This window comes from Ascidiella aspersa, chromosome 2, assembly GCF_963924565.1.
Source record: "Ascidiella aspersa chromosome 2, kaAscAspe10.2, whole genome shotgun sequence".
NCBI lineage: Eukaryota > Metazoa > Chordata > Ascidiacea > Phlebobranchia > Ascidiidae > Ascidiella > Ascidiella aspersa.
In genome coordinates, this window is record NC_139448.1 from 7,073,764 (window position 1) to 7,138,840 (window position 65,077).

At 37.2% G+C, this 65,077-nt stretch overlaps 2 protein-coding genes across 8 annotated transcripts; both read left to right on the plus strand.

The window, feature by feature from the left end:
* The first annotated feature begins 4,424 nt into the window (after window positions 1-4,424).
* LOC146163345 (uncharacterized) lies at window positions 4,425-11,416 on the plus strand. 7 transcript variants are annotated; one of them, XM_083382857.1, is made up of 16 exons: window positions 4,425-4,574; window positions 4,761-4,829; window positions 4,894-5,019; window positions 5,086-5,277; window positions 5,344-5,427; window positions 5,552-5,702; window positions 5,797-5,976; window positions 6,076-6,189; window positions 6,290-6,418; window positions 6,484-6,609; window positions 6,691-6,759; window positions 6,835-6,900; window positions 6,968-7,087; window positions 7,175-8,976; window positions 9,154-10,256; window positions 10,414-11,416. In XM_083382857.1, exons 2-16 carry the CDS (start codon window positions 4,799-4,801, stop codon window positions 11,230-11,232), a joined length of 5,112 nt encoding a protein of 1,703 aa, XP_083238983.1. In that variant the 5' UTR covers window positions 4,425-4,574; window positions 4,761-4,798; the 3' UTR covers window positions 11,233-11,416. The 7 variants fall into 7 exon arrangements, with proteins under 7 accessions (XP_083238983.1, XP_083238984.1, XP_083238985.1 ...); XM_083382858.1 differs by having other exon boundaries at window positions 7,175-7,335; window positions 8,863-10,256; XM_083382859.1 differs by having other exon boundaries at window positions 7,175-7,335; window positions 8,875-10,256.
* An 18,216-nt stretch (window positions 11,417-29,632) lies between these two features.
* LOC146163346 (metalloprotease TIKI1-like) lies at window positions 29,633-60,389 on the plus strand. Its single transcript, XM_083382861.1, has 11 exons — window positions 29,633-30,286; window positions 32,099-32,212; window positions 33,991-34,201; window positions 34,633-34,865; window positions 36,066-36,212; window positions 37,942-38,125; window positions 57,329-57,422; window positions 57,636-57,746; window positions 58,789-59,769; window positions 59,931-60,011; window positions 60,202-60,389. The coding sequence occupies exons 1-9, from the start codon at window positions 30,179-30,181 to the stop codon at window positions 59,144-59,146; spliced, it is 1,560 nt and encodes a 519-aa protein (XP_083238987.1). The 5' UTR covers window positions 29,633-30,178; the 3' UTR covers window positions 59,147-59,769; window positions 59,931-60,011; window positions 60,202-60,389.
* Window positions 60,390-65,077: the final 4,688 nt, after the last annotated feature.

Genomic DNA, 65,077 nt, shown 5'->3' on the forward strand with positions numbered 1-65,077 from the left:
AATCTGTTGACGTGATTAAACTAAAAGTAAAATCGAACCTCAGACGAAACATGCAATAACCACAATTGACAACTTAATCAAACGAAATCGACGCTGTAGTGAACATCCCTAAACAACTTAAATACAACATGAAAGCCGCATAAAAGCAGTTGAAGGTATGTGGGTTGGTCACCCCTGGTCACTGATCTGATTAGCGCTGATTGTCAATTAAAACTTGTACAGAAATTTCCTAAAAGGAAATGTTCTTCAAATTGTCTCTCTATTGCCGGCGTCGTAAATTGTCTGATCGATCAATTTTATCCAACGACTGAGATTAATGCTCGGTTCAATTAGCGTCAATCAGATGCCATTCGCGCAGCCGCTTTGACACTTCCTCGTCATTATACGCCGCAAAGCAAACTCTCCCAGATATTTCCACAACTTGAGCTATGTTATAAAAGACTGTGAGCGTTTCTATATTTATATGTTAAAAAAAAAACTGTGAGCGTTTCTATTTACGGAGTTCAAGATTAATCTGTCATTCTAAGAGCAACCAATTAGGAACAACAAGGTGTTTGTAAATATAGTAAGAATATAAAAGCCCATACAGCAGTAAAGGTATCAATTTTACAAAATTAATAGCTTCCTTTCTGTCGTAAAATACAGCGCATCCTGGCCTCATCGGAATGGCAAAAATAAAAAGGTGGATTGCCCCATGTTGACGAGTGTTGGATTTACCCTTTCAGTTGCTTTCATTTGGTTGCAAAAAAATATTCAATATCATTCAGACACATAGTAAGAATATCAAAGCCGATTTAGAAGTATAGGTATCATTTTGAATGTTTCGAATAACTCTTCATTTATTTTCAACATGATGTTGTGCGACCGACTTCTGTATGGGCTTTGATATTCGGTCTGCTCTAACTATAATCTCTATCAGCCACTATCTGAAGAGTTAATTTAAGAGCAAAAATGGTGAATACTTTGGGCTTTAATATTCTTACTATGTCTCACTACAACCTCCAACCAATATGCTCCAGAAATTTATTCTACCCAGTTTAGGGTCCTCTGGTGTACATTTTAGGTGCTTATTAGAACTTTTAATTTTTGTTTTGGAATGTTTTCAAAGAAACCTACGGGAGAATAGTAAACAGATAAACGCAATCGAAGTTTATCCATGAGAAATAATACATTCATCGTGACAAACAAATTAAGCAGCTATATAAACCTACTTTCTGGTCGCGAAACATTTCCCCAAATCTCTCGCTGTACCTTGCAGTTTAACTCGACTACAAAACGGTTATTTAGCTGTTACCGCTACAGTTCAATATTGTAGTTCATTTTACATTGACCTCAAAACAAAAATATCTTCCTAATTAAATATTGAACCTGGCCAAAAAGCATTGCAAAATAAACACAACAATACCCGGTTAGGCGGTCAACCGACATGAGGACGCTGCACTGTGACAAGAACACCGATATATTTGGTGGAACGAGCGCTTTTACGATTATTTGCTCAAATACCGTCCTATCTGGTCTGTGGCCGTAATTTTTGTCTTGCGTGTAGAATAGGCTGTGGACCATTGATGGATATAACAAAGACGGTGTATCGATTTTTGCAGGAGGCATTTTTTAATTTGCATTACACTTAACGAGCAACGGCGACCTCGATTTAAAGCCGATCTGGACTTAATAGAAAGGTATTGAACAGAGGCGTGAATGATACAGATCCTTTATCATATAAGTAGTGTTTTCCTTGCGCGAAGTGTGCCGTGTGCCCAGGTGTGCCCAGGTGTACGGAAGTGTATTCCGGCGTATTCAGGTTACATCCGGTAAGCAAAAGTAAAATTGAAAAGTGTTCAAAAGTGTGCAAAAGTACCCTGAGGAGCAAAAAAGCGTCTTTGGGTGAAAAAAAACGTTTTTATAAGTTTCCGGAAGTGAAGGTGGAAGTGACAAAAAAGTGACAAAATGTGTGATACGGTAAGGTAAGGTAGTTCTCTACGTTGCAATGTTTCTGTTAGGCCCAAAAGATTTTTTGTAAAATTTTCAGAAGAGTCAGAAATCTACTTTTGCGCGAGGTGTGCCAATTTCAAAAAGTGACCTTTGCACGAAGTGTGCCAAAAATATCGTCGATTGGTAAAGTCGAACTGTGCATTGGTTGTCTTGTTTGTTGTGGCTGATTTGGGCTCGTTCACAGAGCAGAGAGGAAACAGTGTTTCCCTATCAAGACTGGTTTCCTAATTATAGCCAGTATTGGTTTACTATTGACGTAAAGAGCAATGAGATGGTATTTTATATTTAGTTCATTAAAACTTTAGTTGTTTGGTAATTTAACTTGAAGATGATGGATTTTATTATTGGCACACAAAAAAACTTACATTATCCAATTCATTTTGTTTATTTCTAAATATTTGTGTTTTAAATATACCATTGACTGTATAGTTTTGCTTGACGTTTACAGAACGTTAAGTTGAGAGGAAACACTGTTTCCCTATCAAGACTGGTATCCTAATTATAGCAAGTATTGGTTTGCTATTGAGTTATAGAGCATGGAATTGTTATTTTATTTTTTTTTCAGTTAATTAAAACTTACGTCGTTTGGAAATATAATGTATTTTGTTGATGACACTGAAAAAAAAAGCAATCATTTTCAATCTATATTGTTTATTACCAACTATTTTTATTTCAAATACAGCGACACTATTTACACGAAAAACACAACAAAAAATCATGACTTTAAACTTTCAATTTATTTACATTCCTGTTACATTAATGTTGTTATTATATAAAACAGTTATTTCTTGATACTCCTTTTTTGGTTTTTGATGGAGTCTTTCATGTCCGTCCACATAGACTGCAATAACTTTACCAGTTCATTAAATTGTCTTCTTACATTGGAATCAACTAATCCGTCTGCTAGTGGTGCAACTTCGTAGAACTTTATATTGGGTATTAAATACTTTAAGTAATTTTTTGGTGCATAAATATTTTGTACCCGTGATTTTAAAATTAAACCATCTTCTTTAATTTCAGCAGCAGTCGTTTTGATCTTGGATTGAATAGTACATTCACTATCATCTATACAAGTGGGCCAAAATAGAACTTGAACAGTTGTATATCCATTTTGGCTCTCTTTTTGTTTAGGATACATAATTACAAAAGGTGACGAAACGTCCATTAATATCTCAACTATCTGTTTGAGTTGTCCGTGATTGAAAAATGCCTTGCCTCGTACTTGAACACTGATCGTAACCATTCGAATATTCGATTCGTCGTCAAAAAGCGAACGTTTTGAACGTATCTTTCTAAACATTTCACGAATCGGTTTTCGCTTTATCGGCCCAATACAACTTGGCTCTTGACGTTTTGGCGGAGTTTCAAACAACTGAGAATCCTGTAAAAGTTGAGAGTCCTCATTACATAAATCTAATAAAAGCTGAGCCATTTTGTTTGACTTGTGAAATTTTGCTCACAGACACAGATATATATACTGTTTGATGAATGAAAAAAAAACATCTGTTCTTGGTGTGTAAAATGGTGTGGGAAAATTTGTTTAGTATACATTATTTTCTCATAATTTAAACAAACAATTAAATTTTTGTTTTTATAGATATCTGCATCTGTTTTAGGCATGCCTGGGCAAGCCAAAAAATGCTGTGGGAAAATTTCTTTAGTATACATTATTTTCTCATAATTTAAACAAACAATTTAAAATTGTTTTTATAGAAATCTGCATCTGTTTTAGGCGTGCCTAGGCAAGCAAAAAAGCTGTGGGAAGATTTGTTTAGTATATATTATTTTCTCATAATAGAAACAATCAATTTAAAATTGTTTTTATAGAAATCTGAACAATTCATTTTAATAGAAAATTGTCTTTCAAATAGTTCCCAGGGATATTTTTCTTTAGTATTAAATTGATGTGTAACGGCTTAAATATGCCATCTTGCGACAGAGTAAAATGACCAACGATTTTTTTTTTTTGCGACTGTCATTATTCAATAGATAACCGTCAGAACGGCGCCACATGTATCCAACTTCCGTTCCCACAGAGATGGTGAGTGAAAACAGTTGTGGATCTCTATAAATGTATGAGGTTTTTTTTGTATATTGACATATTGAAAGCAAAAACTATTTAGATAAGTTTCGTTACTTTTTAATTTAATGGAAACAGGAAAGTGATACCTTTCGTTATTTTAACTTAGCAAGAATGAATTGTGAGCAAGGTACGTTAATAGAGATGTATTTTTATTTTTAAATTAGTATCCATATTTTGTTTGCTTTATTGATCTGTTATTTGCTAGTAAAATAATGAAATTATAATATTGAATATAATAAAGTAATTTAAATCTCAGATAAAAAATGAACTTAAACAGTGTGAAGATTACTGCCGAGATCTAGACTTTTTTTTTGAAACAAGATTTAGTTATATTATAATATATGTTATAATAAAGTAATTTAAATCTCAGATAAAAAATAAACTTAAACAGTGTGAAGATTACTGCCCAGATCTAGACTTTTTTTTTTTGAAACAAGATTTAGTTATATTATAATATATATTTTAGGCTTACAAGATGATTTGTCACTGCAAAACAACGGTATTTATTTATTTATTTGTATTTGAAATATAATAGAAGTATTTGTTTTTTGTTTGTTTCTGAATAGTGTGAAGTTTTCAGAGATTACGTTAGGTGATATGGTGTGAAGGAAAATCACTTACCGAATGCTAAGCTAAATTATATGCGTTGTGATAGGATTCTTACATTTATGTATTTGTTTTTTAGCTGACTATCTTGTACATCAATCATGGTTTATTGAGGAAATGAATAAACCCTTTTTGGTGGAAATTTGTGGTTAGTTTTGTAACCGGTATTTTTTTAGGTGAAAAAAAAAAAACTAAAATTTATTGTCCATCAGAAACTCCAGAAAAGCAATTACCACAGGAAAATGAAATCTTTTATGACCCTAAACCATTATCACTTTTGGATTTTACTAAGCAAGATAAAGTTCCTAAAAATATTGATCAAGTTTTGGATTTTGCAGGTGTGTTTATGTACGTAATGGCTTAGTGACTAATCTATTATGAGTTTTTCTTGCTTTGTATTTCAGTTAAAATTGGAACCAATAATGCAGAGAAGGAAACTAAACCTGAAACGAAAAATGTGGAGAAGGAGAGTATATCTAAACTTGTAACAAAAAATATTAAGAAGGAGACTATACCTAAACAGATGCCTCTCATCATAGATCTCACTAACCAAGTTAAACTTCCAGACAATATTGATCAAGTTTTGGATTTTGCAGGTGTGTTTATGTACTTAATGGCTTAGTGACTAATCTATTATGAGTTTTTCTTGCTTTGTATTTCAGTTAAAATTGGAACCAATAATGCAGAGAAGGAAAGTAAACCTGAACTTAAAACCAAAAATGTAGAAAAGAAAAATATACCTGCAGGTGTTTATATTTAGGATAGTTCTATTGATTTTATAGCTTTGCTTTTGAATATTTATAAACATACATATTTAAATGAGATATTTGTGATTTAACTGTTAAAAAGTTGTTTGCTTGTATGTTTCAGATAAAGTCAAAGACAAAACTCATCTCATTATTGACAAAACAAATCAAAATAAATGTAGACTTTGTAAAAGTTATTTTGAGAGCAAAGCCATGTTACAGAAACATCATATTTCAAACCACCCAAAGCTTCAGTGTAAACTTTGTAATTACTGGTAAGACAATTTTGTATTCTTATATATTATTAATTTTTTTTGGGTTTAATTATTCACAACTCAAATTAAAATTGATTTTTTTTTTTCATGATAGCTTTTCATCTGCGTACCGAAAAAGACAGCACAGTGATAAAGCATGTGAACAACGGAGAAAAAGGTTTTGTTCTAAGGAAACTATGAACATCTCTGATTTATCTCCTCAAAAAGGCCAAGGGTTGAAAGAAAATTTAATCGTTCAGGATAAAATTGAAAAACCAACAAAACCTAAAAAACTGTAAGCTTATCGTTTTTTATTTTTAGTTATCGAAACATTATTCTATTTAAATGTTTTTTTTTTTTTTTGTTTTTTTTTTTTATTTGTCTCTGTATTTAGAATTTCTAAACGAAGTGATGACAAAAGAAAACGTAATCAAATTATAGATTCAAATTCATCAGATAGCACAATTGATTTTCAAAAACATACAGCAATACCTTTTCACAAGAAAAAGTTAGTTTTTTTGTTTTTTTTTCAGTGTATATATGCATTTTTTATTGTAAACTCTTACATTATTCTATTTTGATGTCTTTTTATGTGTCTCTGAATTTAGAATTTCCAAATACAATGATGACAACAGAAAAAATATATCAAGCAAAAAACGTAATCAAATTTTAGATTCAGACTCATCAGATAGTTCGAGCGATTTTCAAAAACTTTTAAAACCTTTTCATAAAAAAAAGTAAGCAATTTTTTTATGTAAGTCACACATCATGATTTTTTTTTTACCTAATAATATGTTTTTAGGAATTCGAATCGAATGATTAGCAGTGACAGTTCTGATTTTAACTCTCCTCAGAAAGGCCAAGGGTTGAAAAAAAAATTAAACGTTCCTGATGAAGTAACTCAAAGACCAAGAAAACTTCAAAAAATGTTAGTATATGTCATTTTTTATTGTTTACACTTACACTATTCTATTTTAATGTTTTTTTTTTTATTTGTTTTTGAATTCAGAATTCCTAGACGGAGTCGTGACCAAAGAATAAAATTGTTAAACAGAAAACGTAAACTGTTGGATACTAGGTAAACCAATATTAATTAATCTTTAATATAATTTTTTTTTTTTTTTTTTATTTTAAAAAATATGTTTTGTTTTAGTGTTCGAAACAGATTTTCTGAAGATAGTGATATACTTTTCTCAACAATACCAAAGAAGAATCAAACGTAAGTCTAGGTGATAAATGATTTATATTAAATAGTACCTTTCAATTAACATAATTCTATTTTGTAGTTCAATTCCAACTGAAGTGGCACACAGTTCAAACTATACACCAATGGATACAAATGACAAAGATGAAACTTCTACGTCTAAATTTTGTGACTTGCCACCAAAGAGAAAGAGATCGAAAAGGTGATTATCACTATATTATTTATTTCATTAAGAAATGTAATTTTTTGTAAGAAAAAATAACTATTCAATTTTTTTTTTTTTTTTTAGAATTACAAATCCTATATGTCCAGAAAACAGATCCGATATTGTTCAACAACATTGGGATAGTATTTCTACTTCTACATCACTGAATACCATGATGTCAATTTTCAACTACCAATTACCACTTGAAAAATCTATTGACGATATCACAAAAGATATTTTAGAAGGTATGTCTCCATCCAGCTTCAAGATAAATACAAGTTTTGGTTTTGTTATGAGTAACACAATGTCACTTGTGAACCAGTATTTCCATGCATCCCCAAACAATTTTACTTTCTATTTGATGCCACCTGTTGTTCGTTGTTTTGAAGATCTCAAAAATATATTGCAGTCAGTTCTAAATAGTGATGTTTTAGCTAAACTTTCATTGCACCGTGAAGATACAAAGTGGTATTTAACAGAACTCACAAATGTTACTTTTTTTACCTATCGTCTAAAGGAGTTTCCCTTAATCGGTTGTTCTGTTATTTGTTTACCCTCTTTCTTGAAGCGTAGAGGTATCCTTGGTTTTACAAGAAACCACTCTAGGAAACAGATTAATGACAACCTCTGTCTTTTTAGATGTTTGGCAAAAGGTTTAAAGTGTGATGATGCTAATCTTGAAAAAAAAACATTAGAATACTTCTCTCAGTACTATCCTGAACAAAATGTAGACTCATTTCCAGGTGTATCTTTTAATGAAATTTCAAATATTGAACAGTTTTTCAAAGTTCGAATTACTGTGTTCTCAGTCGAAAAAGTTAACGAAGAAATTATTTGGAAAGTAAAACGTAGATCTTATGTTCCCAAATCAAATGCAAATTTTATATCTTTTGATGTAGTACAATATGAGAATCACTTTTGTTTTGTTCAATCTATTGAAAGCATCACCCATAACTTTGCATGTCAATTTTGCAACAACATGTTTAAAAAACCTTATCTTGTTCTAAAACATGAATCATCATGTGAAATCGGTGTCAAACAAACCTTTCCTGGAAAAATATTTCGAGTTAACCCTAATATATACCTTGAGCTAGAGCAAAATGGAATTTTAATTGCCAAACAATTGCAATATCATCCATTTTTCATTATTTTTGATTTTGAGGCTTTCTTTCCAAAAAATGTCAGCAGTCTTCCAACAAACACAGGAAAAACAACTTTTACACAATGTTACCAACTTTTAAGTGTTGCAATAACATCAAATGTTCCAGGTTTTGATAAACCTGTGTGTCTAATTTCAAATGGAAACTCTCACCAATTAATTTGCAATATGTTGCATTATTTTTTTGCAATTCAAAATAAATCTGAAAATTTGATGCTCGACAAATATAGTCATGTACTTGACGAATTAAATTGCAAGATTGATGAAGCCAAATCTAACGAACCTGATTTCAAAATGAAAAACCACCCTTTGGTTAAATTAAAAGCAAAATTTTCAGCTTTTATAAAGGCAATACCAGTGTTAACATTTAATGGATCAAGATACGACATTCCATTATGTTTAAAATGGCTAATTCCACTATTGCAACAATTTGATCCGATTCTTTTTTGCATTAAGAAACAGAATTCCTATCTTTGCCTTCAAACAGCCAAATTTCGTTTCTTAGATCTATGTAACTTTATATCACCAGGATATAATCTTCGAAGTTTGCTTCTTGCATTTAACACTGAACAGCAAAAACTATTTTTTCCTTACGAATATGTTGACAATTTAGATAAATTACAAGACAGGTGTCTTCCACCAAGAGAGGCATTTCGAAGCAGTCTCACAAAAGAAACTATTTCAGAAGATGACTACGATGAATGCTGTAAGTTATGGAAAACTCAAGGTATGAAAACTTTTAGGGATTATCTTATTGCTTACAATCTACATGACGTTGAACCACTTAAACAGGTTGTTATTAAGTTAATTTCAATCTATCACTCACTGAACATCAATTTTTTGTGTGATGGGGTGTCAACCCCTGGTTTATCACAACGACTTATGTTTCAATTTGTTCCACCAGATATCTATTTCTCTTTGTTTCCAAACAAGCATGCTCACATTAATAAATTGTTTCGCGACCAAATTGTTGGAGGTCCATCAATTGTTTTTACACGTTGGCATGCAGCAGGGGAATCTGTTATACGGGGAGATGTCTATGGTGCTACTGCAAAAACATGTCAAAGTGTTATAGGGTATGATGCAAATTCCCTTTATTTGTCAGCTTTAATGGGTGATATGCCAACTGGAAATTACATTCTTCTCGAGCGAAAAGAAAATGATAAGTTTAAATTTGAAAGGTCTCAAACAACTGGATATCTTGCTTTACAGTGGATGACATTTTATGCAATGCAAAATGATATATCATACATTCAACATCAATTTAATGGTGGAGAAAAGCAAATTGGTTCTCGTAATATTAAAGTAGATGGGTATATAGCAGATCAAAAAATTGTACTTTCGTTTTTGGGTTGCTTTTTTCATTGCTGTCCTAAATGTAATATCACGAAAACCTTTAAGGATCGTGACTTTGAAAAAGTTAGGGAAAAAGACAAAGATATTGCAGCCTATATTCGAAGTTTTGGTTATACTCTTATTGAAATGCGTGAATGTACTTGGGCTTTTCAATGTAAGACTGATCCACTTGCCATCAGATTTGTGTCACACTATCTATTGACATCACTCCAGCCCCCAAAACCACTCACACAAGAAAATATTCTTCGTGGGTTCCAAAATGGAGAGTTGTTTGGTTTTGCTTTGGTGGATATTTTTGTCCCACCTGGTCTAAGAGGTAAATTTAAAGAGTTCCCCCCAATTTTTAAGAATGCAGCCATTTCACGTGATGATATTGGAGATAACATGAAGCAATATGCAATTGATAATGATCTATTATCCTATCCCACTCGATATCTTATAAGCAGTTATAAGGGTGATAAAATCCTCTTAGCTTCCCCTCTTCTTGCATGGTATATGACAAATGGATTGGTGGTCACATTTGTTCACAAAGTTATACTCTATGAACCCAAACAATGTTTCAAAACATTTTGTGATAAAGTAACGACTGAGCGACGGAAAGGTGATCTTCATCCAGACTCCCAAATATTAGCAGATTTATGGAAATTACAGGTAAAACCTCAAAAAAGTATTAGTTGTTTGATATTACTTAGTTTTTTTTTTTTTTTTTTTTTTTTTTTTTTTTTTTTTTGTTAAATAGATTTGTAACTCAATACTATAAGGGAAATTACTACTAATATTAATGAAAATCTTTAATTTGTTTTTTCAGGGTAACTCTGCATACGGAAGGACATTGCTTAATAAAGAAAAACAGGAAAATGTTACTTTTTTAAGTGAGGAAAAAACCACCAAAGCTATGAACTCCAAACATTTTCGCAATGCTACACAATTGAGTGACAACGTGTATGAAGTACACAGTAGAAAACGTTCAATCGTACACAATGTTCCTATACAGATAGGTTCAATGATTTTACAGCTCGCTAAACTTCGTATGCTAAGGTTTTACTATGATTGTCTTAACAAATATATTTCGCCGCAAAACTTTGAACTTGTTCAAATGGACACTGATTCATTATATTTTGCACTTTCTGACAAAAATTTGGATAATGTAATTATTCCTGAAAAACGTGCAGAATTTTATGGTGAATATGACACATGGTTTCCTTCTATTGCTTGCCCATTGCATTTTAATGAATTTGTCGCTACCAAAACTGCTAATCTCCCCTTTAATGCTTCTCGTGCATGCTGTCTTACACATTTTAAACATGAAAGTCGGACCCCTGGTTTGTTTAAAGTAGAGTATTCTGGCAAAGCCATTGTAGCTCTGAACTCAAAAACATACTTTTGCCATGGTGAAAAAACTAAACAAACATCAAAAGGATTGATTAAGAAGCAAAACAAATATTGCATTGACGATTATTTTAAGGTTCTATCAGAAAAAATAAATGTTTGTGGAGAAAATCGTGGATTTCGTTACGTAAATCAAAAGATATATAGCTATCAACAATTTCGACAAGGCTTGAATTATTTTTATCCTAAACGAAAAATTCATTCTGATGGTATAAACTCAAGCCCATTAGATATTTAAAAAGCATATACTTTGTTGTACTTCTGTAGTAATTGTGAATTTTTAATGAAACTGTTTTGTTATGTATTACTAAATCGCTTTATAACCAGAAAAAAGAAAACAGTGAAAACATGTAATTGTGATGACATTGATGGGAAAAGTCTTATTTTATGTTGTTGTTTTTTTGTTTACTTCTTACATAAAGAATCACAGATTAAAAGAATTTATAAAATGAATATGGTTGTTTGTATGTTTTAAGGTTCTTTTCAAGTTATTCAATCTTAGGAAGAGTATATGGAATGTTGATGTTATTTTAAACTAAATTTACAATTATGTGAGGCGTTAGCAGCTGACTGAAAGGGAGATTCCCCAAATCATTGAAGTGTAACAAAAAAAATGACCAAATTGTTCATCCATATTATTTTAATCTGATTAGTTTTTACAGAAACGATTCGGTTACATAGTTATACACAAACTCATCATTGGCTTCCAAATCAGAATTAAAAATATTTACAATGTCTGGCATAGCAATACCACGACTACGAACTAAAATAAAAAAACAACTATAGAATCCACAGAATGTTGACGTTAACTCTTGTAAAGTTTTTGTGTTGTAACGAAAAATGTAGGATGATCGCGAAACAAAACGTGATATATCATTTCCAATTGGATAACAACCGAATGAGTCAAAGTAATCACACTCTCCATTAGAATTGAAATAGACCGCCACCCAGTGACTTCCATGTTTTTCGGACGAATCCAAATTAATTACATACGATTGAGAAGTTTTGCTTTTTTTAATTGAATAAGTGTTCAGTCTTCGTAGTTCATCACTTGCAAAAACACCACGAAATGTCTGATTTGCTATTGGATCATTTTGAATAACATTACGAATTTCAATACTATTCATATTTATGAGTTAAAATCAAATGAAACACTCCTTGACCTATCAATTTCTAATAAAGAGTCAAATTCAGTAAACACCACAATATTAACAGAATTTGGAAGAGCAGTTCCAAACTTACACTCTAAACGAATAGTTCCGTGTCTTATCAAATCAGTGTGAGAAGAATCACAAGAATTTGGAGTTAAATCAAAGGCATACAATGTACATCCATCAATAAATTCTGACTTTGATAAATTGTGTCCACCATTTCGAAAAAAATTTCCTGTTGCTAAAAACAACGCAAAATAAGAACGAGCTGTGTTTTGACGAGAAAAGTTAGGTTGATAAGCTTTGGAAGGAATTTGTTTTCCGTCTTGGTAGAGAGCGAGAAAATTTAGGTTATAATTTTTAAAATAAAAAGGATTTTTATCCAATTGACCATTAAAAGCAGCGTTGTCTACTAAACCAATAATAACTCGTTTAGGGATTTGACCAGAAATAATATTTTTCACTACAGTAAGATCACCACTAGGAATCGAAAAAACTTTTACATCCACACGAGAAATAGGATATTTAACTGTTCCACGTTCAAGGGCTTTCAAGTGGCCCATTAGAACAGGTGGAGAAGGTCTTATCTTGCGTGCAAATAAGGCTACACTTTTAAGATTGACTTTGAATTCTCCATTGTTTGCAGACATAAGAGAAAATGTATCTTTACTTCTTGTAAGTCGTACCTTAACGTCCACTCCATCGATTAAATAGCGAGGTTGAAAACCCATGTCAAAGTGAATCTTTCCCAGCATCTCAACTATTCGACTGTTACGAGCCAAAAATTTTCTATCACGAAAACCTTGATTGGCATTCGTAAGTGTATCATACTGTTCAGCAACGTCCTTTTTCCACAATGCAGACGTAAGGTGAGTCTTTTTCGCATCGCTACCAAAGTTAAGTAATGCTTCCAGGTAAGCTCGGTATGGGTAAGTATTGTTTGAAGCAGTTATCATTTTGTTGTTAAACGATACATCAACTTGACTCCATAAGGAATGAAGCCAATAGTTAACTGGTGCTACAACTGCATCTTCTGCTAACTCTGTCCCGTCGGCATTCACAACACGTGCACAACAGTACAATTGAACACTAGAGAGATCAAGGTAATCACTAGTTCCAGCTAAATCGAATTCAATCGTTCCACTATCAGTCAACGTTGAAATCGGTAAATACTCGACAGAATATGAGTCTTCCACGCTAATTTGAGTTGGTTTAACTGCAAACAGATCCAACTCCTCCATTAGACAATGACAGGAGCGATCGTCTTTAAGTGCCATGATTAAGTGAGCCAATAATAATATTTGACTTGTGTTGTCTTATATATGTCTTCTCAATCAATGCAAAAAATAAAAACACCAATCAGAAACAAATACGGTAGCTCAACCAGTTAACTATCCTCAAAAATAGAACAAACAATTCAGTAATCGACATTACTGGAATATATCAGATTTTTTTGTTTTTTTATTTTTTCGTTTATTCTTTTTTCTTTTCTTTGCAGCAGGTTCGCCTGGCGGATGTGAACCTTTTCGTTTCTTTTGAGAAAAGAATGAGTTGGTTAACTCTCGTGTTCTTTTTATAGCAGAGTTTCTAGGATTTTGTCCTTGCATTACATCGGAAGCAAAATCAATTCCAGATTTTAAAACTTGTTTTCCAACTGATTTTGCACCAGAACGAATTATCGGTAAAATAGAACGCCCAATTGTTGAAAAAATAGACCCTAAACCATACCCTCTTTGCAATCCCCCAGAATAAATTGGAAAACCACTCCCTACTTGTGAAAGATAATATTTTTCATACTCTTTAACATCCTGTTGACAACAGTAGGGTTGCTTCATGCTAAATCGAAGAGACGTTGTCGTTTTCGAAACTTAAGGGTAACGGTAACAAGCCCCGAAACAAATGGTATGACATTGCCAAACACATCTCTTATAAGTATTTCGATAGAAGAAAATGAGTTTCGTTGAAGACGATGATATATTGGAAAAGGAAAACGATGGTAAATCATTTCACCACGTTTCGTAGTAATTGGAATGGTCTCGAATAATGGGACTTCACAATCGCCCACGATACGTGGTTCAATAATATCCGAATAAACATACAATTCATTAACTCCACGGCGAATATCTGTTGCTACATCCCCACTATATCGCCTTCCTCCATTAAAAGTTGTTTGTTGAAAACCTAACATTGAAGCAAGTTTAACAGATAAATTTACACGACTACCATCTGGTGAAACCTTTAACTCAGTTTTTCGCGTAAGAGAATTAAACTTAAAACGGAGACGAACCCTTGAATCAAAGATTTCTGGAGAGTTAGTTAATATTTGTAAGTCTGCGTCTTCAATCAGCTTATTAAGGTATTCCATGAATTCCGTTTCATTTTCGTAGTGTCCACCTGGGAGGAATAATTTTTCCTCCTCACCATTTGATATTGAAGTACGAGAGAGAAAAACCTCTTTATCCATAACAGTAAACCAGGAGTGTGGGGCTTGAAATTCAATCAAACCAACCTCCCATAATCCATTAAGAGTTATTGTTCTTGGGAGTTTCGTTACGTAACTGGTTAACGTATTTTTTGGATAATATTTCAATGAGCTGTTTGACGGAAGCGTGATATGAAACATATTCTTTATTCAACGACGGCGAAGGAAGTATATAACCAAAAGAGCTTGATAAGAGACTTATCCACAAATTTCTATTGGAATCCGACAAACTCAAATTAATAATACTAGCTAAAACAACACAAGTCACAATAACTATTTGACAAAAAAATATTATTTCACTACTAGGATATTTTTTTCCAAACCAAACCCACAATTGATTTTTCCACATAGTTTAACTTGAGAACTCTTTGAGATCTTCTGGTGATATCCATGAATTGAATTTTTTAGGGTATCCCTTCCATTTTATAAGAAATTTAAGTTTCCCTTTTTTTCTGCTTTTTCTAACCACCCGCTCGATTTCATATACATCGTTTTTCTTTACTACTTTTTGAAGTTCGTCTTCGTAAAATGTTCCTGAAATTTTTTCACCTCCATAGTCTTTGATGATATAAACATGTGGATTTGTTTTGAGAACCTTTTCAACAAAAAATATCTCTGTTGACCAGTTTTTGGTGTATCCTTTTTTGAATATACCACGAGCAACAACAATTCTTACACTGTCACCGATCTTAAATTTTGGTGGTTTACTAGGAAACCTATCTCCTTTGTAAAGCGAATTCCATACAGCTTTCTCATTACCATGGTTAACTAACGCAGGAGGTCTTTCGATACTCCTATGAAAAGAGTTGTTGTAGGAAAAAACAATATTTTGTAAAACATCAATATAACGATTGGTTGAAAAACGTGTAAAATATCGCCACATACGTGTTTTGAGAGTACGGTTAAAACGTTCAACTATTTGAGCCTTTATTTCCGATGTATATGTATGGAAAAACAATATGTTTTGTTTCTTCAACCAAGTTTGAAATTTACGGTTTGTAAATTCAGATCCTTGATCGGTTTGTAGTTTAATTGGTTTTCGTTTACTTAAAGATAAAATAGTTTTAAAAGCATTTATGATACTTTCTCCAGTTTTATTTTTAATTGGAAGAACCCACGCAAATTTAGAAAATACATCAATACAAGTAACTAGAAATTTAACTCCATCGTTAAAGCGAGCAAATTTAGACATATCCACTAAATCACTCTGCCATTGGTGATCAATTCCACCAACAACAACACGACGTCGTTCAAATTTTTTCCGAATCGGTTTGTGAAGCGTATAGGCATCCTGCGACGACAGCCATTCACTTACATTCGAACGAGAGAAATTCGAGTTTGCAGTTAGTCTATTTACTCCTCCAAAACTTCCAATTTTTCTTGGATTATAATACACTTCACTCATATCTCGTTCCATGTTCGTGCTTTTGAAACAATACTTCCAGCGGAGGGGAACATCCACTCACGGTGTTTTATACTACCAATAAGATTAGATGGAATTCGGTCTGCTTTTAATGCTTTTCCGAAATTCTCCCAACCTTTTGGTTTTTGTGCAATTTTTCTTCTTCTGACAAAATCATGAACTAGATCATGAATGCTACTTCCTGGAATAGATTTACCCTTAATTTCAAGTTCGCCGTTTTCATTAACTTTTATATTCGACGAGGATTTAATACTATCAACTAATAGTTTTCCATTGACTCTTGCTGTTGTCGGTAAACTACTAATGATCTGTTCACTCCATGGCTCATTGACATCCTCTGATGCTGTTTTTGTTATTTTTGATGGAATATGTGTTTTTTCTTGGGTAGGAGTAACCATTGGATCACTCTGAGTTAAAGGTGGGTAGTTAACAACACTCATCGTAGATAATGGAATCGGAGAATTTTCCTGTTCATTTAGGTAAAATCGATAACGATAAAGAACTTGATTGTAGAGTTTAACTTTAGCAAAAGAATCAATAGAAGAATCATTTGCAATATCACTCATTTCTTTATTTAAAGAGGAAATTTGTATTTCTTTAATGGAAAGCTGTGGAGCAGGCTTTGATTGTAATTGATTCAACAACTTCGGGTCTACCAATGCCATCTTTTGAACATGTTCCATTATTTTCCGAGCAAACTTTTAGCTATAGATGGTATAATACTTCCGAGAAGAGGCGCTAAAAGAGCAGCTAGGAAACCACCTTTTTGAATAATTTTCTTTTTTTTCTTGACACTTGAAGTTTTCTTGGAAATGAAACGAAGATCTTTCTTAAAACGATTAAGTTTTTTTTTCTGTTTTGTCGAGAGAGGAAAGTTTCCATGTAGTATGTTTTGTGCACATTCACAAATACACTTTATTAACTCTGAGTCGGCTGTTTTTATAACAGACTTAATTACATGTGGTTTTCCCCGGGCTAAAAAATTCAGTGTGTCTGCATTACGTCTAATTTTTTGTGACATTTTACACTTGTTTTTTTGGAATGTAAACAAACTGCTGTTGTCCTTTAAATATATTTGTCCTTAGACGTTGTTCATCCGGTACACACTGCTTGAAATCAAACATCAAATAACCGTGTGGCTTCGATGTAGCATCTCTAAAAGCTTCCTGGATTGATCTTACGTGAGAGGGAAGCACTTGTTTGGCTAAGTGTGTAATTTGTGACGAATCTCTTGGGTTTTTGAAAACAATAAGGTAATGTGCATTTAGGCTAATAGTTCGATGTTCTTTTGATTTATCGAAAACATTTTGAACTATATAAAAAATACTATTGTTTCGGTGATGTGACCCTTTCGTAAAAAGATTGGAAACACGTTTGTCACACGAACCCATCATATCATCTAAAATCAACAAACTATTCTCCATTGAATCAATATCCAACGAAAATCCATTAACAAAGTTAACGTTTTTCAATTGTTTGTAGGAGTCCTGCCACTCAGAATAGAACCATACTATATTTTGTGGCTTGGGTTTAATCAATTCTTCTTCGATAACACGCTTTACAAATTGTGTTTTCCCACAACCTGTTGGACCCGCTACGACACAAGTGAAGGGGTGAATGAAATCCATTAAATTCAAGAAAGGTTTTCGAATAACATAGATTTTAATATACCTGAAAAACAATAATAAAATCCGTCATATTCAAGTTAAATTACCAAACAACTAAAGTTTTAATGAACTAAATATAAAATACCATCTCATTGCTCTTTACGTCAATAGTAAACCAATACTGGCTATAATTAGGAAACCAGTCTTGATAGGGAAACACTGTTTCCTCTCTGCTCTGTGAACGAGCCCAAATCAGCCACAACAAACAAGACAACCAATGCACAGTTCGACTTTACCAATCGACGATATTTTTGGCACACTTCGTGCAAAGGTCACTTTTTGAAATTGGCACACCTCGCGCAAAAGTAGATTTCTGACTCTTCTGAAAATTTTACAAAAAATCTTTTGGGCCTAACAGAAACATTGCAACGTAGAGAACTACCTTACCTTACCGTATCACACATTTTGTCACTTTTTGACACTTCCACCTTCACTTCCGGAAACTTATAAAAACGTTTTTTTTTCACCCAAAGACGCTTTTTTGCTCCTCAGGGTACTTTTGCACACTTTTGAACACTTTTCAATTTTACTTTTGCTCACCGGATGTAACCTGAATACGCCGGAATACACTTCCGCACACCTGGGCACACCTGGGGACACGGCACACTTCGCGCAACTTGAACACTACTCATATATTGTCATTATATTTGGTTTTCTGCTGGTCATCCCCTTGTTACGCTATGTGGTCCTTTATTATGAAATGAGTCGTGTTTTTTTATCGTAAATAAGTCTTTTTAAAGTCCCAGTTAGTGGTATAATAACAAGTCAAGTACATTAGTTGAAAAGTCAAGTCCGTGAAACTATTAGAGCAAGTCTTATATAAGTCAAATCACTGATATAAAATAAAATGATAAACTAATGAAATTGGTGAACTTGTCCGATAGTAAGCAATAATTTAAGTGAAAAATAACGAAGAAACAACAATAGGTAACAACCTAATCGTGTACGTGGAAAACAGAAATAATTAGCTTAATTTTATATTTCAAAAATGTTAAATGAAAACACTTGATTTCAAGTGAAGTCTAGAAATTTAAAAACAGTGACTTAAGTGCGCTTAAGTGAAATCGCAATTGGTCCTGCTTCATTTTTTTTTTGAGAATAAGAGCCGCGATGAAAATATTACACAGCTCTGCTTTGTAACATAAATTATTAATTTTGGTGCTGATTAAACGCTTTAATAGGCGGTTTCCACTAACTTGTATGGCGTTGATGAACTGGAATAATTCCCAGCAAAAATTGCCAAGATCCGTGGTTACAGGCTGTCTGTTGACAAAATAAGAAAATTTTGTTTGTTTGTGTGTTTGTCTTGTGGTTTGGGCCTAATTCGTCATCATAACCTAAAAACTGTTTAGGAGATTTGTGTCAAAGGCAAGTTTAAAAGTGGTGCAAATTTTTTTGCTATACATCAGATAACTCGCAGTTATTTTAATATTCCTAACCTTCAGTGTAACCATCTGTAAACTTGCTAGACAGATATACGCTACCGTTTTATCATTTCTCACTAGGCGTAAACAATCTGGCAAATTGTTAAACAATGTTTAGTTCGTTTAATGTTTGTTTCTTCAGAATAACGCTCATATATGTGTCGGCTTTTTCATTCGAATATTCAGGCGTGTTTTGTTTGCTTTGCGGAAACTTTAATGCAATAAAGCAATGTATTCTGCTTTATGTCAACCATTTGACAGATTTATGGACTATCATCTTACGAGAAATTCACCCAGCGATTTCTTGTATATTGTTAGTTATGTCAAAGTGTTTAGCACAAAAAAGTCAAATCGCAATTGGTCCTGCTTCATTTTTTTTGTGAATTAGAGCCGCGATGAAAATATTACACAGCTCTGCTTTGTAACATAAATTATTAATTTTGGTGCTGATTAAACGCTTTAATAGGCGGTTTCCACTAACTGGTATGGCGTTGATCAACTGGAATAATTCCCAACAAACATTTCCAACATCCGTGGTTACAAGCTGTCTGTTGACAAAACAAGAAAATTTTGTTTGTTTGTGTGTTTGTGTGTTTGTCTTGTGATTTGGGCTTAATTCGTCATCATTGCCTGAAAATTATTTAACAGATTTGTGTCAAGTGCAAGTTTAAAAGCGATGCAGAATTTTTACTATCAACATTTTTACTCCGCTCGTCGCAGTTATTTTATTATTCTTACCTTTAAGTTTAAATATCTATAAACGTGCTAGGCGTATACACGATACATTTTTTTACTAAGCATTTAAATCTGACAAATATCTAAACAATGTTTAATTCTTTTAACATTTCTTCTTCAGAATAACGCTCATATATCCGTCGGCTTTTAAATTCGAATATTCAGGCGTGTTGTGTTTGCTTTGCGGAAACTTTAAACCAATAAGAGAATGTATTCTGCTTTATGTCAACCATTTGACAGATTTATGGACTTTCATCTTGCGCGAAATTCACCCAGCCTTATAAGGTTGACTTTGATATCCCCTTTATGCTTTTGTTTCAAATCCAAACTTTTGAGTCGTATTTATTGGAATTAAGATACTAAAGAGGTCTACGAAATGTATACTTTTAATTTCAGGAAATTATCCTATGCTTTGATACCTGTTTTAGTCAAAAAGAATGTTTATAAATACAAACTAAAGCATGAATCTTATTTTACGTTTTTTTGTCTATGGAAGATTTCTTATATATTGTTATATAGTTATACCAAAGTGTTTGGCACAAAGCAACACTCGCGTTTGATTTGTGCCTCATGCTTCTTGGAGAATACATTATAACAAAATTTTCTGTTTTTCTTTTTCGCTAGCCGCCGTTAGGAGTTGAAACCCCTTTTCTCTTTTTTTACCAATTTCCGCTTCCCAACACTATAGGGGGTCGCCTCGATAGGGCAACTTAGACAGGTCGCAGCCCCCGATCGGATGTCCACATTCCGCGCCGAATGCCTACCTATAGGTGACTGTAGTGTACAGCAGCAAAGACAGCACAGCAACAACAGGTTTCAGCAAAACCGGACCCGCAGCCTTGACGGCTGGTCGCGAGTGTCCTGTTAATGTGTCTCGCTTTCTTGCGGGATCGCCTGCGAACAAAGGGACGCGACACCACTGGGTAAGGTTTCTGTTATTTTTGGAAGTTCGACGCTCTCTCTTCTAGCGACGTCTGGGGTAGACCCGTCTTTCTCTGTCGAGACCTCACGGAAGTTTTCGCTGATTGCCGAAACACTCTGTAAAGAGCTTATATGCAGGGTTACCATACCCTTCTTGTTGTGCTTATTTTCAAGAAAACTTGTCTTAGAAAATATCAATGTGCTCCTTTCTAAGAAACGTGCTGGTCTATGAGTTGTGCGCTTAGTTTGTCTTACTTATGTTTCTAAGACTCATTTTCCAATACTTAACTTGATGTGAAGCATAAAATTGCGCAATGTAAGCTATTATTTAAAACTTAGGTAGTTAAAATGTTCCAATCAAATAGTTTTAATAGAAACATTACATAAAACATGCATTAAAGAATTTCGAGTATAGGCCTACTACATCATCACAGAGCGGAGTGCTTGTTTTTTGGTCTTAGCGGATCGTAATCCTGATTAAATGTTATATCTCCCCGATTAAAGTATATAGCCTCTTGTGAAGGTTTTACAGTATTGGCCGACTTTCCTGTACGCATCGAGGACTCGGTGTCCTTGATATCTTTTTCGGTAGTGTTTTATTTACGGACGGCGTAAACGTATTTTTTCTTATTGCTTACATTCCATAGGCAATTTAACACATAACGGACTTATTTCCCCCAGCACTATTTGGCCATGAAGCTTCTCTCAGCAATATTTGGTCGATTCACCGTTATTTTATAGTTTTCAATGAAAAAGGGATCATTTGGTGCATATGCGATCTATTGTTCAGTTTACTTCGCCAGAAAAATATACGAAGCACACACTGTTACACGATGTTTAATTGTCATTGGCACATTTCAATTCCTACGTTATTTTACATTACCGCTTTAAATAAAAAGTTTAGTTTTTCTTGTTTGTTTGAAGCCTTTTCTAGGATACTCATCGACAAAAAAGGCCACTTCGAAATCCCAGACGAGTTCAAGCACAATTTGTCATCCAATATCTTGGCGTTTTAAACGGTGACATTCCTATCCCGAGCTGCGTCGCGAAATCTCAGCAGTATCTTCAGTCAAACAAACGGTCAAGCAACTTTTGGCCACTGTGTGTAACGAATGCCGGCAACACCTGCTGGAGACACGCCGATGGCAGGTTTGAAGGGTTGCTGTTGACGCAGATGCTGTTGTGTGCGTGCCGAACCGCACACCTTAGAGCTGTCGGCTGGAGAAATGGGAAAACAGAGGAAACTGGGTTTGCTTCTGCTTCGGCAGCCTGCCTTTTGTGTCCGGTTTCCTACACTCGGTACCAAATTTTAAAGAGATTTTTTTGCCTCTCTACTTTAAAGAAGGAAAGTGCGCAAACCAGAAAAACAAAGTTGTACGTGAACTAGCTTGGATTTCGAAAATGACTGTTCAGCTATGAATGAGCAGTAGAAAATATGTCAAACCAAAAGAAATGCGAAAACAGAGGATGCCGCGCCTGCTCTTTGTGTCGTTTTTTTACGACACTCGGCATCGAACTTTGAAGACATTTTTTGTTGTGCACGCCTCCCAACTTTAAGGAAGAAGTGCAAAACCAAAAAAAAGTTGTGCATAAACTAATTTTGGTTTCGAAAATAACTTTTTAGCTTTGAATGAGTAGTAGAAAATATGTCAAACCAAAACACCCTGAACAAATTGTGGCTAAGAAGTATTTAACATATTTCTTTGCAGATAAGAGGCAATCAAACTATGAAGAGCGCTCATCACATTATAGTAGGCTATATCTATTGTATTGCCTTTTTTTTAATTAGTTGATCAGATTTTAATTGGGTTGACATAACTTAATTGCTTATATAAATCATGTTTTTTTTTTAAATGTGCGTGTTTGTAAAAAACGTTGTTTAAGATAATAAACACGAAATAATTTTTTTCTCTATATATAGCAACACCTCGTACAAATAACAGTTATACGTTTGCCAGTTAGGCATCTGTGTCAAATCGGATTTTATAAAGTAATCTATCTAAAACGGATCCTTTGAAAGATTTCATGATGAGTTGTCAAACCGCTGTAAAACTATGTAGAAACGTAAAACAAAGTACCACGTATGGTCGAACGTGTTTCTCCAAGGGTATATGGCCAATCCGTAAGGTTCTCTGTTATTTCCACACGAGAAATCAATCAACAGCAAAGCGAGTCGGATTTTTCGCGAACATATTCGCCCCAACGCCCTCTTGTGTAAATATCGAGTCCGTCATTTAAAAAAAAATGATAAACGCACGCTCTGCCGTTTTCGCCAAACCCAACGTAGGCTGTACACAGCGGGCGGACGATTAGAGAACAGCAAACTCCAGGCAGCTTGATTGATACCGAAGGCTGTCAGAATGGCGAGAGATAAATTACAACAGACAAATTCGCCCTGATTCGTCAGCAATCGACTTTGTGTATTTTGGCCGGCGCACTGGCCCGCCTCTAGACGGCGGCTGAGGCTAATAGCAGTAATGGGCAATTACGCCCCGGTTTTGTTTTCGTGTGCTTATGGGTCGGTGGGTTTGGATTCGAATTATCGCGTATCTGTTTTTGTCGGTCTCATTGCGTTTCGAACGTTATATTTTATCAGATGTGGTTAAAATATTATACTCAAAAAAGAAATAATTTAATGTCCTCATCCCAATACACATTTAAGCTGACAAAAAATCGCAATTAAGCATTCAAGATTGAACGGACTGTAATTATTGATTTTTTAAAGTTGTCCATATAGCTAAGAATTAAAACTAAACCACAAAGATTTAAAAAAAATTGATTCGAAAACACAGAATAGGTACGACTATGTAAAAAAGGTAACTATCACCTCCTAAAATTCATTTGTTTTTTGCATTTTCTATGTGCTATTCGATTTAAAGCATTAATCCTTGTAATTCGTATTTCATTTTACAGCTGTTTTTTTGCAGAACTGAAATACTGTTCTCGACGCAGGTAGCCTGTGATTTTCAAAACAGTCGATTTAGATTAGAAGGTCCTGCGATTGTTTTGGGGATTCAGGTTGGTGCTTATCGGTGGCAGAGCATATTAGATACATCGTAATGCAAGCAAACGTCAACTATACATTGCATCATGCAAGACGTATAAACGTGATTGTGACCTCAAGTTTGTAGAGCTCTTCTGGCAAATGTAATTTTTATTCCGACGTTTCGACGTCCTATACAGGTCGTCTTCATCAGGGTAAATAACACTGAATGCGACTAGTACAGTGCACGATAAACAAAGGAAAAAAAGAATGGAACGCAAGCATTTATATTATGCCTGGCAGCAATAGCTTATATAGTGATTGTAACCTATTTAATAGTTAGTAATAAATGTTTTTAAAAGTTTTACGTATTATGATTATGTTTAAACTGCCTTAAACTCTCCATGGCATGATTAAAGGACAATTTGTTTCCGCCGACACGTTCTAGCATTTAAAAGTCGCGTTGCTTGCCCTTATATGACATGAACTTAAAAGTGGGAGTAATATTATTGAAATGTACACCCGTTTGACCGTGGAGCTTCTTAATTTACGAAAAAGTGCAAAGAATGTTGTGTCTATAAGGCGGATTTACAAAACGCAACAGCCAAGGTGTCACAAACTAAGTCTAATTCTTGCAAATTTGCAATTCTTTGTCATCGGATTTTTAAAACATGTTAGTCAGTAAAAACATAACACCACACCGTATATTTTACACTCCTCAGCGAATTTTTCCTAAGTAGCACAGTTTTTTGAAGTTGTTGCTAAAATATTTGCTAGCCAATCTCGATCCAAAAAGAATAAATGATCAACCTTTACATTTAACCTTTATTGCACTGATTGTCAATTTTTCCAACCTGTCACTGTCACACATTACAAAATCAAACAATTGGCAGCACTCTTTTTATGAAACAATACATTTATAATATAACAATCACCCGCACTATTATACTTCGACAGCGATAATTTTTTTGTTTTTTCTAAAATTGTACATCGCAATTAGAATAACCTACTGATATTCTAAACAAGTGTTATATAAACAAATAATAATCATTAAAAAAAACGCATCAATTTGCTCAATAACTGTAAATGACTTACATTATACCACGATTGACAGTTTTCAAACTTGAAAGTTCACCTGCGTGGCTTAAAACGTGAAACGACTGACAAACTAACAAAACATACCTAGAATTAAGTATAGAATATTTGGTGAAAACAGAAATTAAAAACAGAAATCGACCACACGTTCAAATCACATAAGATTAAAATTAGCAGCAAACCGCTTTAATTCGTCGAACTTCGAAACAAGAGTAGTCCTAGTTTGCTTTCCACACTGCAAGTTAATTAAAAACCTAATATTTTGAGTTATATCTAAGATGGTTTATATTCAAGTCTGGCATGCTTGCTTACTTGCTTACTTTCTTGCCTTTTTGTAACGTGAATGAACAGCTTGTTGTTCTGAATTACCAGAAGTTTTGAGTTTCACTTAAGAATCTCTCGACACACGTCGAAGTGGTATTGAACAATGTTTGAGAATAACTGCTGTGTAGTGAAGCCAAAATTAAAAAAAAAAACAATCATCCCTTTGGTGGGGGCTAACATTACACAAGTAAGTATCTTTCTACATTCACCTCATATAAGTATGGGGCATATTACACGAAACCTTGTAATTAACAGAGCACGAAAGCAATGGTTGATTTTAGCGATTTTAATTATTCCAAATAAATCACAAAACGATTAAATGTCCCAGGCAATTGTTTTTTTTATACCAGTCACTATGTTGTAAAAGTAGGCCGGAAGGGCGTTCCTCTAAAATATTTCTTTAGCTTTACTTCATGATGGTAAAGATATGCTCTATTTTTAACAGGCCATTTTTAATGAACAGATGCTACAGAGTGACCTTTTCCATTATATGTATTGATTCCATCCTTACCAAGGGGTGTGCTACCTTGATCTCCAGTCCTCAATCTTCTTCAGTGTATTAACACGAGGTTTAGTTTCATATTTGTACACTGCGTCTAATGATAACCCCAGGTTTCCCAAGAGTACTGGTATTAGATGTCCCATTGTGATGTACCTTTGTGACTTCATCTCATTCGTACGTTAAAATTATTTGTAAAAAATTTCGTTCGTTCCGGTAAGAAAAATATTCCACTTTCACCGCTGGAGACACCCTGTCCTGTTGTTGGGTTCGCCACCGTATATTACCCCTTATTCAAGTAAAATTTTACCGCAGCCGAAACAGCGTGAACCCGTAAAATTCCTTTTAAGCATATCACAAACGAAATCTTATCGTTTGAAGTGGGCTACTGTACATGGCATTTTTATGACACTGTATCGCGGAGCCAAAAATTCCACGAAATTGCGGAATTGTTGACATACCAGCCGCCGTTTAGCTTGCAATCGCCTTATTTGGCGCGCCGATATTGAGACACCCCAACATTTTCTAGCGCTTGGTTACCTAAAAAAAAACCCGTAAGCGATAAAATCGGGCTGACAATATTCAAAAACACATTTGCTTTGCTGCGGGCCGGATAATTTTCGATTACTTTGTCCGATAGTTACTGCAAACCGTGCTAACGTTTCGTTTTGATATTAATTTGTATGCTGATAAGGTTTAATGCAAACGCCCGCCTATATTGCAAGCCTTGGAACAAATAGCACGAATAACTTAGACTCATAAGTCTCAAACTTCTTTATCGATAAAGAAATTGGAAATGACATAAAACAGCTTAGCCAAAGTAAGTTACAAACTGCTCATTTTATAAAAGAAAAACTTGGAACACACAATAAGACCAACAAGGAAACAATATCTAAAGCAGAATAATCTATAATACCATGGTATTACTAACGGCAATATAAAGTCAAATGCAGAATAATATCCACGACCACACGCCAATCATCTCACGAAGACCTAAACCTGTCAGAATGCTTCCTAAATTCATAAGGCTTAAATCGGCGAAATAACGCCTGAAACTGTAGGATGTCGACATTGCATGGGACGCCCTAGTTTGACAGGCGCCTCTATTTTGGCTCCGGTTTTTTTTTAAATGTTCTTTTTTGTCTTACAATTAACTTTCTACGTTTGGTTCAGATTTTAAGGATTTCCTTTTTGCATTATCGTACGGATTAAACCCAACACTCGCTTACAAACGTCCTATTCGAAATTCCTCGCTTTGTTTGTGACGTCACTGGTGCGCGTGTGAGGTCACAAAGCAGCAAACTCCAGCAGCCTCAATAAGTCAAGCTGCTGTTTCAGTTTAAAAGTTGGTTGAGGCACTGTCTAATTAGAACTGGTGAATAAAGAAGGCGTGCTGTGTTTGCACCAGCGAAAGTTGCTTATCTTGTAATTCGACCCGGGTGGAAATAGCTTGAAACTGTAAGGCCCGGTGCCTTGTCCCTTTGATGGACCTGGATTGGGACATGCTGCTTTCTAAAACTATTTCACAACGGATTCTAAATCAGTGACCTCGATTTTCTGGCAACTATGAAGACTGTATCGATGCTTTGCGAAATTCAACAAAATAGATTTTAGCTCTAACAAAAACTTTTAGCACATATTTTACAAAATGTAAGTACAATAGGCCTATGTTGTAATTTTAAATTTCGTTGAAAAAGGAATATTGAACTCGGTATCACATTTGTAGCGTTTCCCATTTAAGTTATTTATAACAAAATTAGAAACAAATTAGAAGTCATAGGCCTATATATACTGTATTGTTTTGCTGAAGTTTTCATTTTCAAATTCTAAAATATATATTTCAATCAAAAAAAAATAAAGTACTAAATTTTTTTTTTTTTTTAGGTTTTGCAACAACCATTGGTTTTAACGAATGCTGTTTAACCTGAATTTTAGAAATATACAGTTCGTTATTAGGCATGAAAATAAATTAGTGTGTGGCTTTTGTTAAATATAATGTTTTGACACAATGCCGTGTTTACGGTGTTTGCTAAACTAATACAACCGTTGCTTTAGAAATATTTCGGAAATGAAATAGTTTTAGTAACGGTCGTATCTCCTTTACCCATACATCGAAGTGAAATTGTATGTTTAAACAGAAGGCGCAAACACTAAATATCTCAAAAACCCTTTTTCAAAGGCTGTAAGACGGATACTGCCGGTAGCGGAGGTTGGCAAAATATTTGCTTACTTCGGCCCGAAATAAAAGAAAAAACAGGCCTTTGTTTGTTGCAGATAAGGGCCACAGTGAAACACACCGATATAGAAAGATCAGTAATTTTTGTGGGCCTGTTTCAAGGATGTACCGGTGGCAGGGACGGTAACACAATATTTGCCCACTTGAGCTGTTGCGACTCCCGGAAAATTCGCCCTTTGTTCGAGCTAATGTCGATTTCGAAGGCCAACAGGAATCAATGGTTATCGTTTATCTACGCTATAATTGCTATGAAATTGTAAACAAGTTTCGTTTAGACTGCGTGCTATAAGCATCTTGTTAATTGTGTTTTTGGATTTACACCTAGCTAGATAAAGGTATTTGTCAGGTTAATCGTATTCCAATGTGTGACTAATGGCAGCAATTTACTGAATTAGGTAATAAGTTTGAGAAACTTTTGTTAACTATCTGTAGATGTATAAGCGTTTAAAGTAGGTTTTATGTAAATAAATATAGATTGTAGGAATATAAAATATAGATTGTAGGAATATATTGTATCTATGTTCAGAATATTGATCGTTGTAAACAACATTCTGAATTAACTAGTAGAAACCTAAAGCAAGAATTACAACTTATGTCCTTTCTACATTACATCTCAAGAAAACAACGTCCATATATCCTCTAAATTACACAACAGACGTGTTAATAAACGTTGGTACGGTATTTAAAAAGCAATACAGATCATCTTCATTGGTTAAACAACTTTTTGTTTCTATATTGAGTACGATATAGAAATGCCAGTAACCGTTTTTCTTTGTCTTTGGTCAAACTATTTTCCACGAAACGAGAATATATAATGCAGGTTGAAAAAGAGGAAGCAAGATGTCATAACCAAGTAAAGCAACGTTAATTAGTAGTACTAAGCAAATATTGTACCGAAAAACGCTTCTAAACGTTTAATTTTGGCTTTTGTGAAATTTGTTAGCAATAATTTAGAAAATGCATATCGATCTGGCAAAGTTAAAATAGTCGAATAGTGCTTAAAAACTGTGCAATGGTTATAGGAAGACGTATTACGAATAGCAAAGCCTAAATAAAAGTAGGTATAGCATTTTGAACGTTTTGAATATATTCTTATTCATTTTCAAAAAACAACTAATGTAATCAGAGTTATGAGAAACTTTTACTTAGGAAAAAATAATTTATCAAGAATAGAGAGAATTTGCCACAAATTAACACAACTTATTTAAACAGCGATACGTCGTTTCTAAACTTGCGAACAGGTCAAAATCGCTATCAAGAATAGCGAAAGTTTACCACGAATTATCCAAGGTCTTTAAACAGCTATACACTGGTTCCAAATTTGCGAACAGGTAAATATCGCTATAAAGAATAGTAAGAATTTACCACGAATTAACAAGATTTTATTCAAACAGCGGTACACCGATCCCAAATTTGCGAACATGTAAAAATCGCTTCCACTTCCTTTGAGGCGCATAGGATGGAAGTCGCTATCTCGTCGATATTTGTCCACTCGAAACTACTGGCGCTGGCGTGTTCCGTGCGACCTGCTTCGGCGCGCCGCAGCCTTTTTCCCCGTTCCGGTCGCCTTATAACCACGATGAAGGGAGCGCTGGGTTGACAGACTGCCACAAGGCATAGCGCCTGCTATACACGGGCGAAAGCGACTGTGATTGATTGGAGACAGCTCGTAGGAGAGCAAACCGTTTTGCGGCGGAGCGCGTGATGTTTCAGAGATTAGCTTGCGTGCGCACTTTACTAGTGCTCAGGATATTTTTTTTGCTGATGTACACTGGTCGGTTGGATTATGGAAGCTGTGTTTTTTTAAATTGATAAATAGATGGAGAGATAAGTTTTACAATTTTGCGGCGTTTTGGTGGAATATGAGATCGCTTTTTCGTAGGCAGTTCTTTGTGTATCGCATGTGTACTATTTCTCGTTGAAAGTAGACCGTATTGAAAATAAAAGCAACACAGTGCAGTACTGACTTCATGAATTACGATTTGGTGATTTCTATTCAGCCTTTACGGCTTATGCGAATAATGTAGAACAGAAGTCCGTGTGTTAAATTTGAAAGTAGAAAGGTGCGTGTCGTTTTGCAGAGGATAACTGGATTGAGCCTATGTGCGCTATACTATAACTGCAAACTATCGCGCTATATTATGTTTTCTTTATTAATGAAAACTGTTTCTGTTGGAACACAGTCAAACTTATATCGCTACATTTTGCTGCTGGTTCGGCAAAAATCTCGTCGAACAAAAAACAATGCGACTCAATGCAAACACGTGCGACTACCGGATCATGGATCTTATTTTTCTGCTTATCTTATGTGGGTTATGGGAATATGCCAGTGGAAAAGGCTGTGAGAATAAGGTATGTTCAATTTTTTACAACACCGTCTGTAAACACCGTACGAATTGGATTTTTTATTATTTGTAAAGCATTGGCTATTTGATGCGTATGTCGGTGTGTTACATGTTCGCTTCGATTTCAATATTTTTGCAGACTTTTCGTCTTAAACCATATTGGTGTCACTTTGTTTTATTCCCCATGAAAGTTTATACAAAAAGTAGTTCATTAATGATTTGGAAATCTATAAATGATTGGTTTTACCGATTTGAGAGTTATGTTTGCAAATACACATAAATTGGAGGTGGTCTTGCAAAATAAATAATAGACACTTATACAAAACAAATGATAAACAAAAAGTAATTTTTCTATCAGACAGGATCGGTTATTGTGGCATGTAATTTTTTAGAACGCACCCCTGTACCTGTCAACGTGTTTGTAAACAAAACGCAGATAAGCGTGTTACGGCTGCAAGATTTGAACCGCCGGGGTGGCCATTATACACGTATCGAACACCTGGACCCGTTGGGCGTCTATTTGCGTCCTTTTAACAAGTGAGCTTGCCATTAACGGGTGCAGATATCGGTGGCAAAATCTAAACACAGAATTCGTATTAGAACTTCTATACGGGCTGTCCAACACGTGTTGTGTGAAATACCGCTTTATTTAAACCTCGTCTAAATGAGCGGTTCTTAAACACTTACCGCTTTTGGTTTTTAAAAAATGCCAGCCTCCATGTGATATACTTTACATGTCATAAGGATATTTTATACTCTCCGTTTAGAAACATACATAGCCACCCTAAAACCACACCCCACTTTCAAAAAACATTTTGAATATGGGCGGCAAAATCCATTTAGGTCAAATGCGATAAAGAAAACGTTGAGATCGGCAAACCTACTGGCAATTCCAGTGGGTTAGATTTATCATTCCAGGCCGGTAGTTCGAAAGATTAAACTTGCAAAACAAAGGAGTTGAATGAATCAAAGTTACTCAGCCACTGGTCCAAATAATTGCGCTGTAGTGAGCGGCATATGGCCCGTGACGAACAACTAGCCCTCTTGTGCGGAAACGCGCAGCCAAAACGATCGGATTGGGCAAGCGGGTCATTCCAGTCATTAGCCGCGAAAAAACACCAAAACTTGGTCGCTTTTGTCCGTTTGCCGACGCGATTGGCCTAGATCGTCGGTCGCGCTTAATCCCCTTGCCATTCCCCGACCCCAGCCCGCCGTAGGTCGTCCTGCGGGAAACGGATTAGCCAAAGCCCGCCGAGCTCTATCTGCGGCCCCGATCTCACGCACGATGTTTGCGCCGGCGATTTGCCGCCATTGTTGGTTCCCGTAATGCGCCGCGATCGGACATCTGCGAAAATAGGTGAGCGCGCGCAATGAGCGCTAATACCTTCAAAAGGTTCGAAAAGTTGCCACAAAATTGGGTTTATGCTTTGTACCGAATCATAGTACCGTACTATATAAAATCAACAGACAAAAAATCATTGGTGAAGTAATTTTTTTGCCCGTTTCTCTTCTATTTCCGTCTGTTGAAAATATACTTTGGCTTAAAAGGACAAGAAAAGATTAAAATATTCAAACCAACGCCAATAGAAATAACAAAATAAAGTCGAATATGGACTTTTACTTTAACTGATTTCCCTGCCTATACAACACAATTATACGACGTTCTACATTTTCAACGAGGTTTCAATTTCGAAACATGCATAATTCGCTAAACCAGCAATAACAACAATAATGTTTCACTGAGTTTATTAAACGGAAGATGATTAGTTATCACAACAACAAAAATGACGTTTTTTGGTGAACTTTCGATTTATTTCAGGTGCGACAGAATTCTTTCCTATGGAAGGTGAAGCGCGACCCTCCGGCCTATTTCTTCGGGACACTTCACGTTCCCTACACCAAAGTGTGGGGCCAGATTCCTGCCGCGTCCAAGGTAAGAAAATAAGTTCGTTTGCGTTTTCGTCTTTTTTGTACTAAACTTTAGTACTTAACGGTATAATAATTGCTTCGCTGAAATATTGAGCTAAATCATGCGGTGTTTTTATGTTAAAGTTTAAAAAAACAGACAAAATCGAATTAGCTTGAGTATTGAAAATCAAAGCCAAAATGTACAATTTATCGACATCACCTTGAAAAATACGTTTTAATATGCACTTATTGTAATCAGTTAATGTCTGTAAGGATCGGTATCGCACACGTCTTTTACAGTTGTTGTGGATTTACTCGCCTTTTTTAGATTTGAGGTTCATCACATTACAGGTTCATGCATAGTGTGTACCTTTAACTAAATTAATTTCAAATATTTCTTGGTTGTTTTTCTAACAGATTTATTAACTTGATTAAACGTTAAAAAATTAAACCAAAAAATTATAGAAAAATATTTTGTGTTTTAAGCCTACAATCCGTCAGTAAATTAGCCAAGCCAAATAGTGAACTTTCTCCCAATTATTGTGATATTCATTAATATCAAATGTCAGATTAAATTCTCCCACTCAGCCCTAATCGTTTCCTTCTTGCCGCAAGTTATTTTGCGCTACTCAATTAGCGCAATTCCAGCGTGTTTAACATTCCTTCGAATAATATGAAATCCGCGGTCTGCGGTGAAATGGAATTCATAACCTTTCCAACCCGCAACTTCGGATAATTGCAGACATAACAGATGTCGACTTTTCCTGAAAGTCGTTGGTTCCGCAAAACCGTTTTGCGTCGTCATCGTTTTAAAACTTAAATATACATTCAATATTTTCCATTACTTTGTTGGGTATAATCAAGCATATAAAACAAAACATCAAAATAACTCAAACGTATATTAATACTTTGGAAAACATGTAGAAAGAGACATACCTACACACATACAAAAAAGTCGAAGACACACACACAAATAACGACAAAGCCGCAAAAATATACAAAGAAGAAAATATCACTAAGCTTATATACACTTTTAACCACATACATACGCAAATCGAAACACACCTATATAAATAAAAGAACACCTACACGCGCACATACAATACATATACACCACACACATAAACACAGACACAAGCGTATACATATATACAAACGCACATCACCACAAACGCATTTCAGGGCTCAAGCAGCAAAGCAAACATTTATCCCTCTTCGGAAGTCTTGCAGTCTCCCGTTGCGATATCCCGTCAAACCGAACCAGCGTGATTCGGCGTGATCCGCAAATTAAACGCAATTAAACGCGCCCACTGAACGAGAGTGGCCAGCGGGAGATTGCGCGCGCGTCTCCGTTCAAACCTACACCTCTCCCTGCCAAATATACTCTCGTGCCTTGCTCTTTAGCGGTCGAGTTGATTAATTATGATACACTTGATCGCAGTTGGCAATTTGCGCAATCAATAACCTGTCAAAGCTTGAGTTTTCGTCATATGGTTATCTGAGTAGGTTTTGACGTCTAAAAAGGGCAATAAACACCCATCTTTTAACAGTTGCATATTTTAAATCTCGGTTTTAATGCTTTTTTGTTCTTGTTGGTTATATTTTAGTATTATAATTTAACAGCCTGCTACCGAAATACTACGTTTTCTAACCCATTTTATCATCGCCTATTTTTTTCCAACTCTGTAATCAGTTACCTTTAAAATGACGGCGATTTACCCAAACATGTATACATGGGTATGAGCCATTCTATACCAGTTTGATTTCCTCTTAAAATACAATTTTACCCTGTATTTTCATCAGCGTGCGTTCCGCGGCAGCGACAACGTATACTTCGAGTTGGACCTGACCAATAAGCGAACACGCACTGCACTGACCCGCTGCCAAATGCTCCCTGGTGGTGCGGATCTGCGTCAAGTGCTGCCCGACGATCTATATCGTCGCCTTAAGCGGCATTTGGACTACGTGAAGCGAGCCATGCCAGGATGGCTGACGTCGGAACAAGCCGGAAAAGGTGTGATTTTTCTTTAGTTTTTTGTTACTTGTGCCAAGGTTTGGTTTTCTTCCGTGGTGAATTAGGTTGGTTAAGCAAAAAACAACACTAATAAGATAAACATCTCAGTAAATGTCTGTCACGTTTTGTAATTACTGCATTTTCGTGTGAGATGTGCCTTCATTTAATTTTAAACCAATAGCAAATTTATTTTAAATAAAAATGTGTGTTATTCTTAAATCCATTTGTTTAAAACTGCTAAAAAGTTTAACTTTTTTATAACTAAAATCAAATTTAGGTTAATAAAACGCTTTCTGGCTTTAAAAAATATATCCAATAAATAAAAACGTACTAGAAAGCCTAACGGAAAACGCCAAATAACGCACTGAAATGCTCTTGTTTTCGTTTAAAATTCACCCGATTGTTACGTCACATTGTACACTCAAACACAGGCTGGTACGCTGACAACCTGTTCGAGGCGATCGCAGGCAACTGGGAACGAAAGCGACCGGTGTGGGTAATGCTGATGGTCAATTCTCTAACGGAAGACGACATAAGAAGCCAGGGGGTACCGGTCCTGGACCTGCATTTGGCCAGTCAGGCCGGTCGGATGGGCAAGAAGGTCGGCGCCATCGAGCAAGTCGACGAACAGTGCCAGCCGCTAAACGGACTCAACATGTCTCAGGTTAGCGTTTATGTGTGGTTAATGTATTCAGCTAGGATTTACATGTGTGATTGGGCCGCGAAAAATGGGCCGGCCGACAATTTTGAAATAGAAATAATGCGAAAAATGTTTCACAGAGAAATTATAACCAATCTATGAGCGATTTCTAATTTTTATTTTTACATCTTTGACATTACGCCGTATTGAAGTTTGCGAAGTTGCAGTTGGGTGGAATTGGCCATCAGGTAGTTTTAGAAATATGGGGCGAAAATTCTAGGACAAAATTACCAATTATTTAGTTTAAAAATATAACAAACTGTTACTTTTTTGGTCGCGCAACCTTTCATATTCTACTTGGCTATGTTTCTTAGTTAAAAATCATGTTTAATTTTTCCATGAACATTGGAATGTCGTGTCGCTAAAAAAATGCTTTTTAGATGTTACTCTTTAACTTGAAATAAAACTACTTTTAGAAAACAAACCCTTTTATCGTAACATTCACTTGCATCTTCGCCAAACAAGCCAAGAAGTAAGCCAACTGTTAAATATCCTATAGTAAACTGACTGACCAAATCACTCAAAAGGCACTAAGAGCACGGAATGTTACGTCTGTTCGCGGTCGTCCGAATCCCACCACTCACTACAACAGCAACAACCACGCCCGACTTAATGTTGTTGTCCTCCGTTCACAAAGGGCCCTTCCCTTTTAAAGGACATTCCGGTCCGCGACAGAGCGTTAAATCGAGATTCTCATTACCAGTTGTGTGTAGTGTCAAACTTTAAAGATTAAAAAAAAACACTTTAACAGATATTGCGTGAACGAACGAATTATATAGTACGGAGATTCAAGCAAAAAATACAACACCGAAAACGAGTTTCTCTTATATTTTAATTTATCGAAAAAGATTTGAAAAGTATTACTTATTTAACTTCTCTTTCGTGCAGTACGCCTCCTTAAAAAGAAACTGTTTAAGGTGTACCAAACTGAAAATGTCATTCTCTGCTTAACATTACCTTTATATTACATAACTTATTATTTCTAGCTGTGTGTTATCATTGTTTGAAATTTGAATAAAACTTACCCTTTAAATGTATCTAAATCTCACCACATATAGCCCTACCAAACTTAACACAGGTATAGCGTCCTAACAGAAAACAATACCACATAATCCCGACCGAAAAAAAGCTAACCACACCCACATAGCCTTGTCTTGTGCCCAGGTGTTGTACGCCCTGGACCACACCCTTTCGATGCAGGAGCGAGTTCGTTTCGGAACAGTAAGTGTCCCTTACACCAAGGAAGACCTCATCGCTCAGTACAACTGTGGCGATCTGGACGCGGCCATCTTTGACAGCGATTCCTCACAGGTTGGACTCGTTTATATCGTTGATTCGTTACATGAGAACTGATAATTCGTATATTATTCAAATGCTGATAGTTTGGGCCCAGGTTAGGCTTGATTGAAATGGAACTTTAAATATGCAAAAAAAAACACTTTTTACATAATCTGTGGTTTCCAAACCTCAAAACCCATAAACACAGCATTAAAGTAGCAGTAGTCTGTCCTTATTTGAAGGCGGTCACAGTCAGAACACAAAAAGACGGACTAGAAGCTCAGAAGTGTCGCCAAAAACTTTGTAAACCGGCTCGTTCGAAAATACGCACGTGTAAGCAATCACCGGCTGCTGCGGGCTAACGCCTTTTCGTAGCACCCTCGCCTAACGCGGCTTGCCCAGCCTTAATTGCCGGCCTACCAGCAAGCTCTAACTGTCACTTAGGTCCAAGGCCACTTGGATCTTTCGTTAGAAGCGTGTGTTGGTCTTACTGTATCATTACAGCGCCAAGGCGGCCGCCATACCTCGAACCGGGCCATCGGGTCCGTTGGGAGGTGTTTTATCGGCTGAGAAACGCTTTATATATTGCCTTGCCGATGTTTTTTGGTAGAATGTATCTTTGGTGCATTGGCGATTATTTTAGATAAGAAGTGTCCGTTATCAACTGAGTCCTTAAGTATAATAATATGAATTCAAGTGTAATCCTACTTTGCATATATGTTGTGAAATATAGGAAATTTACAGTTTTATTGTTTTAATATTTTATAAAACAACCTTTCCAAAAAAAATTGAACAACCAAAGTCAGAATGTTTTCGGTTATTTAAAGACGCATAACTGAGCTTGTTGTTTTACGCGGCGCCCATTATTCAGGCTTTCTATATATAAGACCATTGGGAATTATTAATTCACAAACCAGCATTTTGTGAACTCCTGCACCAATTGCACTCTCTTATACCCCTCCCATCAAACGCTGATAGTTCAGCGTTGTTAAAGATATTAATTCCCAACCGGCTTCGCACCTGTGTATTAAGCGGTTTTACGGCGAATACTCAAGAAGCGATTTACGTACCCAGCATTTAGGCCTGTGCGCAAATTCTGCGGACTTGGTCAAATTTGTCATTCAATTTTGAATCCTCGAAACTTAAATTACCCGGGAAAATGTATATCTGAAAACGTTCTTTTGCCTTTTTATGCCTTTACCAATAAAAGACTCGCTTTATTAAAAATCGCGGATCTATATTATTAATGTAAGTATCTGCAGAGGCTATATAAAGCCAAATTATGATGGACCGACTTCATAATTTATATGCTTTGTTCGGCTATCCTTTAATAATTATAACACGCCCACGTAATGCACGCTCGCAAGTTTAATTTTCTTGTTGAAGTAATGATTTATTAATGACAATTCGCCAAATAATTCATGTTATATCAAGCTAAATGCACCGCAATTTACCCTTGCCACACTTTGTTGAAGTACACTAAATTGAAAGCGGCTAATCTACACCAAACAAGATACAATTAAAATCGGTCGATTCATAAAATGTTTCAAAAGAAATGTATATTCATGACATATAATAATAAAAAATTAACAACCTCGCAATAAAAAAGTTGTTTCGACAATTAGGACATTTATGATTGTACTTTATAGAAAAACAACGCCCCCTTTCAAAATCCAAAAAAAAAACTTTTATTCGGCCAATTTAGTCCGCATCATGAAACATCCCGCTTCGCCGCCGGAAATTAACCCTCAAATCCCCGCAGATTCCAAAACTGGTCAACGGCAGCGAGGGAGCGATTTCGCAGGAGGAACAGAACATGTCGGATCAGGTGGACTGGTACTTTAGAAACGAGCTCATCTACCGGCGGAACAAGAAGATGGCGCAGCGAGTAGAGCGTCTCCTCGTCAATAATCCCGATCAGAGCTTCTTCTTCGCTTTTGGAGCCGGTGAGTGAGGAGAAATTTACTTTTGGTTACAATTTTGGGAGAAGTTACGGGCACAATTGGATTGGTATATCATGGTCGATGTTTGAATGTTTCGAATTGGTATTTTTTCCAATTAAATTGGAAAATAGTTTGATCAACATTGGCGAACAGGCGATCAACATTAACTTTAATTATTTTTTCGAAGATATATTGGGCACTGTTGAATGTTAGACTTATGCGGCACTTAATATTATTGTTAAAGATTGGAAAAAAATGTTTGAAACGGCCTAAAAATAGATTTAAAATTTACACTGTTATATAAAAGATTTTAAGAGAAAAAAATGCTTCCTTCACTTTAAGTTGGCCAAAAACATTGTTGAAAATTGGAAGAAAAAGGTTCTAACAATATCTGTGGCGGTCCATATAAGTATGCTAAGGCAACCTTGAAATTTCGATTGCCTATTTGGAAGCCTAAATTGTTTGCTTGCATACTGTTTTCCACGACCGCAAAATATTTGCTAAAAGGATAGCACCGACGCTTATCGGCGTATATATTGTGTCTGTACGCGGACTGTGCGTTTTACAGCCAATTTCACGCTCGGATTCGCTCATAAACCGATTTTACGCGAATCCGCGGTCAAAACACCGTTCTACCTGACTGTCCAAGTCGTTTTACATGGTTCTACAGCCCTAACAGGAATGAATTGCGAGCTTTTGTATTTGGCTTGTTTACGTCCGAATATCGATTGTTTATTGTCGAATTTCGATTGTTGACTTTCGAATTTCGCTTGTTTGTTTACGAGTGTTCAACCTTGGCGCGTGTTTGTCTGGCTCCACTCTCCTGGACAGCCTTGTTTGGCACATTGCGCACAGAAGAACCCGGCTCAACCGGGGCATCAAGACCTCCTCCGCCCCTTTGCGGCAACTTGGTGCCAGATTTCGCGTGTGAAGGAGAATTTTTTCTCGAAACAAAACACCACCAGCGCTTTTCGCTTTCGAGTACCCGTGACCGGCCCCCTAAACCCCCTAGACCCCAAAGCCAGATTTTTCGGGAAGATTCATTTGCCCCCCTACCCGCGAGCGAGGGGTCACTGCTAAAGAGCTCCCGTTGTTTTTTCGCGCGCCCCCTAACGTCATTATGAGTAAGTTCTCCCAGAAAAAGCAGCGTCAGGCCATGTTTTCTTGCCTTGCTGGTGGTAAATGAGCTTATGAAAACAAGTTTCGGAAAATTCTATTGGCCCTAAAACAATTTATAGAGAAATAAAGTGTCGTCAAATGATGGATAGAGAAATATGAAAGTACTGTATTATAATATAGTAAGATGGCGGCCATAACAAAAAGGTCCTCAAAGTTAAGTAAATATTGTACAGGGTCGAAACAGCTTTGTCAAAAAAACGCCAATAACTTTAATTTTGATATTAAAGAAAACTGATCAAAATCTAGATGTCCTGATAAGAGGGTGAAATTTACCTTAAAATTGTACAAATGCTTCGATACAGCTTCGCCCAAAACCACACAAACCGCATATCGTTTGTTTTCGTATTTAAACACGTGAACAAATTTCCGGACATCCGAATTCGCAACCCCTCATGTCAAGAAAAAGCACAAGGCACGAATTATGGGGGCGCTTGGAGATTTCCGGATAAAAATCGCCATTGTGTAAGGGGCGACCCATTTCGTTCAAAAGAGAAAAAACTGCCATTCGTTCAAAGAGAAAACGCCTTTACATCTCGTCGTCTCAAGTCGGTAGCCTCTCTTGTCGCTTCGCGTATTGTACCGGGCTCAGGCCTTTTGTCTGCCGGGCACCTAACGTAAATATTGGATCAGCCTTTACTTTCACAGCGCGAAGCCGATCATTATCTTTAGGAAGCCGCGGCGTTATTATCACGTGGTTTGGCGGCGCAATACCCCCAGTGTATGGGTGGGGGCGATTTTTTTGTAAGATATCTGAGCCGGTCTTAATTATTCAGTGGTAACTGCTTGTTCCGGGTAAAGTGTTTAAAACGATGTTCTGAATAAATCACTTGATTGGGCGCATACCGCATTCGGTGTTTCCGCGGCGTTTTTTGCGATTGCGATCGGCAACTGTATACCAGTCAATTCTAAATATAGAAGTTAGTCATTCTAAGTATAGAACATTGGAAATAAACCCCTGTCACCGTAAATAAAAAGCCTCTTTAAACCCTAAAGTCTGTGAAGGACAGCTTTAAAACCCAGCAACCTCAATCGTTTACCTTTGAAATATGATCCCATAGATCCGACTGATTACCTAAACCTTTATAGAGTACAACCGAAATAAATATCGTTGGTTTGAACGGCGTTGAATAAGCTCAATTCTTGCGCCCACCTCAAAAAGTGTTAGCTCTCAATTTACCCAATTTTCCTGCCATTTTATACAGCTTATATGGGGATTATAGGAATAAGTGTATTTCCGACAAAAAGCCAAGTTAAGCGGCCTATAGAGCAAAAAGTAACCACCATTATACGTTTATATAGGAATTATAGGCATAAGCGTATTTCCGACGAAAAGCCAGGTTAAGCGGCCTAGAGCAAAAATGATCAACCATCAAATCAGTCCGATCTTGATTGACGCATTTTTTGCAGTCGGGCCCACATCCGTGTCAGGACTGCGATAGTTCAACAAACGTATACGCATGTACGAACGAACGCGTACGTCAACATATTTCCGACCGCCAAGGCAAGGTGCGGTCTCATGAGCCGCTAGATTCACACCGTGATTAGGGGTTGAAGTTTGGTGTTAAAACGCGATAGAGAGCGATCTTTTCGAAAGACCTGGGGCCGGGAATTTTGAAGAGGTCCAAAAACCGACCCTTATAACTCTATTCGTCAAGTTTGTAGCTTGGCTGCTTGATTTTTGTAGTAACTTCGGATTGCTTTGTTCCTCATTTTTTTACATAGTTGCTGTAAAAATCACTGGAAAGTTAAAAATATGAGCGATTTATTTGCTTTTCACTTAGGTATCTGGAAAGAGTTGCGTTGTCGTTTTATTCCCAACAAAAAAATATGTGAAATTTGGTAAGGTTTTAAGGCTGGATGAACTATAGTGCTTAAATTCGTTTTCCGTTTAAGTAATTAAATTTTGTTTCCCAATCAGGAAAGATTTTCCTTTTTATTGGAAGAAATTAATCTTGCAGTCCGCTTTTTTCAAATACAATGCCGCCTTTAACGCCGTATACCACCTTGGCGTATCTCGCTGGCAGCCAAAACAACACCGGCCAGCATATAGATAATGTCGGCGTTATCTTCCCAAATCGTCAAATGTGCGAGGTGCGAATTAAATTAGCGGCAGGTCGTGGTCGGCGCTTTAAGCTTATAGAGTGGCGCCTCTGTCTGCCGATACAAAGGACATAAGCCAATGGTTTAGCGTCCCCAGCCTTTTTGCCAGCCACGCGATACATTCAAAAGCGTATAGTGAAGCGGCTTTGTTTGCTGGTATTATGCGCGCCAATAGCTGGGCTAATTCAACTGGTTTCTTATGTCTGTGGGTGGCGATTTAAAGTCAACACGGTTGAACCGGATCTGACTGCTAAACTTTTGTGCGGCAATGTTCACTTTCTGGTTTTGGCTTTGCTTTTTCGGCATAGGATATAGTGTTGTTGCTGTATTTTTACCGTTCATGTATATACTTTTTTTCAAATTAAATTTCTACATTATAAATTTGCTTGCGTTTATTTGCAATTGTCAAAATAGGTGGTCGAAATTTATGCTAGAGGTGAAAAAAAAACACATTCCATAGCTAACTTTTTGAATTTTTAAATATAATATAAAAAGTTTACCTTTTAGTATTTTTGACCCTGTTGAAAATTTAAAACGTTTAACTTGATTGCTTTCGCGAATTTGCCTTGGTGACGAAAGCGCATCACCTTTAACAGTAGTATTTTCGTCAAAAATCAATCATTGAGTGGCCTCGAAAAGCAAAGCCGATTTCTGCAAACCGCTGAATTAACATTCCGGGTTATTTTCGAGCCCCCACCTATGCACCCCTCCCCCCATCAAGGTACCCCTGGGCTGCCAAGGCTTATCTCGATTGGATTATCAGTCAGCTGGTGCCTGGCATGGTGGCGAGTCAGACAGGCGTAAGCTTCTAAGCGTGGCCAATCTATCAGCAACGCAAAAACCGATAGCCTCTTCCCACTGCGCAGCCCGCTTTGGTGCTAATTTGCAACCCGTAAATATACCGGGCTCGCTTGCTGTCTAATTATTCCCATTACCCTGAGTTTTGCTCGCTGCGAACAGTCCGTTTCCTGTCTGTTGGAGTTGTTTACAAACAGTTGGAACAATGAACCTCCTAATTTGGCTGAAAACTTGATGTACATTGTTCCAGTGATTGAATTATTTTCATATTTTCCGGGTTTCAACGAACCTTTTTGAGCCACTAGCTTTGCAAATGTTGTTGGTTACAGTTTCGCTTTCAAAAGCGAGCATTGTTCTGTTAAAATGGCAATGGAGCCTTTGTCATGTGATCAACTGTAATTATGTTTGTCGCCTTGCGCTGACGTAACAAGAGCCATTGTTGCCCGTCATCAATGAAGGTTGTGATTTAAATAATGCGACGATACCCGTGTCAGGCAATTACGCCGCTCTGCGAATGCGTATTAGCGCAATGACTTTTGATCTTGGTGAGACCGATTGATGTGTTTTGCCAAGCTCGCATATTTGGCGCATTCGCGGAATCGCTAAACGTATAAGCCTTTTTTTTCTATCTGGATTAAATCCGGATTATAGTCAATAAGCAAGCTAAGCCATTTACCACATTAAAGGTGATCGGATAGCGGTGTATTTAATTGAAGCGCGCTTGTCGCGATGATTGAAATGTTTTACGCAGGCCTTGTAGATATATTTACAAGCTGTGCTGAAACAATGAAAACATCAGCTATATGGTTCAGTTGAAACGATTATTCAGTAGTTGGCCTTCTTTACCATGTACTGGTTTAAAACAACGTAATCGAGCCGTTTGTGAATTTAGTCGACGTCCAAGTTTGCTTTTCAACTTGTTAAGTCAACACAACGCTTTTCCCTTCAGCTACGTCACGCCAGTGACGTAATACACCCAAAAGCCGCTCACAAGCAAAAAAACACTTGCTCGGTCGACTGGTTCGCCGTTTATTCGGATAGATATTGCGCAACGTTCCTCGCAGCGTGAAAACAATGATTCGACTCTTTCGCGTGTGAGTTGGGACTTTGTCCTATCGTAAATTCCCGCAAGAACGCGGTTGTAAGTCAAATACTCAGCATATCGGGCAGCAAAGTGTCGCGGGCCGAGATGACTGATCGGAAAACGATGCACGCGCCAACACCGCAAATGTTACCATCTGTTTCCTGGCAAACAAGAGCCAATTAATATCCGCGTTTCTCAACTTGTGTACCGCGTTTGTCACGCAAGGGCCCCGCGTATTATTTGCACAAGTTTAGTGGTTCAGCATTTACGATTGGTTGTGGTTCGAGGGTGGGTATGTTTGCCTGCTGCTTTTGCCTCACCCGGCCTGGGTTTGGTCAAGATCTTATCACGTTGCTCGAAATATTTTCGATGCCTTTGAAATTTCGGCAACGAAATACGACCAAGCTGAATAAAAGGTGACATTTTAAAAAAAATCAACTTATATACTTGTACAATAATGGCAGAGATTTTTTTACGTTACAAACTAAAATGTTAATGATTTTACTAAACAACAAACGTCATAGTGTAACAAAGGTTGACGCATCCAAAACAATTAAATAAAAATAATTTTACTGTTTTGATTTAGATTTTATCACGTTCTAGGATGGTTAAAAACGGCAACACAGATTAAGGCCAAGTATAATCAAATCCAGCCTTTCCCAACACAATATCTTAAATTAAAAAGACAAATGTTTGTGATTGCTTCTTCGCTGAAACTCATAAAATACAAGCTTCGTCTAACTTTAATACCAGCCTTCTGTAGTTTTGAAATATTGGCCTGGCACTACGTAAACGCCAAGTTGGGATTCCAAATCTAAGCGAATTTCAATATGACGCCATAAACAGCGTGGAGCTCGCGCGTCACAATTTACGCGGTGGGCGGATCAGGCGCGCAAATCGGATAACGGGTTCGGTAAAAACGCGACAAACAATGTCGGATTACGTCAGAATTTCCGAGGATTCTGAACTTTTGGCCCCTTTTAATTAAAACCCGATTATAAGCGTTCGTGGAATCAAAAAAAACGACGTGTTTAAAAATTATTTGAAATTTTGTGTTTTTTTAAGGGGGGTGGGTGGTATTTGGTGCGGTTGAAACTTAAGTAAACAATTTTATTTGTTTGGTTGCAATAATTGTCCCCCCAAATGTCTTTACGGGTGTTTATCTGAAAACCATTTTACCCACTCGTTAGGAACATCCCTATACCAACTAATTGTAATCCTTTTAGGGGTTTGTGCGAATTAAAACTGAATCCACATAATTTTAAGGTAAAAACTGAAGTCCAAATACTTAAAATAGGATTTATCTAAAAATGACGTTATCCTATATTAGATAGGATCAATTCGTCATGCGTTTTCCAATCACAATGTTGCATCGGAAAACTTCCACTACACTGACAAATCACAAACGCTCATTAAGCATAAGATGACTTTGCGGGAATTTTCGGACTTTGCCACTTGGAGAATTTTCCGCAAAAATTTTCGCACACCGCGGCTGTATATCTGCGGTATCTGCACGGATAAATGCTGCCTTTACTGCAATAGTTAAGCGGAATCTGCGGGATTTCGCAGCGCCGAATTCAACACACGTGCAATTAAGCTCGCAAAGCTTATATCTCGGTTGATTTTCCTGCGTTTTTTCCGGATTAGAATAAAATTAAAACGTTTGGAGCGGACCTCGACGTGTTTCACCTGCGTTATTTCGCTGGTAACATTTTAATAACACAAGTAGACACTTGTAGCGACCGAGGCGGCGCGCGTATAGATTTCTGACAGTCGAGTGGCGTCGAAATTTCCCCTCCTTGCATTCCGGGCGTAATTCCGTTCCCACGGACCTGACTTAATACGTCAGGTGTGCACTCCGCGCAGAAAAGTGGCCTTTAGTGATTTGATCGCGTCTCGGCGCCCAGCCAAGTTCTGCAACATAACGTTTGTCGTTTACTGCATCAAGTGATTAAGATACTTCGTTTGTTTTCAATTTTCATCTTAGTTAGTTTCCTACCATTTGATCTAATTATGACTATACTTACAATTAAAAAAAAACGTTTGTTTTTCCACTTAGAACCAAACTCACAATTTTGTTTTGCCAACATTAAATATTAAAGGGAATGAGCAACAAAAGTTTAAAAAAATTACCATTTAAATTTGCAACTTGCATTATTTCAGCCAAAAAAATATATTTTGAGGCTTTTTAAACCAGGTCGCGTAATGGTCGGCGTCGACAAGTGCGTCGCGTGTCGCCTGCGCGCCTGTCGTCCGTCGCCTGTCGCGGCGACAAGTGAAGTGGCGTTCGCACGCGATCGCCCAGCCCCCTAAACTCGTCGCCCCGTGCTTTTAACCCCACCACGGCGCATTGACTTTGGGGAGCTTATCTGTGCTACAAGTTGAGAGCCCCCTTAAAGAACCCATTCACAAAGAAAAAAATTAACCAAGATCTCACAACAAATGTCAGATTATTTTGTCTCCTTTTTAAAATGATTACTCTGGCATTTTATTACAAATCCCAAAGTTTTTACCCAACTCTAAGTCTTACACTCTATATATCTGATGGTGGCTCAAGACAGAAGATATACACTTTATATTGTACGCTTGGCGAATAAAAACTTGTCAAGCTCCGCACTCGAGATTCCACGCCGTGCAGTTTTACCCACCACCGTCTTTTGGGGGCCCCAACAAGCTCTCCCCCTTCGTCCCACTTTTTGACCCTGCTTGTGCGATGTTTCACTCAACACTCGAAAAGTGGCTAGCCATTTTTTGGCCTACTTGTCGAAAAGGAGGTTTGCGCTCCCAATGAGTTGACGAGGGCCGCTTACTTTTCCATTTAGAGTTGACAGGAGCCCAAAATTTAGCCCCCTAATTGACAAACGCCCCACAGTTTGCCCCAAGTTGCCAAAGGCACACGCAAATCCTACAGCACACCAATGTTTGACTAAAAAATTAACAAGGTTTTATTTTTTCACCAATCAAGTGAAAACACTAAAGATGGCGCCGAATTTGCATTCTCTTAGTATTATGGGGATCCAAAATTTAACCCCAGAGTTTACAAGACACCAATGGTTCGTCCCAAGTTGCATGGCGATCACTGTTTTTGCATCTAGTTATCTAGGACCTTTATTAGTTCGCCATAAGCGACAGACGCCTTTTGCTGTAACGCTATGTCAAAATCGTTTTACATATGATGGTCCAGTTTGTTGCTAGTCTAGTGGTGTACTTCAGAGTTTTACGAACCCCCAATTAGTCACCCTTCCGTCACTACCCACTCCTATACTAGAACCCCAAACGACCAAGACCCAACCGCGCAATGTTATTTTACGCGAGTCGATTAGCGTTAAGCTAAGGCGCCTATACTAAAGCGGACGCCGCTTTATCCTTATCTCGGCCGAAATCTTACAGCCGAACGGCTGCAGCCATATTTGGTGGCCGCCGTCTCATTGGCGCTCGGGTCAGTTCGTAGGCCACCATTGTGACGTCATATGCGAGCGCGACTACTAAATACCCGCCTCTGCTGTTGATGTTTGCTGTTGAAAGAATGTTCGACGCTATAATACCTATTAATCCTGATAGGCGATATGGGATTTGGCGATGACCAAGTTGTTTAAGGCTTAATTGAGCAACGTACGAATTGAGCAGCGTACCTTCCGCGATCGTAAAGACTGGTGCTGAAGCGACCTGAATTGTATTTTTTTACTAATATTTTTGTTAATATAATGCACAACATGTAAAACTCGCATGTGAAATTTATCCCCATACTGATACATAATACTTTTGTCAAATGATACTAATCCTATATCAAGTATAAAATTGAAATGAACAATGCAAGGTGTTCAGATTGGTACGGCAATTTTCGCGTTCGTGTAAAAAAAGACTAATTACCGATATCGGGACACAGCATCGAACGATTTTCCCTCAATTTCGCAAAATAGTTAAAAGTCAGCGTCGAAGTGAATTAAGTCAAAACGCGACTTCAAAAAGTGTAAATTCCGGCTCAAACGAGCTTTTAGCGTGCATACCGCCCATAAATAGAGCAACAGGGCCTGGCTGGATTTGACCCTTACATTGGTCTGCCCCCTAATCCGTCTGTCGTCCGAACGTGCTTTTAGGCTCGGCTTTTAAGGCCTTTGCTTCTGGCATACTTGACCTTTTACATAGCGCTTTCTATAGCGGTAATTTATCACGAGGGTTCAAACTAGGCTTTCGTTGCCACGTTTGTACCCTCAAAAAGGGTTGGTAGGGTCTAAAATGGCCCCACCCTCTACGTTTCGTAAATTCGTGTACCCTTTTAAAAAACATTTTCTCACTAACCTGCAACGCACACATATAGGGCGGCTATTTTGACTCGTTTCTGTTTGCACTGGCGATACGTGTTTTTTCCGCATTTGGCGCCGCCGTGACCAAACAACAAGTTTAGTCGTTCCACGGGTCGCTTACGTCCGCCGACGCCGCTATTTGACGCACGTTATTTAACGCGACTTACGTCTGAAAGCCAAGGGTTGCGCTATTTGACGTGGTCAGCGCCTGACTTGTTTGTTTTTCGTTAGGCGCCGACCCTATGGAAAACTTGAATGGGCGTTCGCGTATAAAGGACCCCAACGTCAAACGCACTTTCGTGTGGTATAAGTTTGTGCGCAGTGCATTGCACTCGTGATATGTTATTAGAAATCTATATTTTCCAGTTACATGGTTAAGAAACGCCTTCCTCACTGTTATGTTCTGTAACCAAAGCCGTTTATTTTTGTGACGACGCTATTACTGTATATGAGGTCATGGCTAAAAAGTGTGACATAACAATTTTCTTAGCATCACATTTCCATAAAGGGCCCAGGGACATGACAAGGCTTATTAATTAGTTTGGAGGACTATATTCTCCCAAAGCGCAGTAGGAACATTAAAATTAAAACTTATTTATTTTAGATAAAAGGTTAAAGTGTTGGATGATTTTTACGCAGGGAAATAGACGTAATTGGTGCTTTGTTACAATAGTTTAACTGGACATTTTTTTATTAAAATTTGTTTGATACAGCTTGCGTAAACCCTTATTCTGAATTTGGCAGCTAAATCTCACGCCTTTGACAAACTTTGACCATTTTCATATTAGCTTTTCACGACATGCCAGCCCTGAGTTATAAATATTTCCCCAAATTAGAAATTCCGCCTTTTTCAAACGCCCAAAGACACGTGTATAGGGAACGCCTATAGAATCGCAAGTGTCTGTTTACTTTGCCGGGAGAAAATGCTCGTAAAAAAGTCGCGATCTCGAAATTATTAAAGTCGGTTGTAAAAAAGGCGGACAGTTTTGTCATTAAAACTGGAACCTTTGAAGTTGGTCGTGAAACGACGATGGCAAACTTTCCGTTAACGGCGGCACGAGCCTTGTAATGTGGTCTATGAATAGCTGGCCCGCTGAGATTTTGCAAGCAGATAACGCCAAGGTTTACAAAACCGCGCAAATATTTATGCCCGGGCTTCAAAAAGCTTTGGTTGTTCGTGACGAATATAGCTGTAGGGGTCACCTTAAAAAGCCCCATAAGTTTGTATTAAGCTCGTGGTTTGAGCGGTTTTAACGTTTTTGACTTCCTTGGGGAACAAAACAATTTCAAGAAAACAAAGAACTTGTAAAACAAGAAAAATTGAATTTAAATGTTGTTGGTATTCTCAAAACTGCATACACGATGTAAAAATATATAAAAAGGTTTGGCCGACGTCAATCCTCAGAAAAATTGTCACTTAGTTTAAGGCCTTATCAAAATTTGGTTTGGATTGTATCGAACAACAGTTGAACTGTACTTCATACTAAATGAACTCCAACGTTGCACATAGACACACACACGCGCGAACATGCAGGTCGTGAAATTCGCCGAATTGCTTCACACGCGCGGCAATACAGGAAAACGTACAAAAGACACCGTGGAATTGGCGGATGCTCTTGTATAATTTAAACAAAACTATAACAAACGAAGATCCGGACGTCTATGCGTCCGTCTGTACGCACAGTCCGCGACACAAGAGATTGATGCGTCCCGTGCGGCACAGTTTACAAACAATCCAGGAACGAATGGGCCCCGATTCGGCGAAAGCGCACGGTTTACTTGTGGTCACCCCGCTGTGACCCGACTAACACATACAAATCGCCCTAGATCTGTTTATTTATGAACACCGCTGTTTATTTAGCGGCCACTGTTTGTGCGAATTTCAATTCACCTTTTATACAATCAATTTAAGCGATCAACTTAACCAGTAGTTCAGGCTTGAGTAATTAGCCCCAAATTATGATATTTTGTCGCTTTTTGCTTTTTTATTATTTCGGACTGTATCTTTGGGCGATTTGAAGCAGAAATTTCTTCCGATTTTATGTCGTTTACTTCAGGCCAATAGTTGAACATAAACTTGTTATTACTTTATTTATTAGTTTTATCAATAATTAATGCCGGCCACTAATTATTTTGTATAATATTTACGAAAAAGTGTATGAAAGTATTTCTCACGGACACAAATAATTTTTGTTGTAATATTTAGAAAACTATGTAATCAAATTTTATAAGTTCTTTTCTCACTGACAACGAGCTAAAAAGGTTAAGAACCAATGGATAACGTTTCAGCGCGCGCTTATTTCCCTTCATTGTTTGGAATTAGATTTACGAAGGTCGAAACCGACTCTCACGCCCGTCACAAAATGCTAGCGCCACTGCGGAAACGTGACCTTGAAAATTTGACCTGGAGACATCAAGGTCACGTGCTCTCCCGGTCAAGGTCGCGCCAAGGTTAACCGATCGTTCTCTCCTTGCCATAATATTTGCCGACCACCGTGATTGTTTAGGTATACCAGAGCAACTTTCCGGTATGGAACTGCGCTACGGCCCATAAATGCGCCTTTAGGTTTATTGATATTTTGCGACGTCTATCTAGTTAAGAATCCACCCAATTTATTTTTCATACCTGAAAAAAAATCGTCTTCATAATATACTTCTAAACCAGGGGTTATCAAATATACCCCGGTTTGAACAAATCAACCTCATGCAAACTTACAACAAACAAATACATTCATAGCTTAGCACAATGTCAATACTAATTCAATTACAAATTATTTAAACATTAGGGAAAACTGCCATTTAAGTGCCCCTGGATATCTTTCCGTTTTGCCCAAGGGTAAGAACAAATTCTTTAAATTATGTTAAATCGCCTTATCCTTGTGACCTTGCAAAATTGGAAGGTCAGTTTGAGGTAAAAATTAAATTGTTGTCCGGCGGATTGAACGCAAGGTTATTGCAAAGTCACATAAATGATTTTCGGACGTATAAAGCGAGCACCTGCAGCTAAAATGCAGTATAAGCTTGTTTATGCCACGTTTGCTGTCGAGCTAACGCCTTGACCTCAAATTTGATGTTATATTCTAGTCAAACGTCGCCCTAAAATCTCGTTCCTAGACTTAAGTTGTTCGAAATCCTATTGCGGTAGTCAAATTCCGTCAAGTCTAGCACGCGCGCCTAAATGCTGCGACGTAACGGAGATTAATCGTCGTTTTAATTCCCGCCGATGTTTTGCCTCGTTGGATTAAATTAGCTTAAGAGTGTGTACGGTTGCAATACAGTGTACTCGTAAGTAAGAGGAATTGCATAAAGTCATCGAATTTCAGTCTCTAATTGTGTAAAACGTTACTGTCGAGATTTTAAAGCAATCATGACCTTAACGGGATGGAATAGGTTTTCTGCACAAAAAAGTAGTAAACTACACAAACTATTTAGGTGATATCGGGAGTCGTCTTTTTGTCCGAAATATCGCTGTCGGAATAAAATATTAAGTTTCGGACAACACTAAACTCAATTTTTTAAGTTATAATGCAGATTTACGTATTTTGGTCAACAAGGAATTACAAACACCACAACGCAATAATGAGATAACAGCTTTTTTCCCACATTCACGCTGCTTAAACAAGCCGATGAGAAAATACCTCCGTGTCATGTTTTGGCCAAATTACGGCCACGCGGCCCGCTGTTTGTGTTGAAAACGGGGTGATGTTACCCCGGCGGCCGAGCGCGGGTCAAAACGCGTCCCCACACCGCCTAAAGGGGTGTTCCACAAAACACCAGGCCCCCGTGGGGTCTGCACATTCCAGAGAGGCCACGAATTGTTTCGACGCTTATAGCTTCACCATAACACTGGACGCTTGTGTTCGTTGCTTAAAGCAGCTATTCTCGACTTTTTTGACCGCATATGGCCTAACTGTAATCTGATGTCGCTGCGTACCATCATAAAAACAACATTTGAGTGAAATTTACTTAACTTAATAGAAAAAACATGATTAAAGCTTTCAATCGATTTTAGATGATATGATATGTATAGATCGCTTTAATTTGGCAAATAGGGTATGTAACCGAAATAAACGATTACGTAAGCCGTTGTCGTTGGTCAAAAAGCAGCTTCCGAAGGGCTAGATGCAGCTTCCGAAGGGCTAGTTGTTAATAAGCACATATGTGTATGTGTGTGTATGTTTTATTATGTTATACTTGTTTTAATTTTCTCAAGTCCTGAGTAAGACCTCTGCATACCAATAGTAATACGTAATCAACAGTTCGAAAACTGCTGTTTTGAGGTGACACTCAAAGCTCTTTTTACAAGATAGAGCGTTGCGTTTTGGCTTCGAAATTGAAAACCGACTCATTTAGGATGTATGCTACGCATATTTGTTTCGTGAGTGTTCTTTGCGTTTTTGAATCTGAGATTCCATTTGGTTCGTGTCGAACCGTGCAGCAAGGTATTAAGACACGTTTTTAGTCGAATTTAAGGGTGGTCTATCAGTTGAATTTCATAAGCATTTTAAACCATAGGATTAAAATTGGTAATCTAAGTTCATCCTTATTTTGCACTCGATTCTCCAGCAAAAAAATGTTATTAAATAATGTTGATTGTGTTAGGTCGAATATACTAAAACATGTGGCATAATTAGGCCGAGGCTCTACTAAAATTTGGGATTTCAATTGGACGAACTATTGAACTTGAGGAAAATAGTGTTAAAATTTTACATAATGTTTCATTAGACATCATGAAAAATATAAACGTAAAACTTTTAGCTATAGTGGAACAGGCGAGCGTGGAATAATCAAGACAATTTTATGACTTTTCTAACAAAGGGATGTTGTCTGGCCAGATTTTTCCTGTGGAACGTTCTGGAATGTTCTGGCGTTCCGGGTCTCCACAGAGTCAGACAACTTCGCACCATCGGTAGTTAGTCGCGTTTCGCGTAAAATTACACGCGGATATTTGGCGTGACAAAGAACGTTCTATTTTGCTTTTCGAACCAACTCGGAAAGGTTAATGAGAAACTCTACTGCTTAGCAAAACGTCGCCCAACCTCGAAACTGGTTGTTAGAGTGCCTTAACCCACTTATAGCGATTTAAAGATTGCACGGATTATTCTGTGAACCTTTCATGACCGAGCGTGATTTTGGGAAACATATTTAGTCAATTTTGTGGCTATATTTTTGCCGAAATTCCAGCACCTTGCTTTCTAAGCTTTGGAACAGAATACATCGGATGGACTTTTAGCTCTGTAAAGATTGCCTGAAAATAACTAAAAAAATAATTTCACCCATTGTTTTCAACAAATATTTCACTGAAACCAATAGGATACTACAAAAAGTTACCTCTATTTTGACGCAGATGATTATCCAGAATCCTTTAAAAATATGAATGCATCAAATATATATAAAAAAAATTCTTTGCCAATTCAATAGACATCAACAAGTTACACGTAGTTTTTCGAAAGGAGATCAACCGTTTATCGATTCGCGCGTTGAGCGACGAAAACAAAATGCTTTGAACTCACCGCCGTTGGTGTACTTACAAGAGCTTAACACCGTGGCCCTCACACCATCGTTAGGGGGGGTAATGGTAAGGGGTGCAAAGATCTCGCGAGTGGATTAACGCCTGCTGTGTTCGTACTGGGTAGAGGGGGTAAGGGGGGTCACAAAAGCACGCTGTTCTATTGGCACAACAAATCAACTCGAAGCCTCTTGGACCAACTCGAGGGCACTCTCGAATCAAGACAACGGCGCTTCTAGTGCTTTTGCGGGCGCGGCGACTTCAAAAGCCCGCGGCAAAGGGACGACGAGCGTTGTTTTTGTGTTGTGTACGATCCGACGCGGCTCGACTGTTTATGCAAGGTACCTAATTACCGACGCCCTTTTGATGAGCCACGCTGCCGCACATAGGGACACGCGTGTCTGGACGTTTTGACTTGTTTAAAGTGTGTGATTTGACATAATCGACGGACTACACTTTTTTGCTCTTCTATTTTATTTTTACCTTTTGAAAGGGTAATGGCCATTGAAAAGAAAATTATTGATGTCGTTTTACTCTCACAGAGTTTTTGTGGCTTGTTCACCCCTATAATCCTTTTACAGAGATCTTAAAAGAAAAACAGTAAAACGTTGGTAAGAAGGGCGACTGATCGCCTTTAGTCCGGACTTGCAGCAGTTTCGTCTATTAATTGTCCACCGCTTGGTTTATAATGAGCTTCTTATTGGTATGGCGGTTTTAATTTATTGTGCGATTTGTAGGGTTCTGCATAATCAAATCGAAAATCTGAGATTTTACATTGTTTTGCAATGGTTGTTACTTATCTTGGCTATACAGAATTGCTTCATAATATGACTTCACTTGTGCCGTGTATTACTCTAGTCTTGTAGCTCCTTGAATGCTTGTTATACATATCCCATTGGTGTAGACCTCCTATAACCCGTATCAACTAGCCAACACTTTGTATATACTTGTATAGCTCTGTTGTTGTCTGCACGTTTGTTAGGTGCCCTATCGCATTTCAATCGTTCTTTTCTCATAAAGCCTAATCGCTTCAAAGTAGCAAGGCCAGTCCCACGTTTAATGAGGCACTGTCGTTCCGAAGACAATAATTTGAAATCACCATAGCGCCTTACTACGAACCAACACAACCTGAAATGCCTTCATCAGAGACGGAAAACGAACGCGTTTTTAGCGAAATGTTTCAAATCGAAGCGTAATTGGGAGGTTCCAGGCACGTCTAAACAATTCCGTTGCGCTAATTGGAGGACGACATTGAAGAACCATAACATTTGGCGTCGAAATGCTAAGCGCTACTCGTACATTCCATCACGATCGTAATTTCAGCACTCGGTAATTGGCGTCGTTCATCGGAATTATGGCAAACATCCGAAGAAAAATTTCCTTTGTAATAAGAAAAACGTCCAAGTACAGGTTGAATTCCACATCTTGAGTTTCTACATCTTTTCTTCTTCTTTACGTTTAATGCGGGGTTGGGCAAAATATAATTTTTTAAATGTTCAGTCGACTTTCATCTGAGAAACCCTAATGTGATTTCAAACCTTACTCGGAGAACTACGACTACAGGAAACAACTACAGGGGCCTATAGCTGACTTGCAGTCCAAATATGTGCGGGTAAAGCTAAAATCCTAGAACAGCAAAGCAGTCTTTCCCACGACGCTTAGGGTTTGCTTTTCAACTGGTTGAATGGGGTTCATTTCTTTGTCATGAAAAACCGCAGAAAAGCGAAAGTCTAAGTTCTCTGTCTAGGGGGGATGTCAACAAAACCAGACAGACGTCAATCAGGAAATCCAAAACTGGTCTTAAGGTCGGTAAAGATGGCCGTTTTTAAATACAGTCCAACTCTTTTTTAAGCTTTGTTTTGTTTCTTCTTAACGCCGAAAATTTAAAACTTAGCAACTTAAGAGCCAGCGCACAAAGTGGCTCAGGCTTGAAAATTGCACAAAAAATAAGACGAGGTAATCAAATCAAACAGCCTCATATTATGTGGGTCGCAACCCGTTCAAAAAAACACTGGGTTAGTAAATGCAAAAACAAAGGTTTGTAACCAGTAATCCAACTGTTGTAAAAATGTAGACAGCTATTTTAACTCAAATAAAAATATTCCAAGGCTTAGAAACAGGATTATTTTAAACTTTGGAATGACGATTTGAGCTGTACAAAGTATTTAAAGCGGTGAGAACTTCGCGCGTAGTTTGAATTCTGAACAACAAAAAGATGCCACCCCTTCTCAGCAGCATCAGAACAAAACAAAGCGTCAAGTCCCGCGCGAGTGGGGCCTGGTTTACCCTTAAGGGGGCCCGCCCCCATCCCCTATGGTTTAACTTCAAAGCAAGAGGCCGCCTATTGATGTCTAGGGTTCGTGGCGAGAGTTTATTTGCATTTCGTGCGACCCTAAAGGCTAAGACAATGGCGATAATGATGTACCCTTCTCCATTCACGCTCAGTTAAAAGGCCTTGTGTTCGCCGGTGTGACGTAATAGCAGCTTTTATTGTTGTTGTTTTTGTTCAAATTGAGCGGTCGTGCGAATTGAATGTTAGGCCATAACTTGAACCTGTCTGATCTTTGTTTGGTGCAATGGTTTGCAAAGCGTTTTTTACGACGTCAAACTATTTGAAAAGGTAGGAATATACGTACTATTCGTTAGTGAATAATCCTACAGCAATATTTAAAACAAAAGTTTAAAATATAAGGTAAAATTACAAGTCTAACTCAATAAAAACAAATACTATATATCAAATCCAAAGTTTCCCAAACACAAGTCGTATTTTCACGAAAAATATAACCAAAGTATTTAACAGAGATCCAATTAAGAATTATATCACAGACGGTTTGATTGACGTTAAGTCAAAGGCAAACATACCCAAAGCTCTTTGGTCAAAAGAGAAAACCTTTTTCAATGTCCAGAGCTCGTCCCTGACTTGTCACCCGCTGTCCAGTGCTAGTGACCCTTTGTAACTGGACACTCTGGGCATTCCGGGTCATTTAAAACCGTCCAGCAGACCACTTTGGCCGCTCTGGCCATCCGGGATCGTTCAAATCTGCAGCACTGCTTTGTTGTTACAGTGTCGATAGACAGGGGTCACTTAAAACCGTCCGGCTGACCACACTTAGCGGGCAGTTGGGGTCATTTTGACCACTCGGAAGCGCGAAAACAGCCAAGACATCCTTAACTGACCATTTTGGTAGCCTTTTGATGCAGCTTGGTCATCGGAAATCACCCGTATGTCCACTCTGAGGTCAGTTTGGTCACCTCGGCCACTTGAAACCACAGAGTTTGAGGCGCTTAACAAGGTGGAAGCGCCGTGTTGACCTCAAGGTCATTATCAGGGGCCGGCGCGTTGCCTAATTATAGAAATATCAGCAATTACACGGCAGCCGCACCTATATAAGCTCGTATAGTCATTAAATAGGATCTTGCGCCCTATCTTACAGCTGAGCAGCCAGTGTGGCCAAAATCAAACGATGCCGCCTGTTTATTTATTTTTGCCAGCTTTTATCAGAACAAGATCGTATACGTACGATGCTCAAAAATGACAGCAATGTCCAGACAACCTGACCGGGTGTTTTTTTGCTGAAGAAGTTAAAAAAAACTTTGCCGAGAACGCCCCACGGCAAAAAACGTCAATCTAGCTGTGTTGGTGGGATTTCTTGGTTTCCTGGCGCGCTTTTGGGTGCTTGTTTGTTTGTCCAAGCTTTGTGTTTGTTAAAGTGCCAGCAGTCTACAGTGGCTAAAAGTTGGTCTTGTCATTTCGAGATTTCTTGTAGTTTTTTGCCGGTTTTTATTCGACATGAAAATGAATATAGTTTCGTGAAAATCTCAAGGTTGTACGCCAAGAGATTGAGTAGTTGTCCAGTTGTCCGCTGTACCATTTCGTTCAAAATACTCAATAGATTTGTCTTAAAACGCTAAAAAACATGAAAAAAATCTTTTGACGATTTTGCGACGACTAACGCCAAACGATAAAATCGATCAGCAACTTAAACGGTGAATCATCACCACCCAATTACTCATCTATTCGCCTGTGTTCTTTTTATCCAACGTGGGTCCATATAGAGCTGTACTTTAAGTTCGCGACGTTGATCTATCGTAAGACCAGTACGTTTTATGTTTTGACAGTCTAGCGAGTGTAGTTTGTTCTCTGTTGTTGTTTAGTATGAAATTGCGTTTAATTGTGGTACGCCGTTTGCAGTTTAAACAACAACGCTTAATGCTGTGTTTTTTCATTTCAGGTCATTTCCTGGGCAATGGATCTGTGATCGATTTTCTCGAGAAAGCCGGTTTTGAGATTGAGCATTCTGCCGAAGTAGAACCTTCCTCACCGAGGTAGGCTAATGATATATTTGGTAAAATTTTAAAAGCAGATGTATATAATTAAACTAAGACAAAAAAGGATCGTTTTGAAGCATGCTAACTAAAAGTTCCCACTCATCTTTAACTGGAGTATAAAATGTTAATCCTTTTTTCTTTAAAGAACTATATTTACTGGTTGTCAGCAAAAGAACTAAAAACCTAACATATTTTCTTTGTGGAATTCAGAAAACGCAAACGGGCCCAGGACAGACAGCGTAAAGGAAAGTCCCGTCGACGACACCGCAGCAAAGGAAGACAAAACAACAAAAAGTCGAAGAACAAGTTTCGAAACGAAGGGTGAGTTGCATTTCTGCAAGCTGTGTTTTTCTTTTTGATAACTATTCTGTTAGTTTTTCAAGTTCTGTGGGTTGTGGAATGCGATACAAAAAAAAGAATTAAAAAGTATTTATAAAAGCTGTATTACAAGGAAAATATACTGCCTAACTGTCAACTTCTTAAAATTGAGTAGGAGCATGTTTTTTGCGCGAAACGTACAACAATAGTGTTTAAAAACGCCATGGCAAAGCAGTAGAGGGTTACCTAGTACAAGTAATGTTTGGTCATACCGGCCATTTATCATTTGTCGACTAGCCACCACTCGTGTCTCCTCTATTAAGCCCGAATGTTGACTCTGTCGTCTGTGTTTATAAACGGATTAGCGACGCTTTTGTGTCGACTTGAGTCATCCCGCGATCCCAGCCTAACATCAATAGTGATAATATTCCCGGAATAAAACGCTAAACGGTCGACTTAAAGTTTCTCCGATAATGAAAACGTCACTAACCAGACGCCCGTCGTATTTATTTGTTTGTTTAGGGAATTTGTTTTATTTGAGTAAAAACGTGATTATTACAAACGATTTTAAGCAGTTTTGCGATTTTTTCTATTGCTAGTTTTTATTCGTGTAAATGTTTAAGTCTCTAAGATTTCGGACATTTGTGTTAAAATTCAATGTTGTTATTTGCTTTAATAACCTAAGGAAATCTTAACAGCAAAGCTATATGATAACTATAAAGAATTTTTGGAACATTAACGTTTTCGGTTCTTGGTGTTTTAAGTTCAAATTTTACTTTTTTTTTGTTTTAAATTTGAAAATCTTACTCATTGTTTGCGGCTTAGGGTTGAATTTCCCAGCGTACCCAATACTGAAACTAAAAAATCCTCACAAAACTTATTCTCTTTTTATCGATATTTATTCTGCTTTGCACGTTATAATTTGTGCTTTATTTACACTTGAAATCATTTAGACCGACCAAATCCATGTTTAGCGTGACCAGCCAAATGGAAACTTTCACTACCTAATTTTAAAAATATTTAAATTTTTTTTCTTTTTTTTTAGTTCACCGGCGCCACCCAGTGTCCTCTTTCCGGAACAGGAGCCGGCCTTTTTCGACTCGGGTCTTCCGCGCATCCGAATAGTGAACCGCTACCCGACCGTAGCGCCGCTCCTTCACCACAACGACGACTGGCGTCGAGCTGTGAGTCGACTCGCCCGACTCCGACGCGAGAAAATCGAGTCCGAGTCCAGTCACGGCTACGTCTGGCGTCGCGCCAACCCGGACTCGGAAAACTCGTGGTCGCTCCGCTACAAGAAACTGATCCTGAACAGTGGTGCAATGACACAGACCGCAAACGGACTCGCCTTGACTGTAGTCGCGCTCTTTGCGAGTCTCCTGGTTAGTTTCTTAAATTGCTGACCGTGTTGTTTCTTGGACGGAAATTTGTGAATGGAAACCGGTCGGTGGTTCCCCGTGTGCGACATGGAATCCATGTGGCGATCAGTAACACCGACTTTAGAAAGAGCATCGCCCAAGAGTGGTTCGGCGCGGTTGTACAATGTCGAGATCAATGAGTTGGAAGATGAGAAGAGGGTTCTATTCAAGGAACGAATCTATTGTGGAATTACTGCTATCGGACGCTCTATGTTTTTGCGTTATTACTTACGGAACATACGTACCTGCCTACTGAAGATTTCTGCGCCTTGCTGCGGAACGTTCGACTTTAACCATTGCATAAAAAAAAAAAGAAGTTCCCTTGTTTTGTGTCGCTTGACATGCTAAATCAAATTGGATCGCAGAACTTCAGAATGGATTTTTGCAAAGAAGATGTGTCCTATTTCATTTGCGCAATTTCTGATCACAACTGGTCATGCGACCACTTTCTGAATATTACAAATTTTCAATTTTGGTCTGAAGAAGAAGGCTTTTAATGTTTTTTTATTACCTGAACTGTGAAGGGTTCTTTAAAAGTGCCTTTGATTCCTGACAAGGATTTTGTCTCCAAAGCTGCGGTTCCAAAGCATCACTTCAACGCAATACAGGTAAACGTGCGAAATTTCTACTCGTTTTTCAATTTTAAAATTTTGAAGTTGTTTGTCCACCTATAATGAGGTAAATAATCAAAACGGCAGAATTTTATTAAATTTGACTTATGTCTGGATGTCTGGTAAGTTCTTAACCATTCTTTATTCTCGTTTTTCAGCTGTTGGAGGTCGCCACAACCGCACTCGGAACGTCTGACGAAATACCACGTTTTTACGATCTCCTAATTGGCCATTTTCATGTAAGAATACCTTACATTTTAATAAACTCGCAATGAGGTTGTCTGACCATTTTTTGTAAGTCCGAGTAAACATTTTTAATGGCCTGTTAGCCCAGAGCCTTAAATTGTAAGCAAATAATATTGCGACAAGGCATTTTTTCGTAAAATAATTTGTGAATCTAATAATAACCTAAATGTTTTGATTTTTCAGACTTCTACAAAACGATCTCCGAAATGGAACAGATCTACTCGCCTTTCGCGTTTGTGACTTCGAGTTCTATCGTACTATATTTGAAATTTATATGTTTCGCCCGATTTTAGTTTATCGCTCCCTGCAAATTTTTTCGTTTATCGCATACGATGCACTTATCGACCGAGCAAAAGTGAAATAAAATGAAAACTGAAATATCAAAGCTGATATTTTGCTTTAGTCGTAGTCGATAGAAAACCACTTATGCAAGTAAGAAAGGGCAGCGACTCTTACACTTGTATAGAACACAATTTCCTGGTATATTCTGCAGATATTTATAGTCGAAAATTACACTAAATTAGAAAAAACACGGTTATCGTTTATAGGCACTATTTAAGAGATTCCTCGAGATTGGTAATTTAATACACATATATCAAAAATACATCTAAAAAAGTCGATCTTACGGAATACAACATATTTTTCTCCTGATGTATAAATGGTACAAGGGTACAGTAACTTGCTAGGTTAAAGGTTATCACGAAACTTTTTATCTGATTTTTATTCTGCTGTGCAAACGAAAATCAGTTGGCAGACCAGTATTTTTAAAAGAAAATAAAAATAAATCTTTTGAGTTGCAAATCTTTGTTAGTTTTCTTCAGTTGTATCCTATCCAGTTGCTAACTCGTTGTCGATTAAAATACTTTCATACAACAACATATGTTTTCCGTAATAATAAACATATAGCAGCAACCCTTGTTTTTGCAGTCATTTTATAGATATCGTTTTCAGCCATTTGTTTACATCATTTACTTGCCTGGAGTGGCAAAGAGTCATAGCCCAGCATGTGCACTGTGCAGCTCACAGAAAAAACATACAAGGATCGATTTAAGGCAAAATCCTGGGTTTTAAACCTTCGACAGCCTTAAATCCCCCTTCGTTACCCTTTCAAAACAACAATGGAGATCTGAAAAATAACTAAAAATGTTCCCTGAGTTACCGAGACTCACCTGAGGTATTTGTTTTAAATCCCCACGTAATGAACAAAGCGATTGGCCGTCCCTGGATTAGCTTTATCCCGCACGTGCGTAGGTTGCTAATCCAACCGATTTCATGGCGGACAAGTGTTGAAATATTTGGTAATCCCTGCGATTTTTCAACAATATTTCTTTGTTTTGTTGCGGTGGGTTAAATCGTCATTATTTCGGCTACCTGGATTTAACCACGAACTCTCAAATGCCCGATAAAATGACGAAAATAAATTGTTCAATCATTGAAATACTTTCACGCTACAACCCAGTAATAATTAAGCTTGATTAAAAAAGATTTTTCGGCTTAATGATTAGAATAGTGTTTTTAAACTACTTTGTCGGCAACTTAAGTACTCACCGTAAAGTTAAGAGCACTGCTATGGTGACATAATTTACTTCACTACTTTTAAGCGTAAAGTAAGCAAAGCCGCTATAAAAAAACAAAAATGTTCATATTAATTTTAATCTATATAAGCCATGTATTTTTTCTCAAATTCGGGAGAATTTTCGCGCATAAGACCAATCTCCAAAATTCTAACCATTCTGCAATCGGCGACCAAACAAAATCAATTCACCAATAAAAAAGTTTATTATACTCTTTAAAAAAACTCACAATAATTAAAACTTACTGTAACTCAAATGAACTACTAATTTATTTCCGATAAACAATACAAACAGTTATAGTGGAAGATTAGCTATACCTGCTATTGCGTTATACTTATGCTATTACGTTTTAGTATTATATCAAGCGTGTTGAATGGTAAAAAGCGGGATAAACCATTTACGGATTTTTAATATACAAAGCTATGATTCCAGCGTATTTTTTTGGTCGGAAACCTCTTTTGCAACACGTAACGTAAGTAGCCTGGATTATGTGTATACAGTGGTGACCATGCGCCAACATTCAAGGGAGAAAAACTCAAAAATTTTTGTGGCTGCTACCTATTCATAGTTTGCCCATATTCCGTGTCGACCACGGCAAACCTTCAACTTTTGATGAATCATCTTCAAAGCCTTTCATCAGGACCACTAATGGCCATGAATCACCACCAAAAACCACCAATATTCTCACAAGGGCGCCTTGGGAATAGTTTCAGCATAGCCTGGCTTGTAGGGCGACCGCTTAGGGATGGTAATCGCTAAAATCGGATGTCTCATGCCGCCGTTGTATCTCATGGGATTTAGATCTGGGGAAGTCAGAAATAAAACTCCATGAAAATAAGCATACTTTATGTTAAACATAATTGTATTTTCTTAAAATAGTCGAACAATAAAAGTTCTATTTGATCCAAAGCTGTTTGATCAAAAAGTGAAAGTAACAAACTACCTGTCGTAGTTTTGAGGATAGTGCTCTCCCAGCGTTGTGTCGTATTGTATTCTTCTGCTTGACGGTCTGTCACTGACCGGATGTCACACTCAAATTGAACTTTAGTTTTTATCATAAGAATAGCCGTGTGGCGCGAACGCCAACGCTAGACTCAATTTGTAGAACAGCGGCCAGTACGTACAGTACTTGCTTGCTCATAAAACAAAACAACTGCACTGTAACACACAACGCACAAAACTAGACTGTCGGGGTTCTTTACCTTCAACAGTTGCAAAAACTAACTAATTGCCCTTTAGCATAGAACAACGGCGGAAAACAATTAGTGGTCATAAGTGGAAGACGAAAAAGTAGAAAGGCAAGGAAACAAATTAAGTGAGGTGGAGTGAATTTAACAAAGCAAAAGAAAGTGAAATAAAGAAAAGTAACATATATAATTTTACAGTAATTTGGTAATTTGTTAGTATGAATTTTGACAATGATATAACATTTTCGCTTTTACCGATTTTCCGAACAGTGGTATTAATTTAGTCTTCTTTCAATTGCATGTCATCTTAATATAATTTTAAATAGGCGTAATCTAAAACGCCTAAACGTTAATATCCTCTTTCCCAAACAAAATAAATCGGAAAATTTGTGTTCTATATTTTATGACAAATAAAATAATTTTGCTAAATGCCGATCTCTTAAAGAGTTATATTCGCTTTTACCGTGGGGTCAGGCGCTTAAAAATGTTTATCTCACCTTCTTTGATAAGGCTTCTTAAACAAGTGAAACCCTTTTCGACAAAATCTGTTTTTAAAGAATCAAATTTTGACCCGATTATATGCCACTTAAAAGAGCCTCACACATAACAGAGTGTCCGTTTACTTGTGCTAATCCGGCAAAACAAAGTAGAACACATTTGAGACAGCAATGGGCGCTTCGCATTCAGTCAGGGTTTAAAATGCCACTTCAATCAGCTAACAAAGTTGTGGCGCAATGAAGAGTTCGAAGATGATTTTTACCCCATGCTGAGACAAGACAAGACGCTCCTCACAAATCGTCGCGTTGTCCATGCCTTGTTTTGTTGAACGGCGCGTTGTATGAATATAAACGTCGCTAATGCGATAATAGTATGGATATCGGTCATTTGATTTAAGGCTTGCTGGAATGCTGAGTTTTGGATTTAGTGCGAACTTAACAAAACATTCGGCAAAGTGTCTATTATGCTTGTTTATCTTGCGGGATAATCAGCTGTTTTAGAGTGAAGGGTTTAGCGCCTAAAGTTTGTAAAATTTGAAAGCAGAAAATTCAACACATCATCTTGTGTGATAAAACTTTTTTTTTTAAGAAAATCTCTTAAGAATGCCTTGGTATAAGTATAAAACGAGACACAAACGTGCGAGCCAGTCGTATTTTAGGGTTCACGAATAAACCTGGAGGAATGAATGAATATTGTAAAAACACAAAAACAAGAGAATATATATATGTGAATAAAATGGGTACTTGTTCGTATTTCGGTAGAATGATATTTTAATTTTGCATTCAAGCTTGCTATTTCCGATTAGTTCACTGAAACAAAAATCGCTCAGTTTAAAATCTTATTTCCGATTACAACATGCTTTGAATTCAATTTTTTAAGTGAACTAAGGCTCAGATTGGGACCAATACTTAAAAATAAAAACGCAGTAGTAACACCACCTAGTGTGTAAATCGATCTTTAGAAATTTTCTGCGATTGTAAAAACTTATTTCTGGTTACAACATCCTTAGTAATTCTATTTTGTTTTTTGAAGTGGCCAAAGCTACTGTTTTTTAGCAAATCAAACCAGGTCAAATGGTCCAAAAAAAATTAAACGCAGTTTTAGCACCACCTAGTGATAAACTAATGGCCAACTGCTTTTGCAAATAGGTCAAATATCTCCATTTTTGTTTCCCTGTGTGGTCCTCATAAAAGGCGAGTATATTTTGACATATATTACCACTTAACTTATAACACTTTAACTGGACGTACAATTTGACGATAGCTTTTCACAACATTGCAGCCGTTTCCTATTTGGTCAGTCGGCGACGCCGTAATGAGTTAAATAATCAGAAATTCACCACATAGACGCCCGCAGAAAATTTTCTAGGGTGGGGGGGGGGCAATATGAATATATACACATAATTGAACTTCAGTACCTACGATATTATTATGTGTACGATTTTATATCAGTGGAAATTTACACTCAAATCCATATTATTCCATTAGAAAAGGATTAAAAATCAGTCACTATCTATAAAGTATTATATATCAGAAGCACATGTAATTACATTTATTAATTGACTTTAGACAAATTTATGAAAAATAATGTAGGCAATGTTTATTTATTCTTCATAAATAATATATATTATACTTATAAACAATAATAATCGAAGTTTGAAATTACGGAGGGGGCAAGTGCCCCAGCTTGCTGCACCCTCCCACACCCCAACCGTGGGGGCGCGCATGGTCCACTTTTCAACCTTTCAAAGCTTCGGGCTGGGTTAAATCGCTTCATGCCTCACAAACACACAACAAAAAA

Bases quoted from the DNA above. Each gene is read 5' to 3' on its own strand.
- LOC146163345 (XM_083382854.1), top strand. From the start codon at position 4,799: ATGAATAAACCCTTTTTGGTGGAAATTTGTG. The intron at 4,830-4,893 runs GTTAGTTTTGTA...ATTGTCCATCAG, and splicing joins CTTTTTGGTGGAAATTTGTG to AAACTCCAGAAAAGCAATTA. The intron at 6,190-6,289 runs GTTAGTTTTTTT...CTCTGAATTTAG, and splicing joins ATACCTTTTCACAAGAAAAA to AATTTCCAAATACAATGATG.
- LOC146163346 (XM_083382861.1), top strand. From the start codon at position 30,179: ATGCGACTCAATGCAAACACGTGCGACTACCGGATCATGGATCTTATT. The intron at 32,213-33,990 runs GTAAGAAAATAA...TATTTTCATCAG, and splicing joins AGATTCCTGCCGCGTCCAAG to CGTGCGTTCCGCGGCAGCGA. The intron at 36,213-37,941 runs GTTGGACTCGTT...AAATCCCCGCAG, and splicing joins TTGACAGCGATTCCTCACAG to ATTCCAAAACTGGTCAACGG.